The 60948-nt window shown below is 36.9% G+C and overlaps 2 protein-coding genes across 2 annotated transcripts; both read left to right on the top strand.

The window, feature by feature from the left end:
* Positions 1-1019: 1019 nt before the first annotated feature.
* Positions 1020-16873, top strand: LOC124162582 (toll-like receptor 2 type-1). Its single transcript, XM_046539160.1, has 7 exons — positions 1020-1740; positions 3408-3487; positions 9586-10127; positions 12271-12578; positions 12807-13067; positions 13430-13619; positions 16220-16873. Exons 1-7 carry the CDS (start codon positions 1178-1180, stop codon positions 16604-16606), a joined length of 2331 nt encoding a protein of 776 aa, XP_046395116.1. The 5' UTR covers positions 1020-1177; the 3' UTR covers positions 16607-16873.
* A 30830-nt stretch (positions 16874-47703) lies between these two features.
* LOC124162148 (piggyBac transposable element-derived protein 3-like) lies at positions 47704-50072 on the top strand. Its single transcript, XM_046538571.1, has 2 exons — positions 47704-47915; positions 48301-50072. The coding sequence occupies exon 2, from the start codon at positions 48304-48306 to the stop codon at positions 49789-49791; it is 1488 nt and encodes a 495-aa protein (XP_046394527.1). The 5' UTR covers positions 47704-47915; positions 48301-48303; the 3' UTR covers positions 49792-50072.
* The last annotated feature ends 10876 nt before the right edge of the window (positions 50073-60948 follow it).

Raw genomic sequence — 60948 nt, 5'->3', positions numbered from 1 at the left:
ACAAGAATCCGTCTCATTCACAGCATCTGAAATCCCGGTCCCAATGATATTTCGGGAAGTGGACCATTCTAGCAAATCAATTTTTTTATGAATCCTGTTACAAGTCCTCCTCATTGAAATTCAATAGAAATTAAATTTATAATCTAAAAAACAACTTGAAAACAAATGCTATCGTTGCAATCAGCCATTCCAACCCATCAGATATCACGTGACCTAGGACTTTATCGTTTAATTTTTGATCGCATGGGGAGAATCCGAAAATCTCTCCTGCTTATATTCGCGCTGAATTCACTGGGTGAATTTCTCTTGGTTTTTCGCACCGTCTTAAACCCCCTCTACTCAAATGCCCTCAGCTTATCTGTCCTTCGGCCAATTTGATCACGTGTCTGCATCACACAACGCGACGCACATTACCAGTCTTTAACACACTTCTACGGAATAATAAAGTCTTAAATTCCCTTCTCCTTGAAATTAGCCTTTTGAATCTGATTCTCTACCCAGGCTCGCTACCACTTTGATCGCCTTTCTCCAGCTCAATACGATTTTAAGTAAAATGCTGTGAATGATGAAAAAACATGATAATACTGATTTTAAAAATTTCATCCGCATTGGAATACGAAAAATTTAATATTTCATTGTGATATAATTGAAATCAATAGTTTTTTTGAATTTCAGTGGAAATGGTTAAGATATTTCTATTAGTATTTTTACATGAATGGACTTCTAATCGAAATTAAAGGTTCAATTTAGAAAAAGAAGATGGACAACCCTTCCCTTTGAAACTCAGAAGAAAGGATGATTGAATGTTGATGGATGTAAGAAGAAATATATTGCCATATAGCAAAAGAAAATAAATCGAAGATTAGATGTAATGTAAAGTTAAACAGGAAGAAAATAAACTCATCCGGCCTCTCATTCCTAAAAATGAGCTGATATCGCAGGCGTGATAAGGTTGCGGTCACGTTCCTTAAAGACAGGAAGTTAACCGCTTCAGTTAGGGAAGAAAAGAAGAGAGATAACGCAGAGTTGTTTAAATTCCGGAAGGACAAAAATGTCATGGATAATTTCCGAGACAAGATTATTCACATACTCAGTAACTCATTTATCCCAAGTTAGGCAAAAGAATCGGAGGTAGGTAGGTTCAATTTCGTGGCACGGTACATAAATCGGGAAAAAAATGACATCGCTGTTACTAGCCGTTGTTTTATTGGTTCCTTCAATGTCGACTGGAGAATTTTCGTTCGGAAAGATATACGATCTCGCGGGATGCTCGCCAGCGGCATCGAGACGTCAACGCGAGAATCTGGAGGCTTCCGTCTGCACGGTAGTCGCTGGCGAGAACGGAGACGATAGGGTCCTGAACTGCGTCCTTCATCCGAAATGCAACGGTCCGGAGTGCGAAAGAGATAGATGGAGTCACAAAAGATTGAACAAGGCCGGTGAAATCTACCCGAGGAAGAAGAAAATTACCCTTTACCTCGACATAAAATTCGGACTGGTGTTGGAGAGACCTGAGTCTGTGATTGGAGAGAACAGGGGTAGGAGTAGGTGCACGAGGAAGATAGCACTGTCCTACCGGGACACTCTTCCAGAAATATGTGGGCACAACATCCTACCTCGGAGAAGAGCGTTTCAATGGTATCCCGGAAAAGGAGAGCTACCCACTTCATTTGAAGTGATCGACTCAGTTCCTATTGGAACTGCGTATATTGAAGGAGACTGCATCGAAAGAGATGAAGAGTGAGTATAGTTATCTTATTCATGAAAATAGGAAAAATTCTACATTTACGTCAAAATTGATGTTATTTTATTCATTAATTCGGAATTCAAATTAGTTATTTTTATTTAAGCAATTCATTCTGGTTAATTGGGCATATTGAAACTAGTACAACTTTCCCCAATGAAGTGGCTGATCGATTTTTCCGAAGAATTTCGTAAGCATGTAAATATGACCCTTGGAATTTAACAATAAAGATTGCTAATGGAGAATGAACATGAATTATTTTTATTTTATCAATGAGTTAAACTATAATTATAAAAAATACCAAAATCACTAGCATATTTTCTGATATTATGACAGTAGATAAAAAATATTCATACTTCTGTCAGCCTCCACGTGGGAACATGCTGTCATGATTTAAGTACTATCGGCAAGAGGGTCGATGAAAGAGGAAATGTGCTTAGGAATATTTCAATGGAGAGGGAGTGTGTACAAAATTCATTTATAACGAATAAAACATTTTTTCTAGTAAATATTGGGGAAATACCTCCGAAACATGTCCCGTTTAAACGTCTTCGTAGGCGCATATTTTAAGTCGAACTTATTCAAACTTGCTTGATAACATTTTAATCTAAATCAATGATATTCCAATAATCAATACTTTACTTCACCTATACTCAAGTAGCCGAATAAATTAGGCCAATATAAGGGTTATATAAGTTGGTGTCGGTATTTAGCAGACCGTTGGTCAGTGGCGGATACAGAAAAAAGGGAGGGGGCGTAAAAGATATCTTTAGCCATCCTTAACTTTTATCGTAATAAAAAAATAATGAAGACAAACACGAAGTTTCTGTAAGTAACATTTAAACTCATGATACACATATAGAAGACAATGTCATCTTATGATACAAAAAATTGCAATTGTGGTTCTGCAATGTTTGGCAATACGAGCGGCCTAGAAATGGGGGGTCGCGCGTCCCCCATATGTATTCGACACTGCCGTTGTTGATGGGATGGGAACAAATGAGTAGCAATAGCGAATATCCCAAGAACTACCTAAATGTGTTTAATATGTACTTTCATCAAAACCCGGAAAAATTACGCGTTATCAGAAAAATACAGACTATTCACGGAGTAGTTCATATTGGGGCCATATCAATTCTTATGATATAGCCGATTGATTCATTAATTTTACCGCACTCCTGAGAGAAATGCAATGAATTCCTCCATTTCTCCACTTCCAAAGCTAATAATTTTAGTTCCTTCATTTTCTTCTTCCATATGTAGCAAATACCTTTTTCGTGGACTTTCTAGGGGAAAGTTTTCTTCAATATTTTCATCCGTCATATTTCTCGCGTAGGGATGGCTTATATTTGACATCATACGGTTTCTGATTGAATTGACCTCATAATGCTTTCCATTTAGATTCATTGCCCAAAACAAGTTACTACGAGGTATAATATATACCAATTATTAGCCCAAACGGATGGGCTGATTTAATTCTAAATTTGATTGCGTTTGATTGAGAAAATCAGTTAAAAAAAAAGATTTTGGCCATCTTACCGGAGAGCCGTAAAAAAGGTTACCATAACTCTAGATTTTAATACAAATAAGCCAAGTAGAAGGATAAATTTAATGGATGTAAAATTTATTCATAAACTAAGAACATAATATTATTCGCACGCAGGAAACCTAATGCTTGCAGAATCAGCGCGAAGATTCGATGGAAAGAAAATTGGCATGAGAACGGGCAGTTATCTTACACAGGTAAATAAGTTTTGTCTCAGTTTTTTTATTTAGCTATGATAGTATATATCATCATATATCCTTACTTAAACTAAGCACTTCTATTCGTATTTTTTTCAATGACAAAAATGTATTTGCATATACCCATTGTGATTTTGAAAGTCGAATAATATTCTTGTGTCAAATATTTATTAATGTTGATAGCTAGTAAGTATAGGTAGTATTTAGCAATCTTATTTTCCATCCCTAAAGTTATCATAAAGTTTGATTTCATTTGTGCAAGTAAAAGGTGAGGGGATATTCGGAATTGCGAAAAAAAGTAAATCTGCCAATGATGGGATCGCAGAGATCCTACATTTTACCCGGAAGTTGTTTTAAAACTTAGTCTCTTCAACATTATTCTAACGATGTCCTCATAATTTATAATTTTTGCGTGTTCTTACGCCAAAGTCAACCGAGGAATGTGCACAAGTGAGTAGATGGATGGGCATATTCGGGGTAAAAAATGCAAGACCGAGCGAGTAATCAATGCGTGCCAACTTTCTAAAATTTTTGTAAGATACAGTCTTAAGGCCATTTTACATGGTTCACGGTATAGTGCAGGTTAGAACTGCATTAATTTTTCTTTATGGCGTGGAATTTCGAAAAGGCACGAACGAAATTTGAACGCTATGTTGCCATCTCAAGACCACGAATTCTCTATTGTGCTCTATTTAATTCACCGCTTTACGCGACGCAATTTTGACGCGCCTTTCATGGTACTAATATATTAGTATCATGGCGCCTTTGAGCACACTTCAGATTGTGCAAGTGCGTGCCCCTTGTAAAACCTTGTGAAACCTTCCTAGTGAGTGCATTTCTCTAAACAATCGAAGCTATTCCTAGAAAGACATTCTGGCACCGGCTTTGAACGAATAAGCCAAAGGAACTGTATATAGGAGGCCCAATTCCATCCTATACAATGTTGATTTCTGTTGCCACTTCGGTCACATTTTAATCGTCTTTAAAAAATGTCCGCGGCGCGGTGATGAGCTCAATGCGATCCACTTTTTTTCCAATATTTTGCATCAAAATGTTTGCAATTGCGAAGAATATCATTGAAGGGTTATGAATTCGATAAATCACATCATCATGGTTGTAAATTTAGGGTTGACATCGCTCATGGTAATGTAACGTAAAATTATTTAAAAAAAAGCTGAAAAAAGTGACTTATTTTATTTAGAAACTTTAATTGAATTTTTAAAACTTGTACACTGCCTAGTTTATATGTGACTTCGTAAATATTTTGTGTTTTCTTTTTTGTATGTACATGTTACCACCTGGCCAGTTGCCAAATTGTAACTGATTACGATAATAATAATAATTATACTTTATTTCCCTGTGAAACTCGGATCACTGCGTCCGTCAGCGACGCGAGTGGCGAATTTTGTAAACTCATTTTAAATGCGCGTCGGATGAAAACACACTTACAGGCCGAATAGAGCAGGGGCGCAGCCATGAATTAAGGATGAGGGGGGGGGGGGTTTGCGTGCAACTAATACCGGGGTGTGTGGTGGTATGGAATACCCAACAGGATAAGCGGTAGGTGCGAGATTAATAAATTGCGGAATTTTAAGATAAACGGTAAAAAAAATGATGAGTTTTACGGCTAAGGGGTATTTTATTAAGCCTTACACTATTCTATTAGTAATATCAATCCAATTAAGTAAAATGGATTAAATTTAAATATTTCTCTGAGCTCTGGGGGGGGGGGGGTTTAACCCCCAAAACACCCCCCTCGCTGCGCCACTGGAATAGGGGATCCTCTTTTGTGATATTCGTGAAATTAACTAAAAAATGAAAGCAATGAAATATGCATGCCTCAGTAAAGACTACCGCAACAAAAAAACCTAGACTGGGGATGCATTTAAGTTTTTTATTCATTGAATTACATTAAGAACCCCGATAATTATCTAAAGTTCCATATATTAGAAAACTTATCAAAGTTATTTGAATACCAGTAAAACTTTGGAGGACCTCCACTCGAATTCTTCTTCAACTTTCGCGGGTGTTCGTCATTATGCCTAGAAACTTCTCCGCTTTCCTATTTTGGTGGCCTCAACTTTTCTCGACTGATTGATGCTGGTCGCTTTTTCGAGAGCGGTATAGTATGGCAGAGGTATTTTATTTATTCTTTTAAGTATTCATCAATAAATGAGCTATTTATAAATGTGTATTTTCAGGGGTGTTTTTGATGATAAAACTTTCAAAAATTTCGAAAAATAGAACATAAGTTTAAGAAATGCATAGTATATTAACAAACATATTCTATAGTCATTTACGTAGGGAATGGCAACGAAATGCGGAAAAAAGTTGGTGGATTCATTCACCAACACAGCCAGGGAAGAAACATTCCCCCCAATCGTGGGGAGGGGCAATATATCCCATGCTTTAGGAAGGGGGGAATCTTGTGTGCTCCTGGGTCATATAAATGGGATAATTGAAATTTTTCCTGAACTCTGTTTTATGCAGGGGTAGGGAGGGGAGTTTATTGTCTCCATACAACATTTTGTGAAGCGATAATTATCAGAGCGGAATTGCTAGGGATGAAGGCACAAATAATTTTTCAAATCAAGTGTTTTTTCATGATAAAAGTAAGATACAACTTCTGATATCTGGAAGGAACTGCTCCACAAGATCAATCGTGCCATGGGAAATTCCCCTTCTGGCCCCCGCCCGTTCTTGCGCTTATGAATTTACTCAGTCTACCGATCTGGGCCATTTTGTTCGGATGTTGTCAATACGCGTGATTAGTTCAACTGAGCAATTCAAATGAAAAGAGATCATCAAAGCAAAATAATCCTGATCAAAATGAAGTCTTTGGGAAGTGTTTTGCCATAAAAAAGTTATTCACTCAGTTTTCAAGTAATAAATACCTTCAAGAATGAGCTATAGCCATTTAACAGGACGGTCAAACGCTGACTCTCATTCGGCCATAACCATATTTTCGTGTAAGTCTTGATCCTTTTTTTTAATGCCGAAGATATTAATTACAAAGTCGACTCCACAGCTAGCCATAAGGCGAGTTAGAGAGAGTGCATTTGTTGTAAGCAGGGGCGGATGCAGGATTTCTTTCTGGGAGGCAAGGCCGGATCCAGGATTTTGTTATGCGGGGAGGGGGAGAACAAGGATACCTCGTCATACAAAACGAACGCAGTGACAATGGGACCGTATTAAAAATCTTGCATATTTTTAAGGGTATGGGGAGGGGGGGCACGTGCCCCCCTTAGATCCACCTATGGCTTTAAGGATTGCTTACGGAAGGGGTATTCGACCTTTCTTAATGCATGGGCCAAAAATCGATTTCACCTCGTCCGTAGGACCACAATCACAATTATTAAAAAAAGAGGATCCTCAAATTTACCTCTAAATGTGTTGTCACCCACCGCGCATTTAAATGAGTTTACAGAAATCGCCACTAGCGTCGCTGGCGGACAAATTGATCCGAGTTTCACGGGGAAATAAAGTATAACTAGGGGTATCAACCGAAAATTATACACATGATGATGTGATCAATGAAATTTATTACTTTTCAATGCTATTCCTCGCAATTTAAAACAGTCATGTGTCACAGTAACAAGTTCAATCAGTCAATGCAATACTTGATATTGTTTATTTTTGACGAGTGTGTCGATATTTGGTTTAATTTTTGTAGTTACGATACAGTAATTTCTTTAGCTTCTAGGAGCAGCAAGAAATTAGCCGGCGGGCCGCGGGTTGAATACCGTTGTCTTAAGGCAACTTTTTTGCAATGCAGCTTTTAGAGCGTATTCAAAGCGCCACGAGTGTTTCCACACACGATTTCTGCATATTTTAACGGTGCAATCTTGCACTAAATTCCTAACCAGTTTGAAAGACGTCTCCTTATCGTGATGCTAACCTCATTGAAAGAGCAAATTCTGTGCAATCTACTCTGTCCTCTCAGAAAAATAGGTAATTTGGGAAATAGTTATGCAACCCAGACGACAACTATGTGGTGTGCATTGCTGAACAAAATTTTTTAATAGTGAATTATTCCACACAATCCGTGTGTATTTGAATGATGCACACTTGCACTAAATTTCTGGACTCATAACTTACTAAGGCGTCTCCACAGCCAGCCAGCTCGTCATCGCTATCCTCATTAAAAGAAATATTCAAAGCCCACATAAGCACAGGATATTACGCAGAATTATTTTTTCAATGAAGAAAAAAATTTGCAAAATATGGATCGAACTGTGTCGCTATATTTAGTTGCTTTTTTAATCATTTAATAATCAAAGGCATTTTGTGAAATGAGTTCCTGAGTTATTCATGAGTTGGATTCACATTTAGGCTCCCAAATAAGCACCCACGGCTCTGTTCCTCATGTCCCTTTTGCTGATCGATATTGCTGGATACCCTTACTGCTTCACCAATTTCTTGAATTCTTAAAATTCTCCCCTTCATGGAGTTGATTGGTGATTTGAATGGGTTTGAGGAGATAAGATCCAAAGAAAATTTGAAAGAGTTGTAACTTTTCTTCTTTTCTGTGTATGGTCATAACCAGTGGCATATAACTAGGAATATGCTTTGGGGAGGATAGGGAGAGCCTGCGGGGGTCCCACCCCCCCTCCTCTAGGCAACAGCAGGTAATTTCTGAAAAATGACATGCTTGGAAATGCTTTTTACATCATATTTAATTATAAGCAGATGCAGTTATTATATGTAAAAACTAGACAATAGTTTTAAATATTGGAATAGTATTAAACATGGAGCTGGAAGGTGGTGGAATGCCATTCTGGCACTGGTTAACATAAGACATAATAATCAAATACATAACACTTATATCAATTTTGTTGCCTCCAAATGTCCAATACATGCATTTGTAACTAAAATAAATTTTTTTGCAATAAAATGTAAATTATAATTTATAATAACAAAGACACAAAGTAATATTTCACTTATAAAAAAAGTTAAGGAAAGTGCGTTCCGGCACTGCTGATTTTACCATGACTTCACTGTTTGGGGGTATCTATCTATCCCTCCATAGTTACCCCACTGGCTAAAACCTATCTAGGTGCAAGACCGGTTTAAGCGTTAAGCTATAAGTATGTGACCTTGTAGGGCACCAAAGCACTCAGTCCAATATACAATACTAATCCTACTACCTCTTAGGTTATTTTTGAGGGTGGGGGACAAAATGCTGTTTGCTTACACTAGAAAAATGTCTAGAGTCGGCCCTGTCTGGATGCTATTTTAAATACAGTGGAACCTGGATAATTCAAACTTCTTTATTGAGTATTTCTCTTGGTCCCTAGCATTTTTTATTCAAGCAATGGTAAAAATCGTGGATAATTCAAATTTTATTTTGGGTAATTCAAATTTTTGATGTGTCAAATTGAGGTATAAATTATAATCTGCCACTCATAATAATTGTGAATCCATCGGAAAGTATGCTCTATTGCCAAAAGGTTTGTGTTAGACAAAATGCGTGCCAGCGTAGAGTCTGATGACCCAATCCTCCCCTTCTGCCTGCCGTGCTGACGGTTCCAAACTTTGTAGTTTGTTGAAATAAATATTCCTGTTTTAAGGTTACTTCAGTCTTGTTAATATGCATTAATGAGAGTATTTATATTTCAAGAGTGTCAATGTAATAAAGAGTTTGGATTGGAGATATGAATTTTATTGTTTTGGACTTATTATTATTAAGGACCTCTTTAAATCAAATTTTTGGAGAAATAGAAGTTTTTAACTGGTCCCTTGATGTTCGAACTATCCAAGTTCCACTGAATATCTATTTTTAGCCAATTTGATTTTTATCAAAAGAACTAAATTTTTATCTCGACGACAGAAACATAAGCACCTCACCTAGAAAACCCATCTGAAGAGCTTCTATAAGTAATACCTCACAACTTCATACTTTGTTTCCTCACTGGACCATCTTTAAAGACATCCCCAAACATAAATTTATTACGTTTTAACTTCCAAGATAGATCAAATTCCATATCTAGATACAAAATATGCCCTATTTGAAATTTGGTTTCACAATTTTTGATGTATTTGACCAGCCTGATTTATTTTCAAGCTAATAGACTTTGTGTGTTCATTTCTAAAAACAGGTAAACTTATTGATGCATCAATGGAAAACAGGAAGACTGCTGACTATTCCCATGCTTTGGAGATCAACGCACTTGAATTTGAAACACCGGAACTTTTGAAAATATCAAACATTAAAAGCAATTTCATCGCATATGATGGACAAAGCAAATGGAATGCGATTTATTCAGTGATATCTCAATTTAAAGATATCAATGTTTTGAATATTTCTGGTTCACCAATAAAATTTTTTGCAATGGAAATATTGTCAGACAAACATCAACTACAGGAACTGGTTGCTTCAAGTTGTGCAATGAGAGCAATTGAGGAAGATTCATTTAAACACAATATGTACTTAACACATATTGACTTGTCAAAAAATGAACTGAATTCCCTTCCACAAAATATATTTAAAGATCTAAAATTCCTCACATATCTCAATCTTTCCCACAACAAATTTTCTCAAGGAGAAGGCTTCAACTTCAATGTACCCCTGAAATGGCCTGATTGTGGGCTGCAATTGCTGGATATGTCCTCAAATTCACTTGGGAGAGCAGCTAATTTGGTAAAGTATCTGCTTCCTATTCACTAAGAGTATTTCATAAGCATATAATGAAAATGTTAGTAAAAATGAATTAAAAAAAAGGTTATAGCATATTTTATGGGAGAGCGTGGTAGCCCAGTACTTGGCTCTTCAGGTTTAAATCTTGGATGAAGATGCTAAAAATCAAAATCATTAAGGTGCAAGGTGGCCAGGGAAAGGAACTGCCAACCCCACCCCGAATGTGAGAAATTCACATGTCTGTGGCTTATTGTTAGTCTGTGGTGAGCTCTACCCTCACCTATTCCAACCAACATTCATGTTGTAGAACTGTGTGAGTGAAAGTGAGCATTTATTATAATTTTAAATAGCCAACCAGGTTAGTTAGGTTCATATTTTAGTTGGCGTAGTGGTCAAATCATTGCACGCTATTGAGGAACTCTGCCAAGATACTATATGATACTTGTTTCCACCGCAGTTGGCAATCAAAATTAAGTATTCAGCCCTCATAACTTCATTATCTTATGATGTTTTGTTCTTCAAAAACTCAAATGGCATAGGCGGATCCAAGGGGGGGGCACGGGGGCACGTGCCCCGCCAGACCCTCAAAAATATGCAAGATTTTTAATACGGTCCCATTATCATTGCGTTCGTTTTGTATTGCGGTGTATCCTTGTGCCCCCCCTGAACAAAATCCTGGATACGGCCTTGCTTGTGCCCCTCCCAGAAAAAAATCCTGGATCCGCCCCTGTCAAATGGCCTACCTAAAGAGATTTATTACCAATAATGACATATAAGATAATATCTGTTGGGATATATACAGCTATAAGGGTCCCTCACAGTCTTTTCCTTTCAACTTCCTTGCTAATCCCTCCCTCCCATCCTCACAGTGTTGTTGCTTCACCCTCATGCCCCTACCCAGTGAGAAATGGGTGGTGGAATCCACGTTGAACCCACGTGGAATCCACGTTGAGTGGTGGATATTTGGTGGTGGTGGATATTGAGTGGTTGGACCCATGTGGAATCCACGTTGATTTCAAGTGGATTTGTGGTGATTATCATAAAATGTTAAACAGAATTTCTAATTTGTGGAACTTAATTCTCTGGTGACATTGCGTCATTTATCATCCTGAAACCACGCTAGTTATGTGAAAATGTATCGCACATTCTATTTTTATATAATTCGTGGAAAGGCAGCCATGAGAGCACATGAAAAATCGTAGACACATATATAGAAGGTTTAGATATAGAGTGGTTGAGGTTTTAATGGTTTTAGGACAGCACCTACTGCTGTTTTAATTTTTCCACCAAATTTCCACGTGGGTTCCACGTTGATTCCACGACCAAAAACACGTGGTATCCATGTTAATTCTCCACGTGGGTTCCACGTGGATTCCACCACCCATTTCTCACTGGGTATTCTCATTAATTAATTCCCTTCATCTTATCCATATGCAGAGAATATTTTAAGCAATGTTACTGGGCAGCAATGAAACTGCTAGAACCCCGTTCTAAGCCTCATACATACCAACATATTTTTACCTGTGCAGGATTACCAGTCACCCATTTCCTTAGGGCTTAATGCTTCCTGAACTCAGTTCAACATATGCAGAACTTGAGCTTTTTCCTTTTTCTGCCAGAACTAAGTACATACTGCCACTTGGCCACGAAATCTTGGCACTAAGCAAAATTCATGTTGTATGTTATTTTATGCTTTAACATTGCTGTTTGTTGTCTTCCTCTGACTTCCTTGCTAGCCCAGCATTCTTCTCTGAATCACTGTCTTCAACATCCCATCCAACTTAGCATTTTCCACTCCTTACTACAGGCAAAGCATCATGCTCAACCTTATATAGTCATTGCATATGTAGCAGGTTCCCTGTTTTCAAGTTTCCCTTTTATCATGATATTCAACCTACTTGGATAAAACAACTATTAAAAATCGTGAGGTCAATGCTAAAGGCCCCACACCCAAAAGTCCTGGAAGGCCTCAGGAAGCCAAGGAATTTCCTTTCCAAGGAAATCTTTCAGCATTTCCATTGATGTAAAATATTGAAACACTGTGTTCATTTAGGCTTACATAATACTACATTCATGCATACTAACATAATCTTAAGATCATAACCTCATCTTTGATTTTTCTAAAATATAAATATTTAAATTACAGATTGGCTATGGAAACAAGGTTAGGCATATCAATCTTTCCGACAATTTATTAAAAGACTTGTCAAACATGATGGTTGGAAGATCTATTAAAGAATTGAATCTATCAGGAAACAGGATTGAAACCCTATCTCTATCTTCACTAGAGAGTCTGAATTTGCTTGATTATGTAGATCTGACGAAGAATATGCTTGATTGTGCATCCTGCAGCCTGGTGAATCTACAAAGTTGGTTAAACACTACTGGAAGAAATATTCTCACCTCACCACCAGAAGAACTGAGATGCTGGTCACCCATACAACTTAGATACCAGTAATAATTTTTACAATAACTACTATCATCATAGCTATCTTTCAATGTTTTTAAATCCGTATGAATAGTACAAGATTATTGGATAAAATGATGTCAGTACTTTATGATAGCATCTATGTTACATTTTTGTGGAGATACATAACTATTGCATGAAACTTTGGTGAAATTTGTTCACTACCACAAAATACATTATTTAATTTAATTTTTAATGCTATGCAATAATTTCAGGGAGAAAAATGTGCTAGAAGTTCAATACACTGGGAAGCCTTGCTTGGATAAATTTAAATCAAAGCTGAGTAAAGGAATATTCAGGATAGAAACTTTGAATACATTTATCTTCTTATTACTGACTACCACCATATTAGCTCTAGTTACCTCAACATTTTTTGTGTATCATTATGAAATTCTCCAGTACATAAGGAAGTTTATAAAAAATTTGGTACACCAGCAGAAACAAGAATATATTTATGATGCATCAGTCTCATACAGGTTAGTTGGTTAAAATATTACATCAATTAATACTCTTTACTTCAAGTTTCTACTTATTGTATGACAAAAATAGAATGGCAATAATGATAAAATAAAACTCAACTGATTTAATAATCTCATAATTATAAATAAAAAAACCAACTTCATCATCTCAGCCTGTCATGTAAAACCCTCAATGTACTCCTCATGGTTTCTTCCTTCTCTTAAATCATCCTTATTCTGTTCTTTTAGAAAATTTTGCATCTATCTTCTAGCCACTCTAGGCTTGCCAGAGTATAAAATGTCTACTCTGTCATTAAAAATTTTTACTAGACCACGTGGTCCATGAGGATGACCATGAAATTGGTGATTTTTGATTTCAGTGCAAGTAATGAGTCCTGGGTACGTCATGTGCTGAAACCAAAATTGGAAAATAGCAAAAAAAAGTACAGACTCTTCTGCATAGACAGAGAATTGGAACTGGGAAAAATTATGAAGAAATATATCAAGGAGTGCATGCAAAGATGCCGGAAATCCATCATTATAATATCAAATGAATTTGTGGACTGTGAAGTAAGTATTTTACCTAAAACTGGGGAACCAAATGTATTTTGAGTAATTAAAATTTATAATTACATATGTGCCCTCCTTTGAAGCTGATACAAGTATTTAATGCTTTGCATTGCTCATAGCAATATCTCTGATGATTTAGGCAGTTTCACTTCTGGATGTACTCGGATCAATGAGGCTATGTCACTCTTGAGAATTTGTGGTGCAATATTACATACCTACATAATTACAGTTGAGGACCTCAAATCCGGAATCCAGATACCCGGAAAACCCGAAATCCAGAACATTTGAAAATTCCTCTGCGTAGTGTGTTGACTTGCCACCTCGTGGTACCACTCTCCAAGCCTTGTTCTGGGATGAGTAGGAAGTTAGTACAAGCTATGGACATATGCCAAAAACCTTTGTCAGGGACACATAATGATATCAAATATCAAGTACAAGAGTATGAGCACATGTATAAATTAATTAATTTACTAAATATACTATGAAGACCAGAAATCCTGAAAAACCAGAAATCCAGAAGCCCTTTGGTCCCAAGCTTTCTGGATTTGAGGTCCTCAACTGTACTTTTTAAGGATTACCTGGTTACATTGAAGACTGAAAATCAAGCCATCATCATCATAAGTCAACAGTCTTTAGATTGGTTTGATCTAGCTCTCCATTCCACTCCATTTCTGCAAGACTTTTTATTGTGAGGTATTTTTTCTCTTTTACATCCTCTGCAACCTGGCCTATGTAACTCATTTAAGGCTGTCACATGCCCTTCTTCCAGCCCATCTGCCCTTTGATGGTTGCCTTTATGAGGCCATTTTGTCTAATTATGTGGCCAACTAAGTTGCCCCATCTTCTCTTTGACGAGGTGATTTGTTTCTCCTCAATATTACACCCATTAAGTAATCCAACCAGCAGAAGAAGTTGGGTCAACAAGAATACTTCAACTGCACTCAGAAACAGAAATATTAATTCTTGGTTTCATGAATACCTTCCTTATTCTCTTAAATAAGCTTTCAGAAACTCCAAATTTTGCTTCCTGACTGATAATGGAGATCGAGAGTGGAGTTCGCTGTAAAGGTTCTTTGAAGAAGGAGGAGAACTATGCACTTTCAATGTAGCAGAAGAAGGTTGCCATAAAGAGAACCAATTATGATATCCATTAAGTAAAGACCTAGCCTCTACTTTAGTATCCACCTTTTGCCTCCTAATTTATTTTTGCCCCTACCGAATCAAGCCATGCCATACACAGGGCATTGCCTCCCACTCCGGGAACCTCTGTCGAGCTACGACATAAGAGAGTAAGTCTCTGAAATATCATAATGATTGATTTCTCCATTAGATTTTAATCTTAAAATTTAGGATTGCCTAAGAGGTATCAGTGTAATTTGAGGTGGGAAAAAGAAAGGGGTATTCCCAGTGAGAAATGGGTGGTGGAATCCACGTGGAGAATTAACGTGGATACCACGTGTTTTTGGTCGTGGAATCAACGTGGAACCCACGTGGAAATTTGGTGGAAAAATTAAAACAGCAGTTGGTGCTGTTCTAAAACCATTAAAACCTCAACCACTCTATATCTAAACCTTTTATATATGTGTCTACGATTTTTCATGTGCTCTCATGGCTGCCTTTCCACGAATTATATAAAAATAGAATGTGCGATACATTTTCACATAACTAGCGTGGTTTCAGGATGATAAATGACGCAATGTCACCAGAGAGTTAAGTTCCACAAATTAGAAATTCTGCTTCACATTTTATGATAATCACCACAAATCCACTTGAAATCAACGTGGATTCCACGTGGGTCCAACCACTCAATATCCACCACCACCAAATATCCACCACTCAACGTGGATTCCATGTGGGTTCCACGTGGATTCCACCACCCATTTCTCACTGGGTTGCCACAAGATCTAAAGCCTCCAACTGTCTGAGTGTTTCTGATGTCACATACTAATAATAATAATAATAATTCTTTATTCCGTTCAGGTTATGTAGAGATCGTAATGTGTCAATACAAAAAATACAGATAAAAAAAAATAAAAATCACAAAAACTACATATTAAAAACATAATGCATACATATTGTATTTTATTAATTGAATGGGAAATTATTTCCCACTCTAAAGTATTCTGCAATAATATAGAATGCTGATTCAAGTAGGAAAGCATTAACTAGTTTCTTGAACTTGGGTGAGAATAACCTAATTTAAGAAAATGAGGATTGATTTGACATTTTCATCAGGTCTATTTAGGGCTCCATTGCACAACATGAGAAACCTGTGAGGGAATTATGCCTCCAAAATATCTGATAATTTTCATTCCTTTCACCACTTTTAATATATATATATGTATATATATATAATATAACTACATACTTCTGATTTTAATGCAATTGTATATGACTATGGGTAGGTACAAGGTGCAAAAATCTCTTTCGGTTTTTATCCTTTACATGCATGACTTGAATTATAATATAACTTTTGAATTTTATATATTTTATTTATTTTAAAATTATTGCTATGAAGGAAAGATGTTTTGTGACTGCATGTTTCCCTAATTACGGACTTTGAACGCATGTCAAGTTGATGTGATAATTTTTTATTGCAGGGGAAAAATCAGGCAAGATATCAAAAAATGACTTCAAGCATACCAAAAGAAAAATTAATAATTATATTCAGAAGTGAACAAGAAAAACCTGAGTTTCCAGGAAATTTACAATCCTCGATAAATGAAATTACATATCTAGAATGGCCAAAAAGTTCATCCACTGAAAAAATCAATGCCACGATGGAAAATGAATGGGAAGATTCATTGTCAGAAAAGAAGTTTGGCTCAGAGGATTCGTATGAGATGGATTTATTTTGGAAAAGTCTCTTTGAAGCACTTGGTGACAGTTTATTCAATGAAAGCTCATACTCAAGAGAAAATGATGAATCTAAAGATGATCCACAAGAATCTGACCTATCAATGGAGGAGAAAGATAAGAGTGCTTAAACATGAAAAACTTTCTTTAGGAAGGAATAAAATTTTCCTCGAGTACTATAGTGAGTAAGTGCTATAATGAAATTTCCATAGACATAATATATAGGATACCTACTTACATCATCAATGTCATACACTCAGATAAAGCTGACTTAGCAATGCAAACTTTCAGCAAAATACGTAAGTGTGATAAAAATAAGAAAACTGTAATATCTCTGTGAAATTGGGCAGTAAACTGCTCTTTGTATACTTTATGGATTAGATATATTTTCAATATCATATGAATTTTTATTATACATTGAATAATTTTATCTCAATGTATGAGATGCATTTGGAATGAGGCTACTAAGTATAAAAATAATTTTAACAAGTTCAATGTGGAACAAGCTAAAAATAACATGATTTTGACTGTCCGCAAGTAGCAGAGTGCATTGAGCTGCGCTGTGTGTAAAGTGCTGAGTATTTTTTCTTTGTGAATGGTTAAATGAAACAGCAATTGTAGTAAAATCATTCGCCATCAAAAATACACTATACTTTCAGCACTTCGCATGCAATTTTGAAGTCATTGAAAAGACAAAATGGAATGAACATAATAGCTGTTCCCACAAAGTAATGAATTACAATAACTCAGTGAAGGGGTCAACTGTGTGAGTCTTGGATTCCCTGCTTTTGTATTCACTACAATCCTTAATGAATGCCAATTGGGCTTTCAACTTGGTAAGTTTTTTCCAAATTACTCTCCATTTTCTATGATGAATGAAGAATTCATAGGCCTTCTAAAAACATCGAAGAAGAATGTTCCTCATGAATTTGTGAAAAGTTAGTGCTTTGGTTTCAATGTCAACCATGTGCAAATGGAGCACAAATGTAGACCTGAAAACCCAAAAATCCACAAAATTGTAAAATTTGATCCTGTAACCCTAAAGTGTAACTGTAAAGTGCTAACAATATTTATATCAAACAATTAGTACACTTGCTAAACTTCATACATTTTCATATTGAAGACTAAATTCATTGGAGTGAGATTTATAGGATTATTCTGTGAGCTTTCTTAGAACCCACACAAAAAATACCATACAAACATATGGTGTTACCTTACGTTCCTTGCTAATAAAGACATCCATTAGTATTTTAATTATGGTTAACAGCAATATTACAGCTCTTATAAAATCCCAGAAATAAAGATGGACTACATGGATGGTCTATAAGCTCTATATGGACAACCCTATTTGGCTAAGATCCTATGGATACCATCACAAGGAACCCCAGCTTGCTACAGAGGTGGATATAGACATTTGCTTTCCAGAATCTTCTGGAGAAAGCAAGTGATAAATGATGCATGCATACTCATCAAGGATATTGATGGTTATGAAAGGTTCCTTGCAGTGGTGGATCCAAGATAGGGACAAGGGGGGAGGCTAAGTGGGGATTAAAATTCCAGCAATGGTGGAGGTTGGAAAACATTACCATTCTATCTAGTGGCTACCCAGTTGTGTACCCAAGGGTGGGGGAAATAGCCCTCTTAGATCCCCATAGATCCTCCACTGGTTCCTTGCATGACATTTCATATGTTTTAATAAACAAAAATTAACTGCCCAATAGAGGATCCTTACCTTTTGGCCATTTCACATTAAATTATCATTTAAATACTAAATACAATTAGCATAAAACAGGCAAAAGATAATTTCTACGAGGAAAACCTGTAAAAGTAATGGAATTTATACTCTTGAGTTAAGAAGACCTAGAACCCAGGCTCTGGGAGACTCAGGATAAAGGTTTTGTTAAATTCATGAAAACATAGGAAAGGTTTGCTTTGAACGTAGGTTTTCGCAGCGAGGGGCATCGTTGATAATGGCTTCCGGGTGCAGCTGCGTGTTGCGCTTTGTCGTGCAAGCTTTCGCGACCGTTGCAGGACGCATCATCAGGCGTTTCATCGCCTGATGATGCGTCCTGCAACGGTCGCGAAAGCTTGCACGACAAAGCGCAACACGCAGCTGCACCCGGAAGCCATTATCAACATAGGAAAGGTTTTTTTGGAAAAAAGTCCAAATTACTGTCAACTTTCATAGTGGTGACATTTTTCCCCATGACCCTCCAAATGACACTTTGAATCTCCTAGAGAAAAGGTTCAACAATGACATGGTCACCTAGGTTGTACCACAAGAAAATCCGCTACATAGTTATGTTGCGGTTTTTCTTGAAAGTGCTGGTTAATTTTTGTAATCCAGCTGGTAAAATTTTGGTAATCCAGCCACACTTTGGGCTTGAAGTATTATCATAGTTAATCTAATAAAAAATTTAAATGGTTAAATGAAATTCATAGAGAAAACTAGATTGTAGAGATGGAAAGGATAATTTCAGGAAGACCAAGAGTATGTAACGCGTGATGCATACTGTCTAGGCGTTCAGTAAATTGTATAGCCCGTATGCATAATAGGGTAGTTTCCTTCACCAAAGAAAACGAAAGGCATTGATGGCGATTCGTTGCCCACCATTAGTGTATTCATAATATATAAATTATTTGGCTTTAGAAATCCCAGTTTAGACGACTGCTAATAGTCAATTTTAACCTAATTTGAAAAAGGCCAGATTGGCGCCCATGCAATGCCACTCCACGAAACGTCACAGGGACCTAGATTCTATACGAGTAGTCAGGAGTTTTACATCATCTGAGATCACCAATATATGCATGAGGCACAGAGCTCAGGGAAACATTTCTTAATAATCACCTATTAAAATTGCCTATGGTCGGAAAGTTTCCTTCGTTTGATAAGGTATCAATAATCCTTATTTAAGCCAAGCGGTACCTACTAGCAGCCTGCATCGTAGAGGCACTCATAGCCTCGCACCATGGTGGCCTCACACAGCAACAGCAGGAACCAGAATGACGTCACACGGACTTTTTCCAGCATTCATACTTAACCGTCGCGTTTTCGCGCGCTTGAAATTAACATTCACGTTTCATTTAATCGCTAAAAATAGGTATCGTCATTTAATAATCTAAAAGGGTGAAATGCGTACTCCAGGAGTAATAATATTTCGATTTAGGCAATAAAAAATAATAGGAAACCACCCTATTTCATCGTGTAAAGGATTATGACGGGTAGAATTTTTCACTTGCTTTAGCATGACCCCTAGCTTCTTCATGGCTTTTTAAATTGCAGAAAATTCCCCGACTCTTCCATACTATGCAAGCATTCCGACTCAATGGATCCCATGGACAAGTTTATTCATTGCTCATAAAAAATCTTGCTTTGAGAGAAAATACTGCGGTACATAGCTTTTGAGTTTATTTGACGCTTTGTTGTCAATACAGGTACAATTTTCATATGTCTCTCGTTAGGTGAAAGCAGGGGGTACTGGAAAAACGATTGCTTTGGACGTCAATTTTCTTAGAAACACCATTACATTCAACATTATTTCTTCCGACGCGATCAGTCAATATGTATAAGTTAAATGGTAAGGAATTTGGAGGGAATAGGTCGAGTCCCTATTACACCTTCGTGGCCTTCTGTGGCCGCGGCCCTTTTGCTATGTTTTGAAATATATCTTAATTATAGCCAATGGCAGGCGGATATATGGGAGGAAGGGCTAAGGGGAATATAGCCCCCCCTTGAATATCCATTTTACACTAGATAGAATGGTAAGTTTGTTCGGACCCGCAATACAGCTTGGAGGTTACCCCCAACCTAGCCCCCCCCTTGTCCCTATCCTGGATGCGCCTCTGAATTTATAGCTAATATATTAGTCATTGTGCTATCATTGCGACAACAGTCACATTTTGGGTTGTTATATTATAATCAGTTGATATATCTTATTATCATTATCTCTCCCGCTTGTTTTTGTTGTTAATTCTTATTATTTTAGTGATAGCTTACTCTGGCTAGCTAACTTTCTTTAGCCATGTTGAACATTCTCGATCATGAATCAATGAAAGTATTGTAAAAATCGCGTAACCTATTAGTAAATAAATAAATGTAGCATGCATGCAGGAAATATTACAGACACGTAAAATAACGATTTTTGACGGAAATAAAAAAACTGCGAAATTTATCGTAAAAAGCAACAATTTTTCAGTTCAAGAATGCTATTTTCATTGATCTTCAATGCATTCAATGATTTGTCAAAAATACTCGTAATTTTAAATTTGCCTATAGTGATCTTACGCCATTGAAGCGGCGAGGAGTTGTCGCAACTTCTCCATCGACTCAACCAGTGCGTTCAAATGCGAAATGAGGATTAATTGATTCGTATTCGGTATTGCTCAACAACAAGGACTCTCCGAGCGTAAGTTCTGCTCAACCGCGAGGATATCACACCACCTGCGCAAAGACAATGGGCTTAACGGAAGATTATCGAAGCGACCAACTTTTGAAAACTCATTCAACCATGGCTAAGAACGTCATTTTCTTCCTTCAGCGGCGCAGCAATAAAAACCGATCTCCAGTGTAGTCACTGAGCTATAAGACATTTCTCGGTGTGCATGATGGAACAAGAGGCGTGCATCACAAAGGGTTTCGAAACAAGTATTTGCTTTTCAGTCCAGAGATTTTAACGTGAGTTACTCGGGAGTGGTGCCAATTGAAGACGCTCACATTTGGTAATGCATGCATTACTGAAAATATACGATTTAGCTCCAATACTTTATTTGAACATTTTTAAACACAATAATCTACCCCCATATACCAGGACAATTTTTCCACTCTTTTTCTTTCTCAGATCATTTCTTGTCAGTTAAGGAACAACAATGTTTAAACGTTAAAAAAATTAAAAACATATAGATGGCAGAGGTTCCCTGGAATTGGGTCAACTTTACCAATTGAGTCATAGCGAGTGGAAATCTTAACAAAATAATGGAAAAAATTATTTTGAACTTTGAAAACTCTTATTATGAAGAAAAGTACATAGAGATACATAAAGCAAAGAAAGTGGAATGTTTAAAATTCACTAACTTCAGTATTAAAAGAAAAAATTGACAGAAAAGGTAAATATGCCATGGGTTACATTGTAAGGAAGATCAATTATATCGCCCGTGTGATGAAAACATAAGCGCTTCCCTTGGTTAGTTCGGGAACTTGGTAGGGCGCCAAACAATATTTTTCAAAGCTTGGCACAGCTGTCCCGGTATGTTGCTGTTATTGATTTACGGTATGTAGTTTCGCGGGGTAGCATGTAGTATTCGGGACAATCATTATTAATTGAGAACTCATCGCAAATGATTCCATTATGATATACCATCCTAAAGTATCTCTTTTATGGAATGAAAACTACCTTCATACCATCCAAAGCCTCAGCAGAAAAAGAATCTAGATTTTTTTCTTGAAACCTATGTTTATCATATCTTTTGCTGTCCGGTTCTCATTACTTCTTGCTTCCCTGTTTTCTCCACATATATATCCCTTCCTCTTAATTTTAAAATACATTTGACAATGCCTGTTCTTCTGAAATCATACGGTTTAGCTTAAATATTCAATTAAACCATTTTTAAACCTAATTTACAACACACCAATAAGTTTTTTTATTAGGCAGGTTCACAACATATTCATATGATAGAGCGCAATCATTCTAAGCTTGAAGAAAAGGACATCGTGTAAATTTTGCGGTAAGACCTCTTTTACAAAACAAGCTGATGTGTGCACTTTTACTAATTACCGTTATCAATAACACTGCTTTTAATTATGAGGAAATTTAAGTTAGGTACAAGAAAAATATGTTATTTATTTACGCCATTTACTCTGTTTCGCTTTCATTAGTAAATGATCACCATTGTCATTTAGGAATGAAATTATATTTTACAAATTGGCCCGTCAAATATCATTCATTTAACTTGGATTCAGCATAGTAATGTTAAATGGATCTTCACATCAAGGTCTCCCGCTGCAAAATCATTACTCGAAATAGCGAACAGTTGCAATCAACAAAAGGAGATTTCTTTGAACTTTCCAATCAGAGTCGCGGGAATTTGCGCCGATTTTCTGGTTCATTACGTGAGAATCACAGTAACCTTTATGTCTTCAAAGATAATGATTCTGGATGGAATTATTTCTTGGAAAACTGAAAGCTAATGTATTTTCCGCTCATCCACTCTTTTTGCCTCGAGGCTCACGACGACAAACGTTATCGTTACGGGTAATCGATTTACCAGGATTTGAGTTATGAAACAATATCATTTCACTTTTTCATTTTTATGAATTTATTTGCAAAAATGACATGAGAACATGACTTATAATTGCAAATTGATCGTAATAACTAGGTAAAGAACCACTATTGGACAGAGATTAATAACCTAGGATTCTTGTAACATCGCGTTTTCCAACTTGCCAAATGGTTGGTGTCTTTTCAAAGTTTCTGGGTTTCCACCGCGTTAAAGCCTGTTAATTTTTTCACCTGTTAAGTTTCTCTGATATATCAATAGGCGACTTAAGATCGAGCACAAGGTTACGGTACTGGCTGGCCATTTAATTTTCTCTAATAAAGCAACGACCATTGCCATTGAAAGAAAATTGGATATATATTGCAATCTTTTACTCAGCTGTCTTGCAATGGGTATATAATGCAATTTCAATAGATATAAGTTTTTGAAATACAACAAAGTTAAAAAAGAATGTACCTAATATTCTTAATTCAGCCATTATGGGACCCCTCAACTAGTATGAAACACGCTCTCCAAATAATTTAATGAATCGATCCATTAGTAGAAAATCAACTGTCTTAATGCGATGCAATCAGCTAAAAATTATATTCAGTCCATAGCCATTATTTTTATCCAATAAGAATAAGAGAGCTAACTTTATGCTATGGGTTACATAAACTTGGTGTTGGAGTGAATAAATTTCGTGCAGGGTCTATGGGAGGGTGGGAGTAGTGATGAAAAAATATCGGTCGAAATCGATTTTTCTAGAGAACGATTTTAATCGAAATGAAAATCTCGACTTTTCTACAAAAATCGAAATTTGAACCAAAAGATAGAGTGATCGAAAAAAAAACTGACGGTTCTTAAAAAAACCGTTTGTAGAAAAACATGTTTATTTTTCATTCGGAAAACATTCAAAATACACATTTAAGTAGCAGAAAAAAAAACTGACGGTTCTTAAAAAAACAGTTTGTAGAAAAACATGTTTATTTTTCATTCGGAAAACATTCAAAATACACATTTAAGTAGCAGAAAAAATCCACTTAGAGTGCAAGCATGAATTATTAGTAATAAAAATTGTACAAATGCCAGCACGTTTAATTTTAGGGGTTACCGCTTGGAATCATTCGGCTTCACAAAATTTTTAAGAAATAACAACTGTTTGAGATGCTTTCTAGATGATCGAGGGCCTTTCCACTTTTATCGGCCTTAGAAAAAAGTCTTTCACATGGAGTGAATGGCGTAATCATAGTCCGGTTGTGACGCTGCTGAAATCAAACAAAATGTTCAATATCTAAGTTGAGTTTGGATCAAAACGCGAATATTATGGCTTGATTTCCTCAATATTTGAATATTAAAACTCTATTTTTGATTTTAATCGAAATCAATTTTTCCATCACAAGGTGAGAGGTGGTCAAAATATGACTACATCATTAATTTGTGACGTTGGTGGCCTGCTGAGCTGAATAAGTTCCGATGAACAAACATGTAGGCGGCCAAAGTTGATAATTTTAAAGACAACGCTTTTGATTTGAGCAGCTCGATCGGCATCAAAAGTCCTGATGATAGTAAGGAAATATCTCATAAAAATGTCTACCACCGCGCAACATTATCTGGTGGGCAACCCGCGAAATGTTATCGGGGTTAACCGTTCATTTGTTGAGGGGTCTCTCTCTGTAGCGTTCTCCTCGCTTTCCATGCAAGCTTCCTTCCCTCCTAGAGCAGAACTGTCCTCATCCCATTACCCCACGCTGCGACTCCTATCTCCACCTATCTCGCTCACACGACGCATGTACTTATCCTCATCGCGTGGAGAACTTTCACTGTGACCTTGGCCTTGACTCATGGTTGCACCTCATCCCTCCCCCTCCCTTCTAGATCTTTCTTCCTCCCTCCCATCCCCTTGCGCACGACTTTGAGAACGTCACCTTCAGAGCGGATTCCGTGCGCCGGCGGCGGAGAGAGAAGAAAAGTGATATCCGCCCCGGAGGCATGCAAGCGGTTGCGATCCTACTGTAACACCCTCCCGCAATCACCGCTCCTATAGACCTCCCACATCCACCCCGCAAACCACCCCGATCCTTCGGCCTCATCTCCGCATACCGTTCTCCGAGAGTCCCCGGTGAATCCCCGCCATGAGCTATCTGCCTCAGAAGTTAAGGGCCACTCCGCTGGAGAAGTCGAGATGAATAGGCAAATATTCATGGAAGATTGTGTATGTGCGTCCGTATGTACGCACGTATAGTGATGGAAAAATATCGGTCGAAATCGATTTTGCAAGCAATCGATCTTTCATCTAAATGGAAATCTCGAATTTTCAGCAAAAATCGAAATTTGAATAAAAAAATCAATTAATCGAAAAATTGATGGATCTTCAGGCAAATATTCATGGATTATGATGCATATGTACGTGCGTAACCGTTATTTAATCGAATTGAAAATCTCGAATTCACCATGGAATTAAAATTTTTACCAAAATAAGGATCACTCGAAAAAATTGATGGTTCTTTTAAGAAACAGTGCAAAAACATGTTTATTTTCTATTCGAAAAACACTCAGAATACACATTTGAGTAATAAAAATCATCTTAGATTAAATACTTAAATTATTAGTAGTAATAAATTAAAAATGCACGAACATTAAAGTTATGGAATATCTGCTTGGAACCATTCGGCTCCATTAAAATTTCAAAGAAAGATCAGCTTATTGAGATGCTTTCTTGATGATCGAGGGTGCGCCATTTCAATTTTAAGCCTTCAAGAAAAGTCTTCACATGGAATGGATGACTTTATCATAGGTCGGTAGTTATTATTAGTTTAAAGAAATTAAATTTCTAGATAAATGGGAAAGCTACACCACTATGCTAATAAATTGTTAACCAAACAAATAAATATAAAAAGTTTCTACTTTCTAGATTTTCTGGGACCTAAGTTAACGCTAATCAGCTAGTACTGAGAATAAATAATACTGATATTTTTCCCATTAACAAACGAGGAAGAAAAAAATGGTGAAAACGAATTTCTTTGTTTTTAATCTCAGTTTAATTACAAAGAACAAAGTGTTGTCATTAATTATTTAATAGCACGGAAAATAAATCGCCTGCTGACTAAAAAAGAAAAGGTAGGGTTATTACTCGCAAACGAAATCAATTAAGGATGAGATGAGTCTGAAATGTCTCCTCGAGGAAACAAAAGCGGCTCGAAATATTCGTGAGCATGGGTTTTGATTGTAAAACGTGCGAGGTAGGAGGAGTCACCCTAACTTGTCTCTCCATATCAGGAGCGTATGACAACGCAGCGGTATCATTGTGAGAAAATATTTTTTACGAGACACGCGCGTGTTTTGTTTTCGTTTAGTTCCGCTGGCGCCTCCGCCTCGCGTGTTGCTACGGTCGCCAGCTACGACTACGCTTCGGATCGCTCCGTTCCACGGATTATCCGCGTGAGATTTCAAAGAGTCCGTTAATAAGGTCAAGGCTAAGACCGTGAAATTATGACGCATTGAAGAGTGCTGTACAATGGACGGGAGCAATTAGATGAGAAGTAATTATTTCATCTAATCGATTTTTTGCTCTCAGGCACTTATGGATCGCAACAGTTTCCCATCCGCAGAACAACTTCTTGACTCCGGTAACTCGTGATATTTTCTAATTGAATGACGATAAGTGGTAATACCCACAACGGGTTAGACCGCGATAGTTACAAAACAGTTGCCGCTACTTCCTCTCGTATGAGATGATGGCGAATGAAAGATATTGGAAATAACAGCAAAAAGGATAATTACTAAGAATCGTGAGTGAATACAAATATGAAAAGTTAAAAAATACCTTCGTTAATTGTACGATAATGATCTTCCAAAGCAATGACTACAATCACAAAGAATTGATGTAGCGCTTAAATATGATTACGCGTGGTTCACGTTTCCAACATACCCTTATTGTAAATTAGACATTAGTGACAAATACCTATAGCCAAAAGATGAATGCAAGTGCCCAATAGTCATAGTGTCTCTTAAACAATGTTTTAATATCTGTTTGTCACTAGTTTCTGTTTTATAAGCGTTTAAAAAAAAAACATGTCAATCGCTAAGTTCTAATAACACGTATCTCAAATTTGGCCGGTTTGAGACAGGTATCTTAAACAAAATGTAATAACATTAAAAAAAAAAAATAAAAAAAAACAACTCTTCCTTGGACAAATGAATGCTTCTTTTTCAGTTTGATGAACTTTTGGTTTTCAATTTTAGTGTACAATTGAAAAATTTATGTTTTTTTTTGCTCCGCTGAAAAGTTGCTATTTTTGAGAGATACGTGTTGTTAGAACTTAGCCATCGATATTACATAAGCCCTCATAAAATAAGGCTACGATAATTGATAAGTTTTGAATGAAAAATGGCATTCCATATAACAAAATTCAAAACATTTATAACTGTTCACATTAAATACGTATTAAATCTATATTTGATGCTTTCTTAGCCTCCACAACAACTGCTGTTACTCCCTCTTCAATGTGATGCATAAATGAGCCCGCCCATTAGTTAGGATGCAGTAGAAAAGAATAAAATGGCATTGGAGCCTCTCGGTTTTGCAACAAATTAGGTCGGGTTGAGCAATTAGGTATTTTTCGTGTAAAGTCTTCAGATTTTAATTTTTGACATGGATATGTCAAATTCCACGAAGTTTAGCCTGATTAAGATACTTCATTTTTCCCGCTTAAAGTAATGGGGTGTGAGATTGGACTTCTTTTCGACACAAGTGAAAATCAGCTTCCTTTCATGACGATAGGTAGAGCAAACTATGTGCTAAAACTTACCTAATAGCACGGTAAAGTAGACGTATATCTAGTCGCATTACTGAAATTTACAAATATCATATTAAGCGGTATTGAAAAGAATGAAGTAATGAATGACATAATATAACAATTTCATTGGATTGCATAACTCATTTAACCTTTGACTAAAGTATAGTGCTTGATTTTTATTTTTTTACAAATAATATCAAGTTAATAATTATAAATAATAAAATTACCCATAGAATTTTTCTACGTCAATTTTAGTGAAATGCTTCAGTTAGACTTTCGTATACAATTATGGCACAATTCAGAGATATAATGCTCAAAATTATTTCATTAGTTACTCGGTATGTATGAAAATAAAAAAATACTTTATTAACTACACATTACCACTTGTTATCTATTATCCATGTCCGATTAATCAACTCTACGTGGTTAATTTCGAGATAATTTCGTGGTTGCGGTTAATGCTTCGGAAATAGAAAGAATCTTCCGCTGAGGAGGGTCATGCACTTTAAGTGCGTTCGCGACCGCGTGAAAGGTCAAAGTTCACTGCGTGGGCTTCGTCGCGACATGGGGAAAATTAATGTCAGTAGGTAAAAGCATCTTTTCCAACTCCAGGACCAAGCGGTTACACTGATTTTGAACTTTGAAGACTTCAACGCCTGCATAAAGAGCATAATGTGGGTTTCGTAAAACCAGGGGCAAAATGGAACTGGAATTTTCAGGCCCTCCTGCAGTTAAATCTTGAGAATGAAGCGGTAGCGAGTCACGTAAACTTATTGTTTACAGTCATCTACGAAGCAGTCAGTGTGCAAGAGTCAGGGGACATGATTAATTCCTCCAATTTTACGAAATATATACATAATCTTTTTAAGGCTTCAAATTCAAGACAAACTTCAAGATTGTTGAGAAGAAAAAATATGGTATCTTAATCGGCTATGGTGATATGTAATACTGAATGGGACTGGGAGAATCGTGATTTAAGCCACGTATTACTCACTTTAAAGTTTTTGCTTGATTTCCATTAAATTTATACGTTGTAGACGCCGATCATTTCATCAAAATTTTTTAATTTGTTTGCGGGATGTAGGAATAAAAGAATGTAGCCTATCCAAATATGAAGACATTTTTTTCAGAAAAATAGATCGGCTAACGAGTGTTTGCTTGGCAACCTAACACCACAAGTGACTAAAAATAACACATCAAAACTTTTGGCACTGCATTTGGCTACGAAGCTAGGGGAAGCCTTAAAGGGCGTTTCATCACAAATATCAAAACAAATGTCAAATAAAACAAAATCTAAAATTGTGACTAAGTAAAGAAATGACTTTATTCCTAACTAATGCGTATTACAGATGTCGCCCTTTCAACAGTTTTACTTCTACTCACGGAACTTGCTGGATGTTGCATTAGGTGGAAGGAACGCCACTATAACTTATTTTATTATAAAAGCGTATTATGTATCATTAACCATTGTAAAAGAGTATTTGCATCGGATATTTATTTTCACTACTCAGTCCAAACATCTTGCATGACCATCCCCATTCCCGAATAAACTCATTAGTTCTCCTCTTTTATTATTTATTTTGCTTCACACAGTGTTCCATTATCTCTCATTAAATTCCAACAACTCAACTATCTAATGGCAAATAATTTTTCTATCCTATTATCTTCACCACTGACACTAAAAATTTCAAAGAAGGAGACATGTATACGAGACCAATAAAACGGAAATATATGGCTGATTACCATACCAGTCAACAGATTCATACCAAACATGCTTTAGAGAACAATGTAGGTATTTTAATCTCTCCTCCCCTCGACATTGACGAAGTATTTCAGTCTCTGAAGATCCGCCAAAAGCTTCATTTGCATCCACTTCACTCACTGCCTGCTTCGTAACATATCTGACACTGATTATTGTAAGAAATGGAATAAAAAAATATTTAACAGCAAATATGAAAGTGGACATTGAAAAGCTAAATATGGAATTTTTCCCATTCAAAGCCAATGGTAAGGCATGATGTTTTTTTCCAATTTCTATCTCTGTAATATTACTTCTGTTTAAAATTTTTAGGCGTATGCAATTCTAGAAGCCAATTACGGTTTCTGTAATTAATATCAAAGAAATTCATTTGTCATTCTATCGTAAATACAAATGTGGAGTCCTTAGTTTCTTTAATAAGTACACGTGGAACTTTCATGTACGTTGTAAGGAAGCGATTAAGCTGGGAAATATACCGAGGACGAGTTATTTTTTATCTATAACCTATTTTGTGTAAAATCACGTCATTTAATTCTGCTAATACATTTATGTAGAAATCTGTGCGTTTTTTGGGATAATAAATTAATTTTATGGAAGCAGGTAGAAAAAATGTGACTAAATTAAATCTTAAAAACCATTCTGGCATTAGAGATCACTTTCTTTCCTAGAAATAAGGTATTGGAAGACCTGCACTCGAGATGGAGGACGGTATGAAGGAATTTTTAGTCCCTCATCGTGCAATTATTCATTTACCTTACACAACTATTTAATTAATTCACTTTTTCCATAGAAAACTCGTAAACCCGTAATTACAGAAATAAAATATCTATCCTCATGAATATACAATGATTTTTAGAATAGTTACCGGAAACAGCCAGCCAGATTGAATTTGTGCAATGAATTATTTCTTGCTATTAAGCAGCTTATATTTCATCTTCAATACAAACTGTAAGCTACTTGCAATAAACAAATAGATATCGATAAGATTTCTTGTTGGAGAAGAAGCAAAACCAACGGGAAATTTTAAAAAGTGTTTAAAATAAAAATTCATGTGCTGCAATGGAAAGTTAAATTAACAGATATATGCAGAGGTAACCACGTCCACTGCATACAAATTTAAAACGTAAAAGTTATAGAGACAAAACCAGAGTCACAGAGTCAATATGTTATGTTACTGGGAACGGATAAATATGCGGATTAATGACTGAAGTTGATGCGTTAATAACATTTTTAATCTGAATTCTGTCTTCATTGTAAGAAATACGTGACTTCGCGAGATAGAACGGTTCGCCGCTTCCTGAACACATCGCGCGTCTTAATTGCGACACTTTCACTCACACACATACGCAGCTAGAGAAACAAATGCATCACGAGGGAGCGGGATGTCAAAGCGAGGAGGAGGGAGTCTTTTGAGAAGGCCCCTTAGAGGTGGCAGCATTTGAAACACCAACGGCAAGAAGAAGGGCACACCTTTGTGGGGCCTCATGGGAAGGAAAAGGAGGCAACGGAGGATCGCTCCGCCAATCCCGAGGGTGGGGCGACACGGGGTTGCGACAGAGGTCAAATGAAGGTCGTCACCAAGGTGGCAGAAGCCCTCGCAAAATGCTGCGGAGAACTAACTGCTGGGCGCTAGGGTCCCTGGGGAAGGCTATCCCTCTCCTACTCTCTCTTGAGGCGCAGTATCCTCGTATCGCTGTGCTCGCGGAAGCACAGCCACTTTCCAGTGGAAATAATTCATCTCCAGGTAAAACGCATAATCTTTTGCTCCAGTTGCCCTGCACGGGTGAGAGGTACGTTCTTCGCTCACTTAGACTAACACTCTTTATCATATTTATATAATTTGAGATTCAAATCAATCAATTTACTCTTGTCAAAATAGTTCCCATAGCATTCAAAAATGAAAATATACCGATTTATTCCTTGAAATAATATATTAATTGAGTAGACTGTTAAAAATTTCCGTATAAATTCACGTAATGAGAGAAGGCATTAATATGTCTCGAAAATCTTGCTTTCCTCCAGCAAAACGTTTTTATATAATTACCTCACACTATGAAATATCTTTATATTCCGCATAAATACAGAGGATATGCATATAATTGGTTTTTTTATATATGATATTTAAATATTTAAGTTTTTTAAGGATCAATATATATGTAATTTTTATTATTTATAACACGATAAGTCGTCGACTATTGAGTTCACCAAAATTTGAATCAACATCACCAAAAATCCTGCGCAAGATTTCCTTCTCCCCGCTCATATATGATTTTTAACGAGATAAAATAAATAAGCCACGAGCTATTAGAAATCTAAAGGGCATGCCATAATTCTAATTCTAGAATTATTTAAACCTATTTCAGTCTTTTTCGCTAAACGGAGCCAATGAACTCTCCATCCCCGTAATCACACGCAGAAAAAAAAACCGCAGCGTGAAAAATGACGTGAAGAACAAGGTGATACGATTTTATAAGACTTGTATAGTGTGGAAATTGAGGATTGACATGAGGATCGACATGCAGTGGATGGTATTAACATAAAGGCAACAGACGAAGTGAAGTACCTGGTAGTTACGATAACCTCGAACCTCTCGTGGGGAACACATTATTTAGGAATATTTGAGAAATTTTGCGGAATAGCCCTGAAGAAATTAGGATTCGTCAAGCATATTGTGGGAAACTTTTCGGATGAGAAAGTAAAAGAAAGTTGCCATTTCACACTCGTCCGACCGCACCTTGAATATGCAGCGAGCGTATGGGATCCAATGCAGAAAGACTTAATCCGCGAACTGAACAGAGTACAAAGGAAGGCTGCGCGGTTCGTCAAAAACCGCTACGGGCGTACAAACAGCGTTACTCAGATGCTAACCGAATTAGGCTGGGAGCCGCTTGAGAGTCGGAGGCTGCGCGCTAGGCTTAGATTGCTTGAATAATTGAGAAAGGATATCTTTGAGAGCGACAAAGAGAACATAATATTAGAGCCACACTATATTTCCAGGTCCGATAGAAGCGATAAATTAAGAGAGATGTTTTGCCGAACGGATAGAAAAGGGAATTCGTTTTTCCCCGAACCATAAAGGGCTCTAATAAACGCTAGTCCAAACTTCGTTAGAGCACTTCATTTTTTTAATGTGCATGAGGCTGGTGTCCTAACACCCCCTGCCACACGCCTTTTAGGCGGCTTGCGGGGTATTTTGTAAATGTAGATGTAGAAGTAGATAGTCACAAACTTGAGAAGATGGAGCAAAACTATTTGGCCAACACATTGGCGGGATATGGACACAGCAGTAAGAATATTGAGAAGGGAGCAGTTTTAGCAAAAGAGACATTTATGAAAGGGGTGTTATGTAAGAGTGTAAAGAAAAGGCTAGACCAGTCTGAGATGGAGCGAATACTTTACAGCGCGGAAAAATGGGCATTCAATGAAGAGGGAGGATAAGAATAGGATAGAAACATTTGTAATATGGACGCGAGGGAGAATGAAAAAGTTGAAATGGATGCAGAGAACAAGGAATCAAAGCAAAGCGCTAGACCCAATAAATGTGGAGAGGAAACTTCTTGAGGGGGAAGGAGACAAAAGAAATGGAATTTATTAAGGGGGGGAGTGAATGCTAAAAAAATGTATCTAAAGAGGAATGTTAGAAAATGCTAGGTAGGGGGAGGAAGAGCACTGGATTCATGGATAGAATATAAAATAATAAGCCCCATCTAGGGTTTAAGACAGAAACTCAATGTGGAAAGAGGGCAGTGGCGGATACAGATGGGGGCGCGCGCCCCTCCCTTGCGGGTCCGGCCGTATTGGCAAACATGGCAGAACCACGATTGTGACTTTTTTTATATCATAAGATGGCATTGTCTTATATATGTGTATAATTACATTAATTAAAATTTATTTTACTCTGCCTGTGACTTGATTATTTTTTATTGCGATATCGCGATAAAAAGTAAAGGCAACTCAATATATCTTTTGCGCCCCCCCCTTGAGTGTTTTCTGTATCCGCCCCTGAAAGAGGGACAGGCCGAGATGATTAAAATATTGATATTAAATAGCACATACCTACACCTAAACTTAAACGGTCAATTGCTCAAATGTTGTCACACACTAAATTTTTTGCAAATAATATACATTGAGAGCGCGTGGTGTAAATGAAATCAATCCTTCAAAAAAAATTTTCAGGAGTCATTACGTAGCTTGGCTGTATATATGCACCGAAATAAAACTCCTTGATGCTAAGACGCATTATGAAATTCAGTGATTGAGAACAGTATTATTTCCTTGATTGAATCAAATTCTTTCTTTATTTATAAATCCAGGAAGCATAAAGAGTGTTCAAAATTCATTTAACAATTCGTTCAACAATTCAAAACTCATTTAATAATTGAAATAAAGTATCAAAATTTCAGGAATCATCAATTTCTAAAAACATCAATTCCTTAGTTTTAAAAACACAAGCCCATTGTTTTGGTCTCACTCACTCTTCATTACCATGAAAAACTTATAAATAATTACTTCATTACCATGGTAACCTTGGAATCATGTTATATGCTATCCTCTCTTTCTTGCTCACCGAAAAAATGCTGGCTGGTAGGAAGAAGAAAATTGACACTTTCCCAAAAGTCACGCCTTCATTCCCTAACTCCTGACTCAAACGTTGGCCAAATGGCTGATCGAAAATCATTCTAGAGATTCCATCACGAAGTAGCGATAGCCTGGCATCCGTTAGAGAGCAGCACAATCGCCAACCATATGGGAACTGCTCCTTTTACTGCGGGGGCTTACGATGACGCCACTTTCCGTGTCACGGCTATCATAGAGGCCGGCGCGCGCGTCCTCTGCAAACAAAACGGAAAACAAGAGAGGAACGAGTGGTTCCCTATTAAAAGTCAAGGGAGTTTTACGTCGTTCCACCCAAATTCAGCTGTCCTTTATCGCTTCACTCTAGCCACTCTTGCTTTAGAGGTAAAGTATGCCACCCAATGTGACTTCATGAGGAATTTTTCTCACTTTTCTACTCGTATTTACATTTGGCCTTAAATTCGGCTGCCTTATGTTTCTTCTCCTTATTTGCCTAGTAATAGCTTTCCAAGACTGAAACTGAGAATGCAAATAAATTAGCTGAAGAAACTTCCACATGCGTTTTATTTTACAGCTAAATCAGTTTTAAACCCCATTACGACCAGTGTTACCAACAATAACTTTTAATTTTGGTTCATTATCGAAATTTCTCATGCGGTCTTTCCTATATTGTAATTTTCAAAAAATATTTTCCTAACGACATTATTCCTAAACTGAAATTTCTTAATAAAATATTTCCATATAGGAGAAATTCTAAAAAAATTATATAATCTAATTTATTCATAGTAGCGGTATTTGCGAGTAGGTTGAATATTCTACAGATATATTTGTACTCTTATTAATGTCATAATCAGATAGATAAATATAATTCTTGAATTAGCACTTTTCCCTTTATTTTTTTGTGCTGCTTTAATTTGACGACCCATGTCCAACTCCGTTATTAAATGTTTACAATCGGTCTGTTCTTTTTTAAGTTTCTTGAGGAATTTACAATTTTTTAATGACTGCACTGGGCGGGAATCGGCTTCTTCAGCTTTTATTTTCAAATCATATTGTTGTGATATAAAAATGTAAATATCCTACTCGTCGCTCTTTTATATAGGTATATATATTCTCAATTATAGGCATTATAAAAATTTATTTATTAGAAAAATAAAATAGAAAGAATTCTTTAGGAAACAAGTATAAGAAAAAGGTACACCTTAAAAAAATATTGGAAACTGTAGTTTAGAAGAATTGGATTAGAAAATTTGATCAGAATGGACGTGGAGTATATACAAGGACGAACGGGAGGATCCTGCATCACATCTGAATTCAAAATCCACTTGACCATCGGTTCGGGAAATGAAATGGGTTGGAAAATTCCCCAAGCAGGACCGATTCGTATATCAAGTAAGCTCGATTCGTTGGAATAGCCTCCAGGAAACTGTTTGAGATGGAATCCGAGGACGCAACGCATTGAAGATCGTAAAAAAACATCCCGACGCCGTTCAGCTTGATCCGGGAGATTATCCGGGTCGGGGGAGAAAATTTCGGAGAAAAACGGAGAGATATTTCTAGCGGTATTGAATCAAAAACTCAAGGCATCCCATGAAGAAGAAATCTTGCAGCTTGCCCCTTTTTTTCCGGAAAAAGAGATACTAAACCATAAAATTCATTTGAAAGAAAAACTGTCATGCTCTCTCTTCCAATTAGTTGAGAGAGCAAATTTTTTTCGCAACGCATAAGGTATTTCCATAAACCAACGCAATTTAATATCCGTAAAATTTGAAAATAAAAATTTTAGAACCAAGTAAAACTAAAATACTTTTTAGGGCAGTGGCGTAGCCATGAATTTCGTTCGGGGGAGGGAGGGTCCAGAACCAGGGGGGGAAATTTTTGAAAAACAGGGTACTACTAGTAAGTAATGGGTTTTAAAGTAATTTTAACACTTTTCATTATCGAAAAAACTTCATTTGTTAAAGAAATATATTGTACATTCATGATGTTTCAATATTTTGTTTTCTATTATGAAGGAAAATAATTGTGTATTTATATTTCAGGGGGGTTGGTTCGGACCTGGACCAGGGGGGGTCCAGGTCCGTAAGTTTTTCTCTTCGACAATGCAGCTATCTCTGATGTAAACAAGCCAAAATTGAAATTTTCTATTTAATTAACCCAAATCAGTGGTGTAGCCAGGGGGGGGGGGGTCCGGACGTGGACCAGGGGAGGGTCCAGTTGGTCTGGACCCCTGATTTGGATTTATTAAATAGAAAATTTCAGGTTTGGCTTGTTTACATCAGAGATAGTTGCATTGTTAAAGAAAAAATGACTTTGCGATTGAGTGGGATATAAACCGTCATAAGTTAGATTAACTTAAATTATTATTCAGTTTGCGCATTAGAGGCCAAACTTCCCGTTAAATGACGAGAATACATTCCAACGAAATGCGAAAATATAATGTAACCTTGGATGAGTAACCTTACAACAGATGGAAGTATAAAGTTGGAGAGAAATGTATCCTGAATAAATTAATGCTGCTGATAGGGATGTATCGAATATCAAGGAGTGCGAGTTCAATAGAGGCTGAATATGTGCTAAGACAACTGAGAGATGACTGGATATCTCTGTCCACCTCAGCGTAATTTCCATTTGCATCTCTGGGTAAGGCAAGTGCAAGGTATGGCAGGGCATACTGAATACAGAGCACCGTTAACCCTTCTCATTGTAAGGGTACGCTCATCCAACGATTTGATCGATGAGTTTTTCTTTTTAATAGGAAAATCCTTCAAAATCGTTGGCACATTAATGGCTGATGCCAGGTTTCGCTCTTTAGTGGGCCCTCGTCGCTTCTATACCGGCGAGGGTGTACCCCGTCGCTCCCTTCCAACCCCATCCCTATCCCAAAGGCGTCGCGTCGTCGGGCTTCTATCACGGCGGCGCTGCGCCTCTTTCCTTCCCATCCAAACCCCTCCCCGCGGGAGCGTGGGCGTATAAGTCCCTGACTTGGTTCCCGGCCCCGGTGCGTTGTAACTCTCAGAGGACTCACCTTGGGTCCTGATTCTCTGTACGTCAAGGGTACGGTCATTGTTTCGAAGTTAAGCCAAGAGGAAAAAATTCACACTCGGCTCACACTAAACTCTTCTGCTACAATTTACACTCTCCCTTAGCAACTGAACTTGTAGTAAAGATGCGGGGGTATCTAACTAGTAACTAGTTCCAAACAAAGACCCTTTCAAAAACATGCGGTTAAGATAAACGGAAACTCAGGGTCGTCTATTCATCAAACGTCAGACATAATTAAGGAGCCGGAGTCTGTAGAGACGATACAGAAGTCTAATTTTGGACTCTTCAATTGATTTTGAGACGTTTTGTAGATGGATCAATACCTCCAGGGCTTGTTTCGGATTTGGGCTGCGGTTTCATGCGTCTCACTCAGGAATCTCAATAGAAAAATAGTAGTTTCGTAGTTGATATTATGTAAAAGTCCATAAGATTTTTATAAAGCTGTATATAATGTATGGTAGGCTTTTAATGAGCTTAGTAAAGAAATTCAATGAAAGAATATTGCCCGTAAATGGTTTCCGTTGAATTGCTCAGATGGTATCCATATTCTCAGATTTTTGTTATCCATGTAGGTGGAGTTGGAGATGCAGTAGTTTAGAAGGAATACAAGCATTCATGAATAAATCCTGGTCCCGTTCCAACTACTGACGGGTACAGCTGTCGAAGATGCCTCTTAATTTACATCCATTCATTTTCTCACAATTTTCTTGCCTTGTAACTTTTGGACGCTATTTTAACCTTCTTTTCTCCTCGCTTTCCTGAGAACAAACATTCCATTTTTAGGCCTTCCTCCGATCGAATAAAGGTACGAAAATTTTATTGAAGGAAAAGCATTCACATTCAACGAAATTCTGCACCAAGTCATAAAGATTTGCGAATGGTTTGATAAAAGTTTACAGCTTCCTAGTCTGCGTTCTTTCCCAAAAAAATGTCGACGGTGACCTGAGGATACCTTCAATAATATTGGTCAAATTACTTTCACTAGAAGTCAACCATGCTGGTTGAAAAATTTAAGAAGGCCGCATGCTTTCAAGATAACAAAATGTAAATCGTCACCTTACCACCGCTCGCGGTCCAAACTGCTAATATATATTTAGAAATATTTGAAATCTTGTTTGGATAATATTTAAGAATATATCCTAAATACTTTAAAATGCACAATCTGATTTTCTTAGAAAGGAAACGATAAAAGTATTACCTTGACAGAAATAAAATTAATACATGATTTTCCAGTAAATCTGAGAGCTAGGACTGTGGTATCGTAAGAAGCGCTATCAAATATGGGGCCTACAAGACATTTACAAACGTTTGGTGAGAATTTATGTGCAGATAATTTTTGACTATCGAAGAAGACATTCCTATCCTTTGCAATCGTTTATATACTTGAATGTTCCTTAGACATCAGCTTTCAAATAATTTCGACGAATATTTTATCGACTTTTTGTCGTTTTAAACTAGTTTTAGTAGTTAAATATCTTAATAATTGATACAAAATCCCGAAGTGCATGGAAAAAAATTAACCAGGGGATTTCGTCGGAAAAAGCAGCATTAAAAGGCTTCAATTTGCTCTCACGAAGACTATAAATTAAGAGAGATGTTACATTAAGATAAAAACTATTTTCCATAGCCTCACAAAAGGTAGTTCTATCAGTGCTAGAAAAAGGTACATAATTTAGATAATGCTTGCAATGAAATACTACCTGACTTTCAAGACGGTTTCCATGCAAAATCAACAACCCCTAACGTGTAACGACGCTTGTTCAAGTGGTCGTTCACTCTTTAACAACCTTGAAGATGTGAAAAACACGGCAATAAAAAAATAAACGGAAATTGCATCATTCCCTACGTTGGCCATCGTGAGTGGGTTGGAAAAGCAAAGGCATAAACGGAGTCATTCAGTGCGATTCCCGTAGATTTGCACTGGAAGGCTCGATCAACGATCGCTCCTCCGGAGCGACCAACCCAAGAGAACTCGGGGGTAATAGTTGACTTCCTCTGCGAGAGCGTTTTGTTTCTGCTAACCTCCTCTTTAATTGCCCGTCATTAGCACCTCCACCTAAGCCTCGAGACTCGCTTCCTCTTACAGATATCTAACTCCTCCCCGATAAACCAACCACTCCTCCGACGTTCCAATCGTCTCAAACCGCATTTCCACATCCTCCGCCGAACTGATCTCGTCATTATCAATGATCCAACCCCAGCGGGGCCTTCCTGTTGCCGGTCCGACAGACGCGACTTCCATTGTAAAATTTTCTCGTCCAATTTTTTTCTCTTGATTGAAGGGTTTTTGCGCACGGCGATGGGAAAAACGGAGACTATTCATAACTGTTCTCGGCTCGCGGAGTTGAGATGTTACCCTTGATAAAGTGCCTTTCAGATCGCAGGAAGGAAACGATGTATACGAATAATCCAGCTCAGAAGAAACGTGAAATGGGAAATAGATTGCTTTGGCTTGGCACATGGAATGCATTTTTTTGCCAAAGACCCATTAAAAATACCCGTAAAACGACGGAAGAAAAGAAAGAGTGCATAATTGAATTACATGAAACGTGAAAAACATAAATGCTTCAAGTTGCAAATAATTAAATGGCCCGCAGTAGAAGTGTGAGAAGATATGAAAAAAAACGATAAAGTTGATAGAACTTAAAGAAGAAACAGTGTCTTTAAAATAATGATTAAACTGGGAAACAACAGAAATTCTGTTATAAGTGTATGTTGCCGTATGAAAAATGGTGCCGCTTGAAGAGCTGAAAGAGTTTTCATACCTGGGAAGCTGAATTACCAACGATGAACGAAACAAGAAAGAAAGTCTTTAGAATAGCGTAGTCGAAGAGAGCTTTCTACAAAAAGGAAAATCTTCTTACAGCTGAGAATACAAGCACAGAAGTAAGGAAACAATTCATCAGATGCTATACTATATGGATTAAGTTTCCATATGGAAGTGAGGCTTGGACGTTGAAAGTAGCAGAGAAGTCAAGAGTGAAAGCATTCGAAATGTGGTGCTACCGAAGGATGATGAAGATAAAATGGATTGACCGTGTAAGTAACGAGAAAGTGCTATCAAGAGTGGGAGAAAAGAGAAGCCTCCAAAAGACCTTAAGCAGAAGACGGGACAACTTAGTTGGCCACATTTTGAGCCATGATGGCCTGATGAAGGTAATCGTTGAAGGACAAGCGGAAGGGAGGAAAAATAAGGGACTTCCCCAAATGAGTTACATGGGACAGGTTATAAAGGATGTAAAACAGAAGAAATGCTTCGCTATGAAAAGGCTAGCGGATAAGAGAGACGAATGGAGAGCTGCATCAAACCAATCTTAGGTATGTTGGCTGATGATGATGATGAGATGCAAGACAAAAACTGATCAATTTTAACTGGAGTAATTAAATACTTAGCATTTGATAAATCTGGATGTTTGACCAAATTGGGAAACAATCGGATCTTCTTTAAAGCTGGAGAAATGCTAATTTGCAAAACAGACATCAAATAGCCAAAGAATATGGCGACAACTTGAATGTGAATGGATATATGGATTATGTATGTATGCGGTTTAATTGCCTATGAAACTGTTTTAATATGCAATTCACAGCAAAAAAATATACTGAAGAAATCTATCAGGATTAATGGCATGGAAGTTAGAGGAAAAGATCCCATAGAAAATGGCAATATAAGCAATTCAAAGTACCGATACAGCAAGCTGATTCATAATGCAGTCAGAGGATTATACGATAGACATGCAAGCAGCAATAAAAACAACGATGGAAACTAAAGCTGTATCAACAGTAGCATGCGTGTATACGCCTTCTTACGATGCATCGTCGCCTTCAGTTTTTTCCCACCAGAACCAGTCATAACTATTGTGCTCGGAAGGTTCAGAAAAAATTAGTTCTCAGGGAGTTGCCGAGCTCTTTCATGACCTCAGAATGAAAGAGACGGCAATTACACTATCGGGCAGCCATGAGAACTGTTTCCATTATGGTAAAAACTCTTATGACAGGAAGATTGGAAAAACAAATGGAACGAGTTCTAATTTCATCATCATGAACAGTCATCAAAGCTATCAGTGATTCGTTGACGCAATTCGCTATGCCTTACTCCGCTACGCAAACATCTTCATGCGCCCATATTTATATATCGTGTTCAAGTCTTCCATTACAATTATACGTGACTTGTTCAGCGGTGGTTTATGCTAATTTTTATCATGTGCTTTGTTCCTTTACTGCTCACCAAAGAAATAAAAGTGATTAGAGCCACGTGGATAGCAATAGGGAGGATGGATTAAAAAATAAACTTTGTTAAATTCCACACAGTATTTATGTAAAAACTCGACCGATGTCAACTTTTTCAGGTCATTATCAAGGGTAAATGAAGGTTCTTTTAAAATAAAAAAATAAAAAATAAATAAATAAATACTGTGAGGAATATAATAATGTTTATTTTATGTCAGTGAAGAGAAATCTTAAACAATTGATTCCATTAGAAGGGTATCAATTAAAAGTTTATTTACCCAAGCATTCAACGATAGCCAGCGTTAACACTAAAAATGAGAATATTTACGCTTTAATGCGTTTAAGCACTTCCTCGTGTTCCGTTAATTTGAGAATGACGATTCGACCTATGAAACAGATGGAGTTATTTTTTACTAATATGATAAAATCAATTAAATAACTAAACTAAGAAAATAAAAAAGTGTATTTATTCATCATGAACAAATTTGACAAAGTTTACCGGCGCTCAACTTCATTATGAACAAACCAGAATTATTCGGGGCATTGATTAATACATATATTAGAAAAATCCTTAATCAATTAATAACTTGAAAGAATTATAAGGCAGATTTTTCCAACGCTTCGGTATATTTAGATACCTTAATCTGGGCGTTTTGCTATGAATTGGCTTTGTTTTACCAACAAACATTTCATGCAAAGCCAAAAAAGACCTGATGAAGATGCATAAATATTCCAAAATTTGGGCAAAACTTTGCATTCAAATTCTTCAAGACCCAAACTCCAAGATACTAATAATTTTTTCTACTGTGAATTGCCTCCTAAAACTATTTCATATGAAAAAGAATGCACCCATTCAGATGCAGAATGCAATGCAGAATTTCATGCTCCCATTCAGATTCAAGTTGTCGCCATATTCTTTGGTGAGCTGATGGCTGGGCTGATTTCATAATTATCAATTCTCCATCTGGAAAGAAGGTAGTCATTGTTTGCATCTCTCTCATTATTTCTTCTTCATTTATGGTTTTTCGAATATTAGATTGTTTTACAATTTAGCAAACATCCCAATAGACCCAATGATCAGTATTAATTTACTCCTGTTAAAATAAACCAATTTATATCTTGCTTCTTCTTACTATTTTTTCATGCTGCACCATACACTTATAACAGAATTTCTATTGCCTGTCAGTTTTCTCATGATTTAAAGACACTGTTTCTCCCTGAATTCTATCAAATTTATCGAGTTTTGCCGTATTGTCTCACAATTCTACTGCGGGCCATTTCACTTTTGTAAATTAATGAAGCATTAATGTTTAATGTTTTTAATGTCGTATGTAATTCAAACCTACACTTCAAGGCATTAATCAGGGTTAAAAATGGAGATAGAGAGAAATGAAAGGAACTCAAATAATAGCAATGTTAACAGGGTATCAGAGAAAGCGGCGTGGGGGTCATGGTGCTCAGTCGGCGTGAAACAGCACATCGTCGCGTCGTCCGCGAGAGAATAATGAGCTGTGCGGTAAAGTGCTGCTCCGGGGTGGGGGACGAAGGAGTCGCCGGTATCGCACTGACTGGCACGAAGACACGGCCACGGGGGCGGATGCAGAGATTTCAGCATCATCCTCCGCGTGACGCATTCCTGCATTTTTCGAAGCGCAAAAATAAGAAAAAAAGTGACAGCCGGGAGCCTTAGCGAGAAGTTTTGCGTGGCACTCAACGCCGCAGCTCGACGAGATAACATCTGCGAGTCGCGGAAAGAGGAAGGGAGAAGGATAGCCGCAGAGAAGCAGTGGCTATCGCTGCTGTTACGTGTGTTAACTCTTATTCTCTTTCCCTGCGTCTTCGTGGAGTGAGGTGGGAATGCGTGGGAAAGAACTCGTTTATTCTGCACCGCCTTTCTCTTCTCCGCAGGAGACAATAGTGTAGTTTCCTTCATCAAAGAAAACGAAAGGCATTGATGAAGATTCGTTTCACACCATTAGTGTATTCATAATATCTTCTATATTATTTCTACTGTATAGATACCTTTTTGTCAACTTATACGCAACCAAACTCTACAAATGAGGTACCGAAATGCACAGAATTTATCAGAGAATATGCGACGGCATATCTTACTTCCTAAATATTGCTATTGTTTCCTAAAATTGGTTTTTAAATAATAAGAAAAAACAAAAAACCAAAAACTGGTAGATATTCCTGACGTTAACGGCGCACAAACTGATACATTTGTTCATTTGCAACAATATCTCGCATTCTTTAAATAACTTTTATCAAAATGTGGCTGATTCCACATTAGTCTCCTGTTGATGCGTAAGTATGAGTCATCATGTGCGTTTAACAGAGGATAGTGTAATTACTTCCAATGTTGTGTTTGAAGAGGTCCTCTGACCTCAATTTGTACATAAACATTCCAATTAAATTTGTACATATGACCCTGCCTTTTTTTCTACATTTTAAAATTAGAAACGCGCCTATCCCTCAGTGGACCTGCATTGAAAAGAGCGGGGGAAGTCCGCTGGGAGCGGGCGCATCACGCTCGTACAAATTATTTGGTTTTAGAAATCCCAGTTTAGACAAATTTTAACGGTCATTTTTAACCTCATTTGAAAAAGGCCAGATTGCCGCCCATGCGATGCCACTCCACGTGACGTCACCGGGACCTAGTTTCTAATAGAAGCTAGGAGAGAGCTAACAGAGCTCAGGGAAACATCTCTAAATAATCACCTGTTAAAATTGCCTGTTAAAAATCACCTGTTAAAGGTTGGAAAGTTTCTTTCGTTTGATAGGGCTTCGTTTATTAATCCTTATTTAAGCTAAGCGCCACCTGCAAGCGGGGTACTCTGCTACCTGCTAGCAGCCTGCATCGTAGCGGCGCTCATAGCCTCGCACCAAGGTGGCCTCACACGGCGGCAGCCGGAACCAGAATGACGTCACACGGTGTTTTCCCAGCATTCATACTTAGTCGTCGCGTTTTCGCGCGCTTGAAAAATTTCACTCATTTAATCGCGAAAAATAGATATCGTCATTTAAAAATGTAAAAGCGTGAAATACGTACTCAAGGAGTAATAATCTTTCGATTTAGGCAATTAAAAAAAATAGGAAACCGCCCTATTTCTTCGACTAGCACAAGTTCTCCCAGCGCGTGATGAAAGCGTTCTTTCGAACAATTAAGACTTACGAAGGAATTCTCGGGTGGTTTGGTTTTTGGGTGATTGGTCACTAAGTTATGAAGGCAGAGTCTGCCATCGTCTTCAAGGGAAACCCGTGAATTATTCCTTCAAACTATACGCTAGGAAAAACTAAAATTGTTGAATTAAGACTCATCGCTAAACTTTTTTTTGTTAAAGTGACGTTGAAGTCACTGACTTTAATTCCAACTTACAACAGATCTTCTCTCCTAATGAAATTGAAACATTTAAAAATTATCCGAGAAAAAAATGAGAAAAAATTCACCTGGACTGGAACCATGATCCTTCAATTTTCTGGGCCAGAGCGCAGACCACTACGCTATCCGGTGCAGGCTTATGAATGCTACATATTAAAATTATCTTGTTTAATTCACTAGTTTCACTAGTGAAAGTAACAAGGTTTTACAAATGTGGTGAAATTTTAATTTTTCTTTAAAATAAAATGCGACTGTTATGCAACAGTTTTTCATGACGAAAGTTTTCCCCGAAATTGTATTTAAAAATGTGGTCACCTCAAAAAACCCCTTAAAAATTTACTATCATAAAATGCTGTAATTGAAGTCTAAATGCGTGAATTTAAGACAATGAATTAAAATTCGGGTAAAAAGCTGATAAAAAGTGTTTAAAAAAATGAATATCCGCAAAATCCAATTCAGTGTGTGAGTGAAATCTGTGTGGTGAAAATAGTCATGTTAGACGCTAGAAACAGTTTTAATCGCTATATGCATGTAAAATACCTGAGTTAAGGTGTCCCAACGCAAGGCCATTCGACTATTTTTTTCCGACATGATCAATCGCTCCCATTGTGTTGCCAATAATAAAATCGTTCTGTTGAGCAAGCAAGATCGTCCATTCGTAATTACAACTTTGATAAAACATAATAAAAAATGCGGAAAAGTACAGATCATTACGAAGAGTGATGCGAATAAAATTTATTAGTTCGATATTTGACACTCTTTATATTTATCTAGGTATACACAGCCACATTGGATCCACCGTGAGTTCTTCGCTCATTCTCTCTCTCTCTCACGCCAAGGAGGAGAAAGAATAAGTCGTCGCATTAATCTCGGGCATTTAGTGAGTGCCAAAGGGGATAATTCAATTGTGTAAGATCGGGGCGAGTTCTTGGGCGTGATAACTCAGCCCCAGGGTATCTGAGTCCGTCCCGTCTCGGCCGAGCAGGCAGGAACACTTACTTTGCTTACCGCCAATGTTTATCGCGAGATAAATAGAGTGCGAATGAATTCCGCTAGACGTTTTTGCCAGGCTTTATTGTTATGAATCTGGTAAAAAATGAGAAATTTTATCATTTAAGCCTTATTATATTAGCATTTCGTTACATTAGGTTTTTTGTAGTTGTGATACTCTCAAATTCCTTCGTAGGAAAAACTCTTATATTACCAATATCGGTCTTGTGGTCTTCATCCAATGGCATGAACAACTGATGAAATTAGTGATGGGTTTGAATCGGATGCCTGCGTATAGATCATAGGGAAACCTGATCATATAAATCAGATAAACCTTCAAAAACTTGCGCTGGAACAGCGAAACCTTGTGCGAGAGTATATGGAAGGGCTCGGTGGAGACAGACGTTGTGGATGGAGTAAGTACTGAGCTGAGTTCTTAGCGGGTGGGGGGTTCCGAAAACAGTATTAAGAGGGTAGAATGTTTGGTGAATGAGGGGGAGGAAGGAAGAGATTAGGATTTTAGGATAGAATGAAAGGGAGTAGGCATTATTGCGAATTGAAGAGGGAAGTGCTTGAAAGAAAAGGGAGGCTCCCAGAATGCGACCAGCACTTCCACGAAGCTGAAACAAATCTGAGATAAAACAATGGAAGATTAAATGGTTGTCCAAAGAAACGAGGGGTTACTCTAATTAAACCCAAGTAAAACTATCCCCTTCAACTAAGAATATTCTTCGGACAACTTCTTTCTTTCTAACTTTCTTTCTACGCATTTTATTTTTTCTAATGAATCGTAACGTTGCCGGATTTTAACAAATCAACGCTGATTCTCTGTCTGCAATATTTTGAGATTCAGAGAGTAAATAATTCAAGGAAAAGGTAAAGAGATGGAGTTAAATTGTTACCCGTAAAAAATAATGGACCTAACTGCAGTAAATATTTTTGATTCGATTTGAAAGAGTCCGAATTATGAACGTTGGAGAGCACTTAGACCACGCTCGATGGAGCGTGGTAAGGTGCACCAAGACAGAACAAGACTCTTCTGCAGGTGTGGAAGACTCTGTACTCTCCTCGGAGTGACGCATTGCGTAGGCACCGACCATCATTACTGTTGGCTCGCTTGCATTTTCCAAGAACAATTTTCGCAATAACTGGCAGTATACCCAACTGTGTATAAGAAGACTTTTGATTGATAGAGGTCTTCTGTGACGTAGAACAACATCTTGAAATCTATCTCACCTCAACATAATTTAATGTGTGGATCGTTCGTGAGAATTCCCAGCTGCTCAAACGGCTCTGATTATTCATCCAAGCCAGTATTTCCGTCGGCATTCCGCAAACTCTTTTGCACGTTACGTCACGTAATGACTATGTTCAATTTTGATGGCTTGTCCATTCTTTCATGATTGCAGCTGGTCAATGTGATCCTCCCCCTTATGAGACGAAATGAGTGCAGTTGGATGTACAATAAAATTATTTAATAGTCTTGGACATCACTTTTTGACTTTTACGTTGAAAGATAAAATCTATTGTGAAAAACTCGCAATTAGAGCAATTCAATAAAAATGAAAGCATATAGAAAAGGTTGCATTGGAAATTTACCGAATTCAAGAACAGAGGTGAGCATTAACACCCGAAGACACTTATGCAAAAAGTTATATTTGTGAATTATTTCATCATCTTATTGCTCGTCGTCAGATAAAGAACAGATGGATACAAATAAATTACACGCAGAAAATACCTCGTACTGACATGACGGCGGGTACTGAGTATCAAATGGACGGGTAGTGAGTTGCGCTGTGAGTAAAAGTGATTTAGTGAGTAATATAGAGAAGGTAAACTGGGAGAACTCCTCCGAGGGAATTCAAGCGATTACTCATGGAGCGGATAAGTAGGATATACAAGGTGTTTCAAGGGAATTCTGCAATACTTAAAGAGGTGATGTGGGGGACAATTTTAAGCATTTTCTGTTCGTAAACCTGGGGTCGCATCTCCTTAGTTACTGAGCTATGGCAACACAAACATTTTTTAGGTGCACTTAGAATATACCATGAAAACGGTTTTTATTGTGTATCCAGGCTTTTCGACATTTTATTTAATACCCTGGATTGCTTTGAACGTAGGTTTTCGCAGCGAGGGGCATCGTTGATAATGGCTTTCGGGTGCAGCTGCGTGTTGCGCTTTGTCGTGCCCAAATGGAATCACGTCGCTTTCCTGCTTCGAGCATCAATTCAAATCCCCCGCGGACTCTATTTAGCGTTAGCGGCCGTAGTACATAGTGCCACCACCAGGTTTTATGACTCGCCGTTCAAGAATAAATACGATCTTCAGCTATTGATGAAGATTGCTGCACATGTGCTTGTGAGTATTCTTCGGAGTTCATCGGCGGAGTTTTACATGAATGAAAAACGGAGGTAAGTGCAGTATTTTGACCATAAAAATTAAGAGCTCTTTCGACATTGTTTGACATTGATTATAAGAGATTTTAAGCTTCTGCGAGAGGAAATGTCTTTGTAATTTTATAAAATATAACATGATTCCATTTGGAATCAGTGGCCCAGATGTATGTGTTAAGTTTGACCGAGTTTGCAAAGCATCATTTTACTGAAAGTAAGCTCATTAGTTGAGATCCAACGAAATAGTTGGTATTTTAAATACGAATTAGAATTGACGGAACGTGTTAATTGAATATCTCATGAACGGAATTGTCTAATTGTTTTTTCAGTGTATTTATGTTTAGTAAAGCCACAGGGATTTTGGAAAATAGATTTTATTTTCACCGAATCATTTCCATTTCAGACGATGGCGACATCATTGACGACTAAGGAAATAGTGTACATTTTAGAAGGTGACATCTCTGATATTGACATCTCAGATGATGAAGACATCTCAGAGGAAAACCCGGATTGGCTTTTGAATAGAGAAGCAGTCGGACCTGACGTTATGAATACCGAGGTACAGGGTTTTCCGAACATCCCTGATGTCGGACTTGCTTTTGAAGTAAATAAGTGTAGTGATGATAGTGATGATGATGACATGCCTTTGGCACAACGTTATCCGCATCTAATGAACCAATCGCAGAGAAAAGTAAATAGGTCATTATGGACTTATGAAGACCTAGGTTATGTTGATTCCTCATGTGACTCTCAATTTTCACCACCTCCTGATGAAATTAGCACCCCATTTTCATATTTCAAGCTTTTTGTTGATAATGATATGATAAGTAATATTGTAGAGCAAACTAATCTCTATTCAGTGCAGGAAAAATGCCAAAATGTAAACACTAATGACAAAGAAATACATCAGCTCCTAGGAATTCATATGATTATGAGCATTGTCACAATGCCAAGTTACTCCATGTTCTGGAGTGAAAAGTCGCGATATGGTCAAATTGCAGATGTCATGTCTCGCAATAGATTCAAAACTTTGCGAGGTAATCTACATTTTAATAATAATGACAATATGTTGTCCCGTGATGATCCTGCTTACGATAAACTGTTCAAAATCCGGCCATTTTTAAATGCTCTAAGGAAAAACTTCCTGAAAGTGGAACCGGAAGAGCATAATTCAGTGGATGAATTTATGATTCCTTTGAAAGCTCATACAGCATTGAAGCAGTATATGAAAAGCAAACCACACAAGTGGGGAGTGAAGGTTTTTGCTCGTGCAGGGGTTAGCGGATTTGTGTATGATTTTGAAATTTATCTGGGCAAGCAAACTAATGTAAAAGAATCTGGTCTTGGAATCAGTGGTGATATTGTCATTCGGCTAGCAGAAAATATCCCTAAGCACAAAAATTTCAAATTATATTGTGATACCTGGTTTTCCTCGCCTAAACTATTCTCGCAACTAAGGAAAGATGGTATTTTAGCTGCAGGAACTATCCGTAGAAATAGGCTAGGGCAATGCACTTTGAAAAGTGACAAGGAGTTGAAAAAACAAGGGAGGGGTAGCTTTGATTATAGACTTGAGAAAAGTGAAAATACGTTTGTTTTGAAATGGCTGGACAATAAACCAGTGTATTTAATTTCCAACTTTGTTGGGGCTCATCCTGTGGAAAATGTTCGACGCTGGTCTGTAGCAGAAAAAAGGTACATAGACGTGCCACAGCCAAATATTGTTCGTGCGTACAATAAGCATATGGGAGGAGTCGATAAACAAGATATGCTTCTGGAACTTTACAGAACAAACCTCAAAGGGAAGCGTTATTACCTCAGGGTGATTTTTCACTTCATCGACCTCAGTGTTGTAAATGCTTGGCTGTTATACCGCAGACATTGTAGCAATTGAAAGAAAAATATATGCCCTTGATTGAGTTCAAATTATCTGTAGCTCATGCATTACTCTACTTTGGTCCCAATATCTCTAATAAGAGAGGAAGACCATCTTCATCACCGAGTGTGGAGGGAAAAGGAGTGGCGAAAAGAACTTTTACACCACGGCCGGTGGCCGATGTTCGATTCGATGGGATTGATCATTGGCCTTTGCATGTAAATACTAAAAATAGATGTAAATTGTGCATAAAAAGTTATACGCGAGTGAAGTGCGAGAAATGCAACTTACCATTGTGCTTCTCCAACGAAAAAAACTGTTTCAAAACTTTTCATGTAAAATTATATATTTGTCCCCTGTATTTCATGTAAAAGGTAATATGTAATCTACATGAAGTTCAAAAATTTGTTTTATTAAATAAATTGATAATTTAACAATGTAATTTGTACATTATTTACAAATTTTATGTTGTTTTAAACCTGTATACTATTTAAATGAAACTTCAGTTAGAACGGAAATCATTGCTTTCAAAAAGGCCACTGATTCCATTTGGAATCAGGTCTGAAATTTTGTATTAATATATATTTGAACGCACTAAAGATTCTCTGCACATATATAACACTTTCAAAGTCATTTTAGTGCAGTAAATAAATTTTTTTGCTGCATATTCATTATTTGGACTGGAAAGGGTTAAGAACATTAAATAATTATAGTTTAACGAAAATTAGAATTGTCTCAAATTTGTGAGATTGCGTAATCGTATTGTTGATACTCGGTCAAATATCTCGTTTAATTAAGCTCAAAGATTAATTGTTTCTGTTACATCTTCGGCTTGTCAACATAAATTTAACGCTGCCATTTGAAATGGACAGTTTTTTTTTTAGCTTTCTACATATCGTCATTACAGCTATCTGAGAATCGTTCTTACAGTCGTAGGATATGCGTAGTACGTACACCGACCGTCGATTTGTTGTGTCTATTGCTTCTGCCCCTTCGTCTCTTCCAGTCCCTTCCCTCTTTATTGTTTTTTCTCCCTTCCCCTTCTGAGCCACCCTAGAAAATTCAAACCCCTTCTGGAGCACCACTCAGTCACGTCTCATTTCTTTCCAGGCATCTGTATCTTTCTGAATCTTTTGCCCAAAAGAGCAACTGTTTCATTGACGTAATAGTTTTAGAGAATTATAATAAAATATGTGCGCCCAATCTTAATTATTTAACGTCCTTAACAATCGAGAGTAATAAGATTAGTCAAGTTCAACTATTTTTCAGATTTATCAACTAAGTATTTTTTTTGCTGCAAACATGCCTTTATTGAAGAGAAGTCATTAATCTGCTGGAAAAATAACGTAGGCAAACGCCTAATATCAATTTATTTCACAATCTGAATAATGCTCTTATTCAAACTACCCTTTCTTAATGATGAAATCAGCATATATTAAATTCGATTTTCTATAAGTCAATAACCATTGAATGCTAAAAATATTGAAGTGCACAGAAGCCATTAATTTTATGCGATCGGTTTCAGGTAGTAAACTTTTCTCAGGTAATTTCTTTTTTTCTTATTACTGCATATGAATACAATAAAAAAGATCTACCGAAACAGAGGTGTGGAAAACGTATTTTTGATCGTTAAAGAAAAAATTGCCTCGTAGGAAAAGGGCTATCTTGTGACCATCTATCTTGGCTCTTAATGTTATACACACAAAGATCCACACCATAAACTTATTTTTTGATTTATATACATATTTTAATATTTTAACCTTTAATTTATATACAAATGTAATTGTAAAATATATTAGCACTTCAATGGTGATATAAATAAACATTTACGGTAACAAATACTGATTTTAATAATTTAAGCATTGATTTGTAAAGGAAACCAGTAGAGTCAACAATCTTAATAAATCTTGTGACGCATAGCTTTCTAAACTGCAGTGTATTCAATACTTCCAACGTTACATTGCGAGCATTCATTTTTCTCAATAAAGACATTGAGAAGATTGAATTCGATAGATGACCGCACATTATTATTTATTACATTTGCCATGGTTGAAAAAACCCGGAATATTACACCAAAGGAAAAAAGGGACGCTGCCAACTAATTTTGTAGCCAAATTGCGGTCGCAAATCCAGAGACGAAATTGTCGCGGTTAAGGAAAAATGCGCGATGACTTCAATACTTGTACGAGAACATTTTTTGAATTACAAAGGTCTTTTTTATAGTGCTAACCACATTCACCACCGCTGAACTCAAACAAACAACATTACCATGAAAAAAATACGAGCACTGCATGCATTAAAAAAAACAGAAGCTGTAAATACTCACTCCTAAGGCTGCCACTGAATAACTTTCACAATAAGAAGAAACATGCTACACGCATTTCATTAAATTATAGGAAACTGCACTACGTTCGTTACCATATCATACCACATATATTTTTCTTATGGATGCGCAACTTTTGGAAAGCACAATTTTACCTAAAATATAGAAATATGAAAAAACGCCATGCATTAAATAACCTTTACCTTTAACTGGAAACAAGTGGGAAATTGAAAATACTGTCGGGAGAAATCGTTAATGATCCTAAGAAAAACAATACCAGTGCTTAATTTTTAAAATTTGAGTTACTGGAACGCGTGCAAAGAAGAGCTGCCAGGTATGTGAAAGGTCGTTACGATAGTCTTGTTAGTGTAACTGACCTCTTAGATAAACTCGGATGGGAATAAATGTCGGACCGTAGATTGAAAAATAGACTAAACCTTTTAGATAAATTCAAGAGCAGTGTCTTTTCTGACGAAGTCAACCATATCTTGCGGACGCCAACGTACTACGGAAGATCAGATCATATAAATAAAATAAGAGAGATAGATTGCAGAACAGACAGATTCAGAATGTCATTTTTTCCACGATCAATAAGAGATTATAACGGCAGCAATAGAACGCGTAAATAGATTGCATGACTTGTAGTGTAGCCAACTAACCTATGTAAAACTTAATGCATGTTTCTGAATTTCTATTCTATATTCTATTTCTAACTGCATATAGTAGTATAGTTTGTTATTATACGGGACGTTTCTTGGACGGCGTGGTGTGCATGTGGGAGTCCAAATGCATGCTGCATGTGGGTGATTGATCACCCCCTGCCAAACACCCTAGAGGTGGCTCGCAGGGTAATTTGTAGATGTAGATATCTATTACGCATTTAATCCACACATGATTTTAAAATGTGAACTGCCCCCTAAAAAATTCCGATATTTTATAACTTCGAGGTTACAACTAACATTCAAACTAACAACGAGGTTCATGTTTTACCAAATATAAAAAACTATGAATTAGTTCATGTAAACTTCACATGCATACATGAAAAATGCCTTTCCCTTGGGCTACAACCTTGTCGCGGTGGGAATGCGTGCGCGTTCCTATGACCCTAAGAGCTGCACTGGCGGGATTAATTCTAAATTATTCCCGGTAGAGCCACCCATGCCAGATAGGTCGAAGGGTAGGAGCCAGACGAAAGGTAGTCCACATGATGGTGTCACGTGAAAAACACTGTTGGAATGGAAGTTGGAAACCCTACCAACTATCTCTTCCCTGAAAACATGGAGTTTGATTGAACGAGCCTCGGATGGAATCGCGGGACCCAGCCCTTAAGGGCGAGTGTCGAAAGCGGCAGTGAGGTCGGCAAACTACTCGGGGTATGTATCATGTGAAATCCTTGCGAAGACATATCATCATCGTCTTTTTCAACATCAGCAGCAGCATCACAGGAGGAGAATAAGAAGACCAAAAGAATGGAGAAGAAGAAGGCATCGATGAATGTAGGGACGTGGAATGTGAGGACAATGAAGAGGGTGGGTAAACTAGAAAATACGAGGCGTGTTTTTAAAGTAAGTACCGTTTTGACATTAAAAAAACAACAAGTAAATTTTTTCCAAAAATAATTTATTCACTTGAAAGGCCATACTTTACTCTACTTTTCTACATAATTCCCATTACTATTGAGGCATTTATCGTATCTTGGGACCAGCTTTTGTATGCCATCGTCAAAGAAGCTTGCCGCCTGATTAGACAATCACTGCTTCACATTCATCATCAAATCAGTGAAGTGTATTATGAAAACATTATGAGTGATGGAATGGTGTGGAAATGGGTTAGGGCCTTTAAAGATGGCCGCACAAACATTCATGACGAGGAACGAAGTGGGAGACCTTCAGTCATTACCGATGAACTGATTCAAAAAGTGGACTGTAAAGTGAAAGAGAACAGACGATTCACCATTTCGTCCTTAGCTGAAAAGTTTCCTGCTGTCTCAAGATATGTTCTTTACGAAATTGTGTCCGAACGTTTAAATTATCGGAAATTGTGTTCACGCTGGGTGCCAAAAATGACGAAGTGAAAACGACCGTGAAGCGGTGGTTGTCTAATCAGGCGGCAAGCTTCTTTGACGATGGCATACAAAAGCTGGTCCCAAGATACGATAAATGCCTCAATAGTATTGGGAATTATGTAGAAAAGTAGAGTAAAGTATGGCCTTTCAAGTGAATAAATTATTTTTGGAAAAAATTTACTTGATGTTTTTTTTATGTGAAAACGGTACTTACTTTTAAAACACGCCTCGTATAAAAAGGGAAATGTAGAAAGGGAGGATATATATCTTAGAATCATGCGAGGTGAAGTGGAGGGATTCACTCCAATAGTACCCCCCGACTATTGGAGTGATGGGTATAGGGTTATATATAGTGGTTGGGAGGAAAGCCAGCGAGGGGTAGCTTTAGTATTAAAAATATTTTTCCTCACGTTCACGGTGGAACTGATTTTGAGTCGCATTCATCGTTGCATTAAAAATACGAGAAAGCAATGATATAAAGGGAAATAATGCATTTCCAATCCCATTCTACACCGAGAAGTCTATCGTAAAAAACGTACCGACTGAAAACCGCAATGGTCCATATAATTCTCTAGCGTGGAATTTTTTCCTTTGAACTCAGCATCTTAATGATACATTGCATTTCCTCAATCTACAGCATTTATTCTTTTGCAGGAGCATCTAATATGTTTTTGATATATACCTGCGTGAAACGCAAGTCGGGTGAAGGAAAACCATATTTTCACGAATGCAATTCAAGGAAAGATAAAAAAATTACCGTCACAATGTTCATACTATGGTTGAGAACACCAGCCCATGCCGTCGTCTGCCTATCACCAGGGAATTTCTTGAGCAGCTAATAACCAAGAAAAGAGTAGCGTTGAAATAGGAAAAATAACTTTGTAGATTTCACATTCTAAACTTTAGTTGACCGATTTTATCGCTGGGGTACATCATCTAGCCCACAACAGGATCAACATAATTCAGTCAATAATCGAAAAAACGGGCCGAGTATAGTTACGGGTGTGAAATTATTAAATAATTTTCATTTCAAACTAAGACATTTCACAAGCTGACGTCGCGGCGTTGGAAATTATTACAATATATGCAATAAAATTCATTAATTTGTCTACAATATTTACGAAGGCAAGACACAAACTATTTTTTAAGCAACGATTAATATGTTTAATACTTATTTTAACTAATTTCGATTGCAGTGACTGTACAGTCATAGATGAGAGCGAGTGGAACACACAACACTGAGGCACATGTAACAAAATGCATGCAATACAAGTTAGCTAACTGTAAAAGCAGCAACAAAAACTGGATAGATAGAGAAAATAAGGGTGGTGATATCACTATTTAACGTTTTGACCGAATCCTGGAGAATGTTACACCATAAATAAAGACTAAAGACCACTGAAAATCCAATGATTACTTTGTGAATTAAGTTTGCGAAATAAATAAACCTTGTGAAGTAAACACCGTGGAAGCAAAATATTTTTAATTTTATAAATAATTTAGGTTGTTTTTATTGTAATAGAGGCCTCGAAATGCCATAAAAACACAGGCGTTAAAAATTAGTTTCTTATTGCTTATCTCAATTGTCAAATCAATACACTATACATAAATATCACATAAACCAGTTGAAAATACATTAGTTACTAACACAATAAAGTAATTCATTGGTATATGATATATTAAGCGAAAAGTATCCTTTACTTTTGTCAAAATGAAGATCATATATTAAAGTTATATTCGTTATCACTGAATTTTTTACAGCCTGTTTGACTCGAGTGGACTATTCGCGGGACAGCTTTCACAACATGTTATATCATAAAAAAATATATGCATATACTACACAGAGAAATACTTGATTGCTACCTTATATGTAGACCGTTCCAATGCGAGAATTTCAATTCTATTGTCACTTTCCACCCTATCTATACAGCTTATACTACTTCTAACGGGAAATATTTCCGGTGCTTTATAAATTTCTTGTTTGTGTGTCCTTATACCCAGCGATGATATGGATTTTGCTTGATAGGCCTATGCCTTTAGGAATGTTTCATAATGAGCAAAGTGAATAAGCACCTGAGATGAAGGGGAAATGGAAAGCCTCATCAACTGCTATTCAGTAGCGTAACAAATGACTGCAGAGCTCAAATCTATTTAAGAGACAGGCCATGGACTATTCAGGAGCCGTCAAGGTGGTGAAAAATCCGTGGACAAAAAGCGTAATAAGAGAAAATTGATGTCAAATTTGACAACTGAACAAAAGAAATTTTATGTTTTTTGAGAACACTTGGCCTCCAAACTGTCCTGACGAGGATTTAGACCGAAGACAAGTGCTCACTTAGGATGAAAAAGTAGTTCTATTTTTGAAACGGATGTAAAATAAACTCAATAAAGACTCATAATTCAATCACAGCTCTGAACCACTTAGAGTTTCTCCAAGCATTTTTTTCGATGGCGCTTAGTGAGAAGAATATTGAACACTTAAACTCATAAGACTACATAACTGTGCCAATTTCCAGCACATTTTAGGATGCTCGCTTTTTCTTTATACATTTCAAAGAAAGACAAGATATAGTCTGAGTTTTCAGGCGAGATGGAGTGGAAACGTGACATAACGAAAATGAAAAAGCAGGAGCAATTTCCACAATTTTACATTTATTAATACTACCGGTTTCGCTTTTCAGCATCATCAGGTACAAAAATATCAAGTGCGCTACGCTTAAATAGGAAAGGTAGGAGGGGGTGGTGGCCTTACCGCCCTTACTGCTTTTTCATTTTCGAAAGACTAGATAATTTTTTTTCTGGAGCAAATTACTCAAAGAAACGCACCACTAACGGCCATAAATGAAAAAAAAACACGATGACAAGAGCTATCTTTGATACCATATCAACATCATAAAAATTTACGGTGGATACGATGTTGATAGTACTTTTAATTTCAAAACACAAAATTTCATCTCAGTTAATAAAAAATCGGTTGATGTAAAACAATGAAATCCTTTCAATAAACATAGTAATCTAATGAGTATAATACATGCATAATAGTGAGATACCCTTTTAACGAGGAAATTATCGGAATTATCCTACGAAGGTCTAAATCATAAAGATCTGGATAAAAGTAATACTTAATAAGTGATAATAAGGTAGATTTGAAGATAAGATGAATCGAAAGAGTAACTAGGGTCCCAAATCCTCGCACACTAAGCTTTGGCAAAGTTGCAGTATCAGAATTTTCATAGGGTAAAACGGGTTTAAGAAGGGATTCACAGCACCAAGAATAGCCACGATAAAAAATACCGCTTGTGACTGTAGGTTTTACCGTCATACAATTTTTTCCCATTGCCAGTGGAGGTTGCAGTCAAGTGAAAATGCATTCAACGCCGGATACTCCACGCCCTACGCTTCACCACATTCTTATTGATACAGTTTAGAGTTTCGTGCGACCTTGAGGAATCAACATCATAGAAGAAGATAACGATCTGCGATTGCTTAGTACTCAGCTTGTTGAGATTTCGTGGGCAATTTAAAAAAAACTTATCCCGACGAGAGGCCAAAGCGGTATGCAAGAGAAGCCTCTTGCTGCCGACACCACCTCTGAATCTACGTGATCACCGCTAGCATACCGAACCGGTCTGTACGGGCAAAGTGCTATCCATTTATGGGAATACGATGCTAATCATCTCACCGGTAAACATTAAGTACTCCAATCACCCCCGTCACTTAAGAGGCGGTTTCCTTCCGAAAGGAACGGGAATTTTTTCGCCTTCACTAGTAGATCGTCATTTTTTTACACCTCGACTGGCTAAGCCGTCTCTCAACGCTTTTACGAACTCATATTTTCGGTAACGCTTACGTTGCTTTGCACTCGTTGCCTCAAATTATTTCCCTCGGAACCGACAGTGGTGGGATTTTAATGGAATATCGAAAATTGCCATAATGTTTTCTCCGCACTGAATTCTTTTATTAGCTTACTCGTCCTTTTCTCAAGTCTGAGATGCACGTGCAAGGTCTCATCATTGGATAAGGGCATACCTACTATTAACTGCTTCTCGTTCCGAGAATATAGAATGCGCCTGAAAAAATTGTAAAGCTAGCATATAAATACGGTTGGGGTACGCAAAAAAGAGATTTGATAATTTTAAGCCCATGTGGGAAGCGAATTTTCTTTCGGCATGAGAATTATAGTGAAATGATGTATGTTTTTCAGAGTTGCGTATAAAAAAACCCAAAACGAAGTTTTCACTCATAATAAATCATTTTTCTTCCATATCTAAGATTAGTTGGCGTACGATTGAAATAAATAGCAACACCGTCCATTTTAAAATGAGCAAAGCCATTGAGGGTTGCATTTTCCTGCAAAACTAATGAGGCCAATATTTGATCATAACAAACCACAAGTATATTAAAATAAGCCAATAAAATTAGCGAAAATCTTTTAAATAGCATTCTTGTTTAAATCAAGATATATAATGCACCACAGTGGTTACTTTTTATAAATATCTGAACTAACGCATAAAATATTAGCCTTAAATAAAATCGTGAATAGCAGCCAATTGTTGCCTTTCTTGAGTATTAAGGAAGGATAAAAAGTTATTCTGTGAACATTGAAAATCTCCAGCGTAACAATGTGATGTTTTCACACTGGCTTAACAGAAGCTGCAAATATATCATCCTATTCTGACCGTACACAGCTTCTCCAATCTCCTGTTCTCACTCGGATGTTTCAAATGCGAATTATTCTACACCCCTTATTTAATCCATCTATAATCTTGCGCTTACCCTGGGCAAAGCTAAGAACAGTCAACCAATACCGTAAATAGTTCAGTTATCATTTGTAATATAGCGACATCCCAATCGTATTAGTATGCTATGCAACTACTTTTATTTATTCTTATTTTAGAACCCTTAAGTGAGAAATTGCGATGCATCATACAACTATGCTTAGTTTGGCAAGCCTGGCAGTCCTCGACTCTCTGGCATTATCTCGTATATATTATATTTCACGTATTTATGTAATTATTACGCGTTTCTAAAAGCAAGTTAGTTACCATGTGCATTAGTATTGTGTGCATGTACCTTACTGAAATATCACAATTGAATGCAAACGATAAGAAAAAAAGTATCACTTAATTTAACGAAATGAATTTATTTGCCATGCATTGATAGCACCAATCCTTTATAAACAGCGAATGATGGTAGCTCCAAAACGATTACATAAGGGGTACCTATAAATATATATTCCATCAATCACCCTTTTGCTGCCAGCCCATTTCAGGTGGGATGTACGAAGACTGCCAAGGCTATTTTCTGGAATTAGCAACATTTAAGATTTAAACATTTTTCAGCTACTTAATTTTATTTATTGCGTCTAGATTTTTTCCCAATTCTTAAGATATATTTATATATTATAACCATAGATAGATTATAGGGGTTTACATAAATTACAGCCGTTGAAAAGGCCAAAATCACGAAAAAAAGTGAAATAAATCGGGCCGATATATCGGCCCGGTGGCAGCAAAAGGGTTCATAAAGATTTTTGTGTTGTCATTTACTAGTATATGAGTGGAATAAAGTTATATTATTATTAAAAATATTATTTTTTTACCTTCGTGATATAGATAATTGAATTTGCTCAAAGTAAATCCATTTTTAATCGCAGGTTGCACCTCCTCTCTTTCATACCTTTTATTATATTATTAATTAACCCTTTTGCATCAACAAGTGTCAATAACTCTGGCTAATCTTTGTAACTAATGTAGGGAAATTTTTTTCAGATGTTTTAGCGGTAAGTAAAAAAAGTTTTTAAACATTCTTTTACCTTTATTTAAATTGGTTTATACCTGGAAAGTCATTTACTTAACTATTTATATTTATGTAACTCCTTTGCACTAAAAACCGATATATTACCTTTTCCGAGAATTTTTTTGTTTTAAAAATAAAAAAATGATATATGCAGTGAAATTATTCCATTCAATGAGGAATACGACGCGTGCAAAATCAGTAGTCTACTCCCATTGTCAGTTTTCTTGAACATACAAATCTCGGTATTCGTTGTATAAAAGAACTAATAAATAAATTGGACGATTGAAGTCGTTTCATGCAAAAGGTATTGATATACATATATCAATAAGCCCTAGTTACCAAATTTCTTTAGCAACTAGTTGTTAAAGCTATTCGTCATTTTAGAGTAAAAATTCAATAGGATACCAAAGATTAAGCCTTATACCGCGAGAAAATATGGAACCTCCCAGATTTTGCATCCTCAGGACGAAGCTTTTCTTATATAAATATAAACACACTTTCCTAATGGACGATTTATACGATAAAAAATTATCAAATTAATATTATCTTCAGTGACATATTTTTGTGCTCAAGGCGCTGTTCCCAGCTTATTATTAGGTTCATAATCCTTTGAATGCATTTTGGAATTAACAAGGATGACTTGAATTAATCTCACAAAGCATTTATCATTGGAATCTAATTGTTTTGATAATCTTAGTATATTCTTACCTTCTTCATTTACAGCGCATTTAAAGCAAGAAATAATAGACTTGTTTCTTGGGCTTCTTCAATGAAGAAGAATCTATATCACTTAATTCTACATGATGAATTTCATTATTATTTTTTCTACCATAGAAAGTGCCTTAAAGAAATTATCAGCAGAACAGCTAATGTGAAAAGAGCATTCCACCAAAAGAAAGATCTACTTGCAGCAGGAAATTTAAATATAGAAGTAAGCAGGGGCGGATCAAGGATTTGTTTTCGGGGGAGGGGGGCGCAAGGGTCTGAC

This window comes from Ischnura elegans, chromosome 7 (genome assembly GCF_921293095.1).
Source record: "Ischnura elegans chromosome 7, ioIscEleg1.1, whole genome shotgun sequence".
NCBI lineage: Eukaryota > Metazoa > Arthropoda > Insecta > Odonata > Coenagrionidae > Ischnura > Ischnura elegans.
The sequence above is the reverse complement of the archived record's forward strand: the minus strand, read 5'-3'. Positions and strand labels throughout refer to the sequence as shown.

Bases quoted from the DNA above. Each gene is read 5' to 3' on its own strand.
- LOC124162582 (XM_046539160.1), top strand. From the start codon at position 1,178: ATGACATCGCTGTTACTAGCCGTTGTTTTATTGGTTCCTTCAATGTCG. The intron at 12,579-12,806 runs GTAATAATTTTT...CAATAATTTCAG, and splicing joins CCCATACAACTTAGATACCA to GGAGAAAAATGTGCTAGAAG. The intron at 13,068-13,429 runs GTTAGTTGGTTA...TTTTGATTTCAG, and splicing joins GATGCATCAGTCTCATACAG to TGCAAGTAATGAGTCCTGGG.
- LOC124162148 (XM_046538571.1), top strand. From the start codon at position 48,304: ATGGCGACATCATTGACGACTAAGGAAATAGTGTACATTTTAGAAGGT.